This window comes from Nelumbo nucifera, chromosome 2 (genome assembly GCF_055504915.1).
Source record: "Nelumbo nucifera cultivar China Antique chromosome 2, China Antique-T2T, whole genome shotgun sequence".
Classification (NCBI taxonomy): Eukaryota; Viridiplantae; Streptophyta; class Magnoliopsida; order Proteales; family Nelumbonaceae; genus Nelumbo; species Nelumbo nucifera.
The window spans coordinates 24230873-24301864 of record NC_142650.1 but is presented as its reverse complement, the minus strand read 5'-3'; the positions used below and the strand labels follow the sequence as shown (position 1 = coordinate 24301864).

Genomic DNA, 70992 nt, shown 5'->3' with positions numbered 1-70992 from the left:
CATTATCTCTAATTTAGTAGTGTTTATCTCCTAAGTTATCCTTGATTCCTATTTATCCTCCCCCCCACTTTTTAACTATATTTATATAAAGAAAGATTGAATTAAAAATTAAGAATTATTTAAATATTCATCACAAAATTATGTACTAACAATATAAATTATGATTTACCAGATAATTCAATTTAAATGTTATTCAAACAATAAAAATGTAACATTAGAATATAAAATATTATTTCAATATTTCAATAACTAAGTATCCTAAATAACAAAATATTAAAAATAGTTAAATAATTATATAACAAAATATTTAATATTATGTAATAGCTTTAAAATAAATGAAATTCAAATAACAAAAAAACTTAAATATTTCACATATTATTTAAATATTTAATATAACTATAATTTAAATAGTTAAAACAATGAAATTATGTAATAATGGTATAAATCATAATTTTATGGATTATTAAATACAATAAATAATTAATATTTAAAAATTTAAATAATGGCATTATTTAAATAACTAAATGATATTGTAAATAACTAATTTCACTTATATCAATTAATAATTAAAGAAAATAACTTTTAAAAATTTAATATTTATTGATAATAATTTTAAAATCTTAAGAAATCCCATACATCCCACGAGTCCTCTTTATCATTTGGTTTCATTTAGGCTTGTAAACGGTATTTGAAAATCTGAATTCGAATCCGAGATTCAACACAATTGAATTGAATTCGAATAATTTGAATCAGATATTTGGTCAAATTCGAATATTAATTTCTTACTGATTAATTTATCGGATCGAATTCAGATATGCATTGATCCGATCTAATAAATATCCGAACCGATATATATATAGTCTCTTATGGGTAAATGAGGAAATTTAACCCCCAGTCAGCCGGCCCTAAACCCTAAATCACTTGACATTTTCTTCTCTCTTCCATCTCCTTGCAAACCATAACCCTAATTCTCCCTTCGCCGCAGCTATCGCCCGAGCAACCACACCGGCCACACTAGCAACTCGACGCCGCTCGAGCAACAACCATCACCTATCTCTTCTATCTTCTCCTCTATCTCTTCTCTTTCAAGTTTCAAATCTCGATTCATTACCGCAACCGCTCGAGCAACCACCATCACCAACAGGCAAGAGGCAATAACAACGTCTGTGAAAGTGGTCGAGTGACAGTAGTCTCGATGGCAACCACCATCACCGACGACAGCTATTATCTTCTCTATTTCTCCCTCGCCGCACTGCTATTGTCAGTGATAGTAGTCTCAACGGCAACCACCATCGTCGACGACAACCATCATCTTCTATATCTCTTCTTCTCCATCGCAGCACTGCCATCATTGCCATCGGTCAAATTTGAATCGAATCGAATATTCGATTTGATAATCGAAATCGAATTCGAACTCAAAGATTTGATATCCGTCGAATATCAAATTGAATTCAAATATTAGTGTTCATAATCGATTTCGAATTCAAATCTAGCCTGATTTGATTCAAATTTGATTCTTTTACAGGCCTAGTTTCGTTGCCCGCGATACACAATGGTGCAAGCACATACCTTGGTTCATCGAAAGTCATTAGAGTCGCACAAGAGACCCACTGGTTGATATGGGCCCATGTTAAGTTCAAAATTTGGCCAACGGAAAGGGATGATTGGTTGATACGGGGCTTTTTGGGCCCACCGGCTAAACTATCACCCACACTATTTGGGTCAACAAAACTTGGATGTTATTTACTCTGAGCAAACACAAAATCATTTTCTTCTTTTGGTAGGGGAACAAATGATATGATAGGATCTCATTCCATTATTTTAATATTTTCTACCTCAAAATAGGAACATATGTTACTTCAAATATCTCACATTGATTTTTTAACTAAAAATTCGGCAAATTTGAGGAAAAAATATTACTCGAGAATTTGGTAATATTTGAGCTAACTATGGACTATGATTACTGCAGATAGAGAAAATTAGGCCCATTTGATTCATGGGAATGGGAATGGATATGGAATCAGAATGGATTATTTCAATTCTAAATGTTTGATTGGACAGAATCAGAATTCTATTATTGTTATTTCTGTAATGATATTCTCCCATTTGAGAGAATGGTCATTCCTTTGGGAATAAAATTTGATTCCTGTTGATTTTAATTTATATTTTCATTCCCGTCTCAACCAATCAAATAGACTATGGGAATGGACTATTCAGATTCTAAATTCTAAAGAATTTTGATTCTGATTCCAACTGCAAACCCGCCCTTGCTTTTATTAAATTTGCCCATAGTATCCTATAGATTTGTTTGGTTTGAAAGAAAATAAGAGAAAATTATTAACAAATTTTGTAAAAAAAATAGAAAAATTCCATTATGATGTCCATGAATTTTGATGAAAACCACTTGATTGATTATCAATTTTATGATGTCAATTGATCAATTATAAGTTTTTTTGGTATATAAACATAATAAAATAAGAATTTTCCTTCACCTTTCCCTTTTTTTCCTCTCTTTTTTTTTTCTATTTATTAAACGAAGACATGGTGGGATTTTCGATCATTGGCTCTCGCACTTAAAGTATTAAAACATCACGCTATTAGTATTAAGACTGTGAATAAATTGCCTGATTTGACCAAAGTGCCCTCGTTGAGAAGAGAAGAGAATAACCCTGACCGCAAGTACCTTAGGGCTCTGGCTCTGGATGATTTGATTTGATCTTGATCCTTTGAGAACCATCCGATTCACATGATGACAAGTCCAGGCCCAAGACAAGACCCATGCGACTCTGGGTGTGGTAGAGAGTGTGGTGACGTTTCTTTTCACACATGGCGCCTCACAGGCACATTCATCGTGCATTGAGAACATCTCCCCTAAATAATAACTTTTAAGTAAGGGAAATATTTTCAATGTATGGTGTGAGGCGCCCTATGTGAGGAACAAGTCCGGTCTCGTATTAAAACGGGATCTGCTCTTACACATGAGCGCCTCACACATGTTCCCCCTACTCTATTTGTCTGAGGCTGGGACGGGTTTTGCCTACAACAGAGATTTGACAGGAAGGCAGGGCTAATTCTGGTCATTCACTCATTCTATCACCAAGGCAGTAATGATATCTGCAGCAGCTCAATCAACCAAAGCTATCAGAAAATTTCCCCAAAAAACAATAAAAAATAATTTCAAAACCCAATAAAAAGCTTACACAAACAAAAGCTGGTTTTGGGTTTGCAGGTAAATCCATCCCTCTTTACTTCCTCTGTTTTACTTTGATTTTTTTTTAAAATTTTCTCTGTATTTATTCTAACTTACTATTGATTTTTTTTTATCTTACAATATACTATTATTTATTTTCATTTAATAATCATTAATTTTGTCACCAATTCTTGCTTTTGCCAGAAATAGAGAGGGCATAAGAAGGTGGGTTTCTCTTATCTAAACTCAATACTCAATAGATTTTTCGTTTTCTCATTTCTGCTTTTTTGCTCATATTCTCTCTCATCTCTTCATCCCTTGCCTGTCCATCCTCGTACTGTTTTCTTTCTCCCTATTTCCGGTCTTGTTTATTTTTATTCGTTTTGGGTATGTTTAAGAAGGTGTTTTGAGCAAACAATCTGGTTTTCTTACGGGATTATTGCCTTCAGAGCAGAGGATGAAGAGAAATCGAGCTTGTCCCACGAAGCCGAAACCATGCTCTTAGAATCTGACTGAAGCGGGGAGTTATCAGACATTTCCGAAGAGCTGTTGAGGTTTTGAGCTCGGAATCATGTCTCAGACCAACTGGGAAGCCGATAAAATGTAAGTTATTTCTTTTTCGTTGTTTTCTTCTCCCCCACTTTGGTGGTTTTTCTTTTTTTCCTTTTTTTTTTTTTTGGGGGGGGGGGGGTCTCTTAGGTAGGTTTTTCGTTTTAGGTTTCTAGGAGTCCTGTGGCACGTTTCTCTTCTGGGTCTTTGATTTTAGGTTTGTTTCTTTAGTGGGTTCTTTTTGATTTTCCTTCACAAACACTCTCTTTCTCGTCTGTGTTTCTCATTCAAATATCTATTCCCTTAGGGTTTGAATTTTCTGCATCTGTCCATTGAGCTAGTTTGTTGCAATAGCTTTTTTTTTCTGCTTTTATTTTTGTTGCTGGGTTCTGTTTTTTCAGCTCTGAAGTTTGTGTTTAAGTTATTTAGGAGCTAGGTCTGTTGATGTTCTCCTCCTCCTTGTGCTTTGTCCTTTTGTTTCCTATTCTGTTAACTATTCTGGGTCCTTTTTCTTCACCGTTAAGGTTGGTTGCGGTGTTCTTCTGTATTGTTGATAAAGTTTCAATCTTTGCACCTGACTAGTGCTATTTTTCTTCTATTGGTTGATAACAGGTTGGATGTGTATATATATGATTATTTAGTGAAAAGGAACTTACAGGCTACAGCAAAAGCCTTTCAAGGTGAAGGGAAAGTGTCTTCAGACCCTGTTGGTGAGATTATTAAGAGATATCAAGAAAGAACTGATATCTTTAGAGTTTCTGAAATTCGTTCTTTTTACACTTTGAGGTTTTTGGAATATGGGATTACATTGGTTTTCACTTTTCAGCTATTGACGCTCCTGGCGGTTTTCTCTTTGAGTGGTGGTCGGTGTTTTGGGATATCTTCATTGCAAGGACAAATGAGAAACACTCTGAAGTAGCTGCATCTTACATTGAGGTTGGTTTATTTATATTCTCCTGGCTGGGGAGTTGGTTCTCGTCCTCCCTATATAAATATTTTCTTCCTCTTCCTCGTTTCTTCTCCTTTCAGCTCCGATATTAAGTTCTGTCTTCCATAAAGCGGTTTTTAAGTAGCCCTTCATGTCATTACTCATTAGGGTGTTTATTCAATTCTGTTCTGATCTGAGTGTTTGTTTTCTGACAGAACAAAATTAGAATTTCTATTTGAGAATCAGGAAGTGCTCCTTGTTTTTGAAGTATCCTGTTTCATCTTGGCATGGATTCATGGTAAAATACAAGCTAGAATCATGCTTCAAGTTCCTTGGATACTGCATTACTCCTGGTGGAATAAATTACACTAGATTTTTTTTCGGATTTGGGGTTGGGATTTTTTACATCGTGTCTAGAAGGTTGACAGTTTTTTCCACATGGGATAAAATTTTGCAAAATATCCAGCCATGATATCTCTATTCTCTTTCTTGAAAGGTATTTTTAGGAATCTTTTGACTTCTAAACTTGGAAGTCCTCAATTAATTTCTTTTATTATGACCCGTATCCTTTTATGCCCTTCACTGTCATTTAGAGCCTTAACATTGTATAAAATTTCTGTTTTCTCAGTGGTGTATTTATTGGCCTTTGATGTACATGGTCTAACATATGAAATGCCTTCTTAATGTACTTATAAAAAAGCCTTCTTATGCTATCTACTCGGTCTATTTCTATGTTCTCACTCATGCATTCTAGGCCCTGCTGTGTGGTTTGCATATCGTGGTGACATTTATATGTTTACCAACTAAGGCTCAGTTTGGAAGGAATACAAATACAAATATGTAGAGTGCAAAACTTTGTGTTTTGTATTATTTTGTACATATTTGTATTTGTACTCCTTCCAAACTGAGCCTAAGAGTAGATGATTGTGGCAACTTGGGGGGAATAACATTATAGCTGATGCTTAGTTTGCACAAGGAGAGATGAAAATCATTATGACTCAAACTATTAATTGATGAGATCATATTAGCATTATAGCTGATGCTTAGTTTGCACAAGGAGAGATGGGAATCATTATGACTCAAACTATTAATCGATGAGATCATATTAGGATTGTTTTTTTTGGAATTGAACTTACAACTTACAGGAAGCACTTTTTGCCAAGAATCTTATTTGGCAGTTGCATTGTTGCATAGATTCTCCTAAGTGGATGATGTGTCTGTACTCCATGGATTTTTGAGGGACACTTATATTATAAGATTTCCTTTTTTTATCTCCTACCTTATTTGACATAATTGAATAGCTAATGTACAAGATGAATGCCATTTCTGCTATAAAATATTACTTAGTAGCAAAACAACACTTTAGAGCCCCTTTTTATAGGTATATGATGTTAGAATTAAAAAAAAGAGCTATTTTAATATTATATTCTTTTCTATAGACATGTCTGCAAGTCCATGTTTTTTTTCTTGACTGATACACATAAGATTCTGATTACCACATCTATCCAAGCAACATTGGATAGTTGCTTATGGGTAAGTGTTTGGATTAAAATGTAATTCCATACATCCAAGTTTAATTTTGTAAAATGAAGCTTTTCAGCATAACAGGGCAGTTTAGCCATTTTAAACTCATTGAGTATTATATGTGGTTGGGTAATTGAAAAGGATAGGGCAATTGGTCATCTGCAAATTGATAAATGGACTATATGGGCAATTGTGTCAAATGAAATGATTCATTGGAGAGAAAATTGATGCATATGCATATGTTATTTCCTTTCTTCAAATACTATAAGTATATTTTTCAGCCTTCATTCTGCTTAGACCTAGCTTGTAGCTTATACTATTCCTAAGTAGCAAGCATTTAAGTAACTTGATCCGCACGAATGCCCTTCTTTTTCATTTTCTTTTCCACAAGTTCTTAATTTCTGCAATGTCAAATGGAACCATGCTAAGCCTCATTCTTTTCTTTTTTAGGTAGCTCAAAATATTCATTTAGCCAAATAATATAATATAAACTTAATAATCAAGTGAATAAAATTAAGATGACACTGAATGGAAATACCCGAGTATCCAACACAGTGATAGAAAATCACCAGCCATGTAGGACTACAGGGAATTTCCTTATATGTACTTGGACCTTAGACCTTTCTACAGAGGCACCTTGTAATTACTTTATAATGCTTTTCTGTAAGTACTTAATTTAGGTGCATATTTTGGAGGAGTTGTAAACCTACACTTGAATTTATGAATCAATGGGTTTGAATTCCAGACCCAATTAATCAAGGCAAGGGAGCAACAACAGCAGCAGCAGCAGCAGCAACAACAACAGCAACAACAACAACAGCCTCAACAACAGCAGCAGCAGCAGCAAATGCAGATGCAACAACTCCTACTGCAGAGGCATGCACAACAGCAGCACCAGCACCAGCAACAGCAACAACAGCAGCAGCAGCAGCAGCAGCAGCAGCAGCAGCAGCAGCAGCAGCAGCAGCAGCAGCAGCAACAGCAGCAGCGAAGAGAGGGGCCACACCTTCTAAATGGTACTTCCAATGGACTTGTTGCCAGTGACACTCTTATGCGGCAGAACCCTGGAACTGCAAATGCCTTGGCTACAAAAATGTATGAAGAAAGGTTAAAACTGCCAATTCAAAGAGATCCGTTGGATGATGCAGCTCTGAAGGTATCATTCAATCCCTTCGGTATTAGCAACACGTCTTCTTGCCATTTTTAACAACTTTCAGAAATTTATTTTACAGCAAAGGTTTGGCGATAACGTAGGCCAGCTTCTGGATCCAAACCACTCATCAATGTTGAAGTCAGCGGCAGCGGCTGGCCCGCCATCTGGGTATTTTCTGTTTTGTCTCATGTTGAGTTTTATGGTTTTTGTTATTAGTATTAATGTCGTTGTTATTGTATTTTGGTATGGATGTGTACCGTGTACCATCTGGTGCCATAAGCTGTTTTTTGTTGTATATGTCATTGTTATTGTTCTTTTATTTTCATTAAATTTGGTATAGGTGTACCATTTGATGCTTTCAGTTGTTTGGAATTATATGTTGATTTTAGCAATTAAACATTTGCTTTCCAGGCAAGTCTTGCATGGGACAGCTGGTGGCATATCAGGGACCCTTCAGCAAGTTCAAGCTCGGAATCAGCAGCTTCCTGGATCTACACAGGTATGGGTTGTTAAGACTGACCCATTTTATATTTTTCTTCTTGTTGGGTTCTGTATGACTGGAATTGTGAAACAGGACATAAAGAGTGAAATGAATCCGGTATTGAATCCCAGAGGTGCTGGTCCTGATGGATCATTGATTGGAGTTCCTGGTACTGAGTTCTCATTTCCTACTTGTGTTGTCTTTGAAGTTAACTTCACATGTATTTTTTCTTAGACTTGAGATATTCATATATTTGTGATATAAGATGTTCCTCTTCTTTAGTTGGCTTAAGTGGGGGACTTTTTGAAACATATATCTGTAATGCTAAAGACTAGCTCCAAATTTAAGTTTGCTTTAAGTAGGATCATTTTATGCTAACCTTGAGCATCATGTGTATCAGGATCAAATCAAGGTGGTAACAATTTGACTTTGAAAGGATGGCCACTCACTGTAAGTTTTTTTTCAGGCCTTGTTAGTCTTTCATATCACAGGTTTTAGATGCATCATGCATGATGCATGATCTTGATTGTTAATTTGTTTTATATAGAATTCACCAACTTTTTGATATAACCAGGGGTCTAGATCATATATGATTACTAAAAAAGCATGGATGGCTGCACTGTTACATTAATCGATTTCTTAGGGCCAATATTTTGGCAAAAACTATGTTGTGGTATCCAAGTTTCTCATTTTTTATACTTACAAGTTTGTTGCTTATTTTTTCTTGGTGTATCGTATTGTGTAGGATATCCGTTAACTATTTGTATGAATAAAAGAATTCCTTATGAATAAACTATTATTCAAAAGGTGCTTGGAAAATTAAGTTTATAATGTTTTCCTTGTCTTTGAGGCTTGAATTTTGTATAGTGGATCTGCCCCCCTTTTTTCTTTATTATATAACACAAATACAAATACTTCTTAATTATCCAGAAAATCAATAAAATAATATCTTTTGTATGGAAGTTTCTTAGTCATCTTCTTTGAAACTTGTCTAATTACTAAATAATGGGACGATTGAGCTCTCTAATTCCTTCAAAGCAGATTCATCAAAATATTGGTCTGATTTTATTACCAATTTAGCCCAGAATGTTACTTGACAACCACATCTAGAATATAGGTATATCTCAAATTTATGGTCATCTTGTAATATAGTTTTCAAGGTGCCAAGGTGAGGCTAGGCTGGGGGGGGGGGGGTTGCCTTGTTGCCAGTGTTTTAAAAGCGCAAGGTGCAAAAAAAAGGCGCAGGGGCCAATTTGCACCCGGGGCGCAAGGCGAGGCGCTCACCTATTTGAAGCAAGGTGCAAAATACAAAAAAAAAGATGTCAGAAAAAAAGCCAAAAAATTCTAAAAATGCTAAAAAGTTAAACATAATATTAATAAACAATTTAAACTTAAATTTTAAAATAAATGTTTTAAAAAACCTATTGTCTAAAATTAAAATACATAAACATAACATGCAAAGCGTATTCAAATGAAAATTTAAAAATAAAACCAAACATATAAAACATTTTCAAGCATGTGAAACCAACAATCTCTTTTTTTTCTTCAATTGCATTACTTCAAGTAGCCAATGTGATGTAAAGCATATCATATTTCTGATTCTTCGAGCCGCCTTTGTGCCATGCCCCTCGAGGCAAGCCCAAACAAGTCCATGTTAGGATCTTAAATTCTTAGTTCTCACAAAAAATAATGATTTTATAATTTTAACTGCTTTTTAAGAAGATATATATATATATATATATATATATATATATATATATATATATATATATATATATAACCAAGCAAGTCCATGTTAGGGTCTTAAAAAGCAATTAAAATTATAAAATCATTATTTTTTTTGTGTGAGAACTAAGAATTTAAGACCATAACGTGGACTTGTTTGGGCTTGCCTCGAGGGGCATGGTCCGCCCCCAGCCCTATCGCTAGGTTCAAAAAAAGAAAAAAAGCGTGGAATTTTCAAAAGGCGCACGCTTAGGTTGAGGCACAAGGCGCATCGGGCGCATGCCTAGGCCTTTTGAAAGGGCTGCGCCTGGGACCTAGGTGAAGCACATACCCTAAAATGCGCCTTGCCTGTGTGGCTTTTAAATCAATCACTGCTTGTCGCCTAATTGCCTAGGCAGGTTTTAAGGCATCACCTAGGTGATGGGTTTTCTTTTAATAAGAACCATGAATTCTAAGGTAACTCCTTGGGTTCCTTAGCAACCAGCAATCATTATTCACTTGTAAAATAGTAATTATCTAGTTTTTTTGGTAATGGGACCAGCAGGCTAGCTGACCTTCAAAGTATATATAATAGTGCCCTGTACAGATCTGCTAGATGCTTAAGTGAGCCAAGGTGCCTAGGAATTGCCTTGACAACTATGTCTAATAATTTATCAAAAAAAAACTGTCTTGTGATATTGATTGATCAAGGGGAACAAGTATTTATAACCAAGAGCAAGATAGTATAAATGATTTGAATATCCAAAACTTAAGGAAAAGCTAGGGCTTGTGCTTTATAGGACCTCAGGGAACTTTTGGACTCTAGGTTTAAGGAATGTATTTTTATTTATCAGTAACCAACCAAGTTTATTGATTATATAAAAATGGGCCATTGCTTGGTGTAATGGTGGTAAAAAATCTCAGGCTGGCTAGTGTTATAATGGGTGTTCAAGACCGAGAGCAGCTACTTTGTGGGTAAAAAAGCCAAAGGCTAGGTCTGCATTCAGTGCACCCCTCCTGAGACTCCAGATAGCTGGGAGCAAGAAAGAGTTCATTACATATGCTTGTTTGTGCCAAGCACCCATCATGGTACAACAGTCTGGCAAAGTCACCTCACCCTCTTTTTCCTTCATATTACATTTTCGGCAAGATTCATAGAGATGCATTCCCCCAGTAAGGTTGACTTCTTTGCATCCTTGCACTTGTCAAATTATCAGAACTGACATAATGAATGTTCTTATTTGCTAATAAAAAATGTTTCTTTTTTTTCTGGTGTAAGCTGAGGGTTGTGAATTGATGGTTTATTGAAAAATAAGTTGTTTTGTTTCTAAGTGGTATGCATGCAATTTTTTATTTGGTCGATGGTAGCTTTCTAGTAGTATGAGTATGCACTGGTATGAAATTTTATTTTGTCATGGTCTCACTTAGGCTTGCTCTTGTTTCCATCCCATTACATAGATCATCCTGTAAGTCTGCTCTTGTAATATCATGCTTTGGTAAGTAATCATATTTATCTTCCCCCTCACCAGGGACTTGAACAGCTTCGTTCTGGGTTTCTTCAACAGCAAAAGTCATTTATACAGTCCCCACAGCCTTTTCATCAACTTCAGATGTTGACACCACAGCAACAGCAACAACTCTTGCTTCAAGCACAGCAGAATATAAACTCCCCATCTGCCAATGATGTTGACAGTAGAAGGCTTAGGATGCTTCTGAACAATAGAAATATTGGTCTTGGAAAGGATGGCCAGTCCAATTCTGTTGGTGATGTAGTTCCAAATGTTGGATCACCAATGCAAGCTGCATGCCCAGTTTTACCCCGTGGGGAGACAGAGATGCTAATTAAGGTGCCCTTTCTTCTTTCTTGTTGCAGCTAAAGTTTTCTCATATTTGGTATAATATTCCATCTTGCAGGTTTCTTGCTTCCTCATAGAGCTTGTTTATGTGTAGTAGAAAATAGCACAGTTGCAGCAGCAGCAACAACAACAACAAAACAGCAATCCACAACAGCAACAGCTTCAGCAGCATCCACTTTCAAGTCAGCAGTCTCAGAGTTCAAACCACCATCTTCACCAGCAAGACAAAATAGGTGGTGCTGGAAGTGTTACAGTGGATGGTAGCATGTCAAACTCCTTTCGAGGAAATGATCAGGTCTGTCTTTTTATGACTATGATTCCTATATTGGCTTTATCTGCTTTCCAATTCTATGTTTTCATTATATCTAATTTATAAATTTCTATTAGGTTCCTAATAAAGTTTTGTTCAATGCACTTTAAGGCTTCAAAAAACCAGACCGGGCGAAAGAGAAAGCAGCCTGTGTCATCTTCTGGACCTGCCAATAGTTCAGGAACTGCAAACACAGCAGGACCCTCTCCAAGTTCAGCACCCTCAACACCCTCAACTCATACCCCAGGAGATGTGATCTCCATGCCTACTTTGCCTCACAGTGGTAGTTCATCTAAGCCTTTAATCATGTTTGGTTCTGATGGAACTGGCACTTTAACATCACCTTCAAATCAACTGGTGAGTGGACCCTTTCTTGTATTGGTTCTACCAAGTGTCTCCTCGAAAAAAAAAGTTTTCAAAACTTCACAAAATTCTCATTAGCACTCCATTTTGGCAGTGGGATGATAAAGATCTTGAATTGCAGGCTGACATGGAGCGCTTTGTGGAGGATGGGTCTTTGGATGATAATGTCGAATCGTTCTTATCTCATGATGATGCAGACCCTAGAGATACAGTTGGACGCTGTATGGATGTCAGTAAAGGTAAGATTAATGTCACATTATCATGCTGAAATGATAATTCCTGCACATTGAAGATTTGAATTATAGTTTGCAATTTTTGTTTTACAATCAGGATTTTCGTTTAACGAGGTTGGCATTATTCGAGCAAGTACCAGCAAAGTCGTGTGCTGCCACTTCTCATCAGATGGAAAACTGCTTGCTAGTGGTGGGCATGATAAAAAGGTCAAATCTACGTTGTGATTTGTTTATTTTTTTATTTTATTGTGTGTGTGTGTGTGTGTGTGTGTGTGTGTGTGTGTGTGTGGTATATGGTGCATAGGAATTTAGTCCATCCTGATAGGAGGGAGAGATCCTCATTTGTTTAAGAATAACCAACACCTATTGGTTTTATGTTTGTGTTGCAGGCTGTATTATGGCATGCAGATACTTTAAAACAAAAGAGTACGCTGGAAGAACATTCTTTGCTGATTACTGATGTTCGTTTTAGTCCAAGCTTGCCACGTCTGGCAACATCTTCTTTTGACAAAACTGTCAGGGTTTGGGATGCTGACAATGTGAGTTGCCAACTTGTTTTCACGAAGTCACTTTCCATCTTGAATTTTTATCTTATAAAGTTAACCTTCTTTAGTTGCTAATTGATATGAAATTGCTCTATGAAATACTTATTATAGTAGTATTATTTTTAAAAATAATGAAATTAATATATTTAAAACATTTTTATCTTTTCGATATGATGATTTGCCATATTTTTAGAGGAAATTTATTGTTCTTAATAAAGAAACTTGTTATTTTTTTTTTTCAATTAATATGCATGTTGAATGGTATATAAAACTAGGAAACTATCCAAAAAGTTAGTTTATAAATTTTTTATTGCCTAGGTGACTAGGCACCCCATTGTTGCCCAGAATTGCCTAGACGCCTTGACAACTATAATAATCAGATGGTTTTTGGTCATGAAGAGCTCCAATGCAGTACCTACCTCATATTTGATATGTTTCCAGGTGTTGCATTATAGGGTTTGCTTTGCTTTTTTCAGCTCTTATTGATAATGGGTTATTTTTGTTGATGAAAAGTTAAAAACTTCAAATGCAATATTTACATCATGAAACTTCATCTAAGAAAAAATTGACATCGTGAAACATTTTATAGTCCCTTTGAGGTGTACAAGTGTACATGGGCTATGGTTGCATCTCTTTTTGTCTATAATGCAACATTTATTTTTTTCCAAAAAAGTAATGTTGACATCATATTTGATGGACATGTTTAAGGGTCAATGGTTTATGTGGTTGTTCTGTCTGAGGTACTGAAACAAAGATCTCTCACGTTGGCATGTGTAACATGTTATCTAAGATTCTGTTTGCTTTGTGTTTGATTGCATTGAGTGTGTTGGCTAGCTGGATATGTTTTGATTGGATGGATTACTGTAATGTGCAGCCAGGTTATTCTCTTCGTACTTTTATGGGGCACTCTGCTTCAGTCATGTCATTAGACTTCCACCCAAATAAAGAAGATCTCATATGTTCTTGTGATGGCGACAGTGAGATACGCTACTGGAGTATCAATAATGGTAGTTGTGCCAGGGTCTTCAAGGTATAATGCAGTTAACTAGTTTGTGATTTCCTTATCTTTTATTTTTGTGTAACACTTTTTCCTTTTCTTTAGCTTTTATTCCTGTTAAAATTTTGATAATCTTTGACTAATTTATTTGTTTCTGTTCTTTAATGCAGGGCGGTACAACTCAGATGCGATTCCAACCACGTCTTGGGAGGTATCTTGCGGCTGCGGCTGAGAATGTTGTATCTATACTGGATGTGGAGACTCAAATGTGCAGGCATTCATTACAGGTTTGTTAATTCCTTCAGCCAAAGTAGTGATAATTATTGTGGGCCGAAGGCCTGCTTTTTGTTAATATAGTGGTTATAACCCCATAAGTAGCAGTGGAGAAAGTATTACAAACTATGCTTCTAGTTGGCTTGAAGCAGATTATGGGTGTAACTCAGAATGCATCTGGGGAGCAAATCCAGTCAATTCCATGTCATCTTGATGACCCCTAAGAATTTGGTTAGCATCCAGGTGTTGTGTAGGCAATATCAGTTTCCTAGGTAATTTAAATTGGATATATTATATTTGAAGTACTAAATTCGGAAATGTAGACATACCATCTACAGCATCTGTAAGAAGTGATTTGTTGCAAGTTGAAGTGGCTAGAAGGTCTAGGGGCAGACCAAAGAGGGCATGGTTTTAAATGTATGGTTATAACTATAGAGAAATACTTATTGTTTAAAAATGTTTTAGATAACTGGACAGGTGAGTGTTTAAAGCTAAGGAGGTGTCCTTTGAGGCCTTGGATGATATGTTTTGTCTCTCCTTAACTGTTGGGTTTTGGTTACTAAGAGGTTCAAAGGAATCTAAATATAGACAATATGAGAAGAATTCTCCCACAAATCTTCTAGTCTTACCCTGGGTGACCAGTCTAATAGCCCTTCCTATGGAACAGGATATCCTTTTAAGGTTTGATGGGGAAATTTGGCCCAATTGGCAAAGGTGGAATGCATCTAAGAGACTACGACCAGATGTAATATCTCATTGACATTGAGTGGCTTTGTTTAATGTCAATGGTTTAATGAAGGCCAAGGTAAGGCCTGCCTTACATCTGTCCATTCCATAATCCATATATATCTTCTTTAGCTACGGAAGTTCGGTAAATGTTATTAGGTGGAGTTGGAGAGTTGGCAATGGTTCATGGCATCTTGTCACTGCTAAATGGGCAAGGGAAATTTTAGCTAGTACAAGGTTTCAGATGAGATGAATACCAAGAAAGTAGAGTCAGATTTTGGGAGGATCTTGGTAGGAATTCTTTGTTGAACTTGGATTCCTGATATTCCTTGTCATCCTACAAAAACTAGCCCATCTCTTTGTTTCTTTCTCAGGCAATTCTGTTATTTGGGATTTTGGTTTTAGGCTAGGTCTTGGAATCATGAAGCATTGGAAGTCTCCATGTGTTGAGGGCCCGAGAATAGGATCTCGTCACGGGTCGGTCCACGGGGAAAACCTCCTGTTTTCCCTTGTTCCTTCCTGTTCGTGATGAACCTATCTTGGCGCCTTTGGTGATTTGTCCAAGAGATCACCAACTCTCCTAACTCACTTGTTGACTGAATAATTTGATGATTTCATTCAATAAGGGTGTCTTCTTAAATAGGAGATGACAAGAGTCCTAATCTGAGGGAGTCTCCTTGTTGAATAGGGAGACTTCTAGTTCTATCTTGCTAAGGATAAGATAAGCTAATCCTAATCTGATAACTTACAAGATAAGATAAGAGCAATAAAATAAGATAAGAACAAGCAAGATAAGCTAATCTAATCTGGATGAGACTGCTGCCGAACTGGGTAGACTGAGAATCACTGAATCATTACTACTGCTGGCGGTGGGTCAGGTTTCTGCTGCTGTCGGCGGCGATGGTATGTCTTCCCGAGGAATGCGTCCATAACATTACTCCCCTCCTGGACTAAGAGCTTGTCCTCGAGCTCGAATTCCGGGTATGTGGCCTAGAACTCTGTCAATGGGATCCATGTGGCTTCGGCCGATGGTAAGTTACACCACTCCACCAAGACTTCAAGAACTCGATTGAAACGAGAGCAGATGAGAGATTTCGGTTGGGGGATCAGTTTGCCATCTTTCAGGGGTGGTAGGGGGGGTACTTGGTCCGGAGGAACCCCTGTAAATGGCTTCAGTAAGGAGATGTGGAAGACATCATGAATCCGGCTGGTCACTGGCAGTTCCAGCTGGTAGGCCACACTGCCAATCCGTCGTAGAACCTCGAAGGGCCCATAGAACTTAGGGGACAACTTCGGGGCAGCTGTGGCACAAGGAGCGTTGCCGGTAGGGCTGGAGCTTCAACCAAACAAATTGTCCTGGATCGAACGACAGTTCCCGGTGGTGCTTGTCATAGGTGAGCTTCATGCGGAGTTGGGCCTGCTGTAAGCGAAGGTTGACGTTGGCTAGGAGGGCGTTGCGTTCTTGTAAGGAATGATCAATTGCGTCCAAACGAGTAGAACCAGGCTCATAGGACAGCAAGCAGGGAGGGTCCCGGCCATATACGACGCGAAAGGGGGTCATGCCGAGGGAAGAATGGTATGTTGTGTTGTAACAGTACTCGGCCCAAGGGAGCCAATCCACCCACCGTCGCGGTTGATCGCCGATGAAACAACAAAGGTACATTTCGATGGTGCGGTTGACCACCTCTGTCTGATTGTTGGTCTGCGGTCGGTAAGCTGAAGAGTAGGCCAGGGTGGTGCCGTGCAGCCGGAATAACTCCTTCCAGAAGGCACTGGTGAAAACTGGGTCCCTATCGCTGACAATGGATTCTGGTAACCCATGTAAGCGAAAAATGTGTGAAGAAGGCGAGGGAAACTGAAGTGGCACTGTACGAGTGTGATAGAGGAATGAAGTGGGCGTATTTAGAGAAACGATCGACTACCCCGAAGAGAACTGATTTGCCACCTACCTTGGGTAGTCCTTCAATGAAGTCCATGGAGATGTCGACCCAGATCTGTGACGGGATGGAAAGGGGCTGAAGGAGGCCTGCTGGGTGTAGGTTTTCCCATTTATGCTGTTGGCATGTGGAGCATTTATGGACAAAATCTCGAATGGAATTTTTCATACCTCGCCAATGGAAATCAGTCCGGATGCGGTGTAGCGTTTTCTGAACGCCTTCATGGGTGGAGTTATGGATGCTGGTGATGATGGTGGAAATCAATGGAGAGTCGGACGGAAGATGGACCCGTCCCTTATATCGTACCAACCCGTCTTGAAGCGACCAATTGGGGTCGGCAGTGCCTGACTGGATCTTCTGGACCAAGGGTGACCATTCCGGAGATTGTGGTGCTGCCTTAATGTCGTCAAACAGAGAGATCCGGAGTTGGGAAATGCCATACAGAGTCATCGCGTCTTCATCTCGCCTAGATAAGGCATCAGCTGCGCGATTGGAGGACCCCGCCTTGTACTCTACCCAGAAGTTGAACCCGAGTAGTTTGCTAACCCAATGTTGCTGAGGGGCAGTGGTGAGACGTTGCTCTAACAGGTATTTGAGGCTGTAATGATCAGTTTTGACGACGAACGACCACCCCCACAAATATGGTCTCCAGTGCTGGACGACGCGGGCGAGGCCGATCAGTTCGTGCTCATAGGCTGGAAGCTTTAGATGCCGGTCGGCCAGTCGGCGGCTGAAGAAAGCAATTGGGTGCCCTTGCTGCTGTTATACGGCACCGATACCTACTCCGGGAGCAATCGCACTCGACAGTAAACTCGAGGGCGAAATTAGGTAACTGCAGGACCGGGGTGGAGGACAGGGCAGTCCTTAGCGCTAGAAAAGCCTCATCTGCTGTGTCGTCCCAGCGGAAGAAATTTTTCTTTAACAGGTTGGTTAACAGTGCTGCCAACAATCCATAGTTCTGAACAAATTTGCGGTAGTAACCCGTTAATCCAAGGAATCCGCGCAAGGCCTTGGTTGATTGAGGTTTAGGCCATTCTTTGATAGCCTGAATCTTGGAACCATCAACTGTCACACCCTGCCCATGGATAACGTGGCCGAGATAAAGAACCTGTCGCTCCCCGAAGGAACACTTGGACCTTTTGAGGAATAATTTGTGTTGGCGCAGGAGCTTGAAAACTGATCGCATATGATACACATGCTTTACCCATGATTTGCTATAAACGAGGATATCGTCAAAGAAAACTAAAACAAATTTGCGCAGATGGGGCTGAAATACCTCGTTCATTAATGACTGAAATGTGGATGGGGCATTGGAGAGGCCGAATGGCATGACCAAAAATTCGAAGTGGCCATGGTGAGTGCGGAAGGCAGTCTTCTTCACGTCGCCGGAAGCCATGCGAACCTGGAAATACCCTGATTTGAGGTCCAACATAGAGAAATACTGCGCACCATGCAATTCGTCCAGCAGTTCGTCCACAACGGGAATAGGGAACTTATCCTTGATCGTCCGGTCATTGAATTCTCTATAGTCAACACAGAACCTCCACGTTCCATCCTGCTTTGCCACCAATAGAACTGCCGAAGAGAAGGGGGAGTGACTTTTGCGTATGATTCCTTGTTGCAGCATCGCTGTACACTGTCTTTCTATCTCATCCTTCTGTAGGTGAGGGTAGCGATAAGGCCGAACAACGACTGGCGCTGACCCTGCCACTAAAGGGATGCGATGGTCGCAAACTCGGGGAGGAGGGAGTCCCTTGGGTTCCTGGAATAAATCTGAAAACTCGGCGAGGAGTTTTTCCATAGTTGCCGGTTCTGTTTGAAGAGTATGGACCTGTGGTCTCTTTTCTTTAACCTTGCAACCGTTCCATGAAACTTGTTTCCCATTTAAGTGAAATGTCATTGTGAGTGCACTGAAGTCCCATAAAATCGGCCCTAAGGTGATTAACCACTGGACCCCAAGAACAATATTGAACCCATCCAATGAGAGTACAAATAAATCAACAAGTAGTTCAGAATTGACCTGTATCGGGACGTCCTTACAAATCCCTGGACTGTGAACCTTCTCACCATTTGCGATGGCTACCTGTAGCTGTGGCCGGAGTTCCATTGGTAGTTTTAATTGCAGGGCGGCATGTTCACTTATGAAGTTGTGTGTGCTCCCTGAATCGATGAGAATGCGCACCGACTGACCTGCGATCTGTGCCTGTAACTGCATGGTCTGAGAGGTTTTAATGCCAATGATCGCATGGAGAGATCTCTGGCTCGAATGTGGTGGGATCCCCTTCCTCCTCCTCTTGCTCATCGATGAGAAGGCAAAAAAGTCTCTTGCATCTATGTCCTGTCGAGTAGAGGTCATCACAGTTGAAACATTGACCTCTCGCTCGACGTACTGCCATTTCTGCTCTGGTCAAACGCTTGATGGGAGGAGTGGCCATGTTACTGCCTGTACTTGTCACTGCTCTAGAGGTGGTGGTCGTTGCTGCTGATCTTGGGGGCACCCACGAGTTCGGTGGACGACCCACATTGAAAATTCCGCGGCTGAGCTGCAGCTTGCGCTCAAATGCACGGGCTAAGTTCATGGCTGCGACCAAATTTGGGGGATTCTGCATTTCAACATCCACTCGCAGGGGTTCTGCTAGTCCCGCTGTGAACATATCCACTTGCTGGTCGGGTCGCACGGATGATGCCCTTGCGAGGAGGGTTTGGAACTGTCGCTGGTATTCAGCCACTGTTCCGGTCTGTTTAAGGTTAATTAGCTCGCCCAGCGGGTTGCTGGTCAGTGGGGGTCCGAACCGGAGAAGGCAATAGGATTTAAACTGGGACCAACTGAGCCCGGGTTCTTCTTGCTCTAACCGATAAAACCAAAGTTGTGCTTCTTCTGTTAAAAGAAAGGCGGCTAAGTTTACCTTATCCCGATCATCTGTCTGTTGATTCCGGAAGAGCTGCTCGCATCGATACAGCCAGCCTAAGGGGTCTCCGTTGCCGTTGTACGACGGGAACTCCATCCTGCTGTACTTGGGGACGACGGCTGCTCCATTCCTAACGGACTGTGTTCGCCGGAAGACTCCGGCAGATCTGGTCGGCGGTCGTTAGCGGCTGTCCCTCCTTCAGAGTTCCTTTCCCTGTTGGAAAGGAACGCCTCCATCAGACGTCGCAGTTCCCTCACTTCGCCTTTGATCTCATGAACTTCGGAGCTGGTCTCCACGAGTTGGTGCTCGAGGTCGTGGAATGGTAGCTGTTCCAGATCTCCCATGACGCTTTGCTCTGATACCAAGTTGTTGAGGGCCCGAGAATAGGATCTCGTCACGGGTCGGTCCACGGGGAAAACCTCCTGTTTTCCCTTGTTCCTTCCTGTTCGTGATGAACCTATCTTGGCGCCTTTGGTGATTTGTCCAAGAGATCACCAACTCTCCTAACTCACTTGTTGACTGAATAATTTGATGATTTCATTCAATAAGGGTGTCTCCTTAAATAGGAGATTACAAGAGTCCTAATCTAAGGGAGTCTCCTTGTTGAATAGGGAGACTTCCAGTTCTATCTTGCTAAGGATAAGATAAGCTAATCCTAATCTGATAACTTACAAGATAAGATAAGAGCAATAAAATAAGATAAGAACAAGCAAGATAAGCTAATCTAATCTGGATGAGACTGTTGCTGCCGAACTGGGTAGACTGAGAATCACTGAATCATTACTGCTGCTGGTGGTGGGTCAGGTTTTTGCTGCTGCCGGCGGCGATGGTATGTCTTCCCGAGGAATGCGTCCATAACACCATGCTTCTCTTATTTCCTAGAGGGTGTTTTCTTAATGGGATGGATGGGGGAATTTGGAGTGGATCAACTTGGCAGTTTACTTTTCTTTCTTTAAGGCCCTTGTTCCTAACCTTAGTCTCAGTTGGCATTTCCTGTCAAAGCAATTTGGCCAAGGCCCATTCCTCCTAAGTTTATGGTTTTTGTTGGAAAACAATTCATTTAAAGACCAATACTTATGAGGCAATCTAAAAGAGAGGGCCTCACCGGAACCTCTTGCCTCACACTTGCTTCTTTTGTAAGGGAAGTTGCAATACATGCAAATCTTCTGTCTTTTTGTAAGCATTATTTGGGAAAACATTTTTGCTCTCTTTGGTGCTAGCTTGACTTCTCACCACCAAGGAGGTGCCATGGAGATGCATGAGATCATCCATTCTATGAATGGTTTGGCAAGGAATAAATTGCCTAGCGCTGCAAGTTGGGCTGGGTTAGGTCGGGTTGAGGCCAACCCTAGCCCAACCCTAAGTTCTAAACCCCAACCCTAACCCTAACCCAACCCGACCTTCAACCTGACCTACCCAACCCGACCTTCAACCTGACCTACCCAACCCTAACCCTAACCCTAACTAAATTCCTTCAACCCTAACCCAACCCAACCCAAAGTCAACTTCGGGTTGGGCTGGGCTGGGCTTGGGTTGGGCCCAACCTAAGCTTCTTCCCATCCCTTAAAATCTTGTAGAACTTCTTAATCTTAGATCTTAACTCTACTTTCATTATGATGACTTATAAATTATAATAGATCTTTTATGGGCAGCAAGCTATGAGTCGCAAATAACAGAGAGAAGATAAAGAATAAAATATTCAAAAAATATAAAATATGTTATCAAGGTTTTAGTATTTCCAATTAGGATTAAGGGAAGTGATTATCTTAAATATGTGGTAGTGGCTATACAACTATCATGTATCTAAACAAATCAATGTATGATCATATATGTAACATATATTTATATATGATATGTACTATAGAGTCGGGTTCTTCGGGTTACCCAATGAGTCAACCCTAACCCAACCCGAAGTAAAGTCGGGTTCATAAATTTCAACCCTAACCCTAACCTGAGCATCAACCCGGCCCAACCCAACCCGACTTTTTTGGATTGGGTTCGGGCTAACCCGACCCAAGTTGCAGCCTTAGAATTGCCAGGATCTTTCTGATAAATCTTTGCCCAAAGAATCTACTTGTAAAGTTGATACAAGTCAGACATTGATTGGGTAAAGAAAATGGTGGAATTTTCTAATTACTCCGTTGATGACATATTAAGGAGGGATGACAAGCAGTGTTGTTGACTCCCAGAGGAGATAGGCCTAGCATACTATGGGTCCTGCCACAATTACATATTCACATGATCAAATTAAATTTTGATGGGCAGAACGGGCAAACAAGGACCAATCTGGTGTAAGAGATGTTTTCAGGATTCATGTACAGAGATCCTTTTGGTGTTTTCTGGGTCAATGGTTATTGGAAATTCAACATGATCTGAACTTCAGGGGTGCTTGAGATTGGCAAGAGACGGGAGTCAAATTGTGGAGACTTGATGTTTGAAGGGGACTAGAAAAGTCTGTTGCTTGGTTGAAAGGACAGGTGGCAGGTCCGTGGTATGTTAGACATCAGATTAGAGCAGCAAGATCTGTAGCCTGTGCCTTGGGAGCTGTTTTTGCATGGATTATATAAAGATCTGCTAGCATACTTGCTGATTCCTTGACTCGTGAAGGAATTTCTAGTGATGACATTGTGGGAGACAGGAAGTTACTTTTGGGATGAACAAAGCCTTGTGTTTGGAGTCTGGATCCTTGTAGCAATATTGAGTATTTGAGTTGTCTCTCTATAGTGTATATATTTCAGTATTAATATTAATAAAAAAACCAATTATCGGTCAAAAAGGGGAAATTAAGAAGGCTTAATCCTAGCAGCAGATTTTCTTGTGAAATAGAGGATTGATAGGGCATTTTGTTTAGCAGAAAGTTTATGCTTGACATGGTTTATTACATGAGATAGATTGTGAATATATCTTTTTTTTAGGTATTAATCACTGCCTGACACCCCCATAGGGGTCGTTACTCTATTAAGTGAACTTTACATCACATCAACAACTTCAAGTAATCACACAATTCTTTTTCTTACAGAGATGATAATAATGGGATTTGAAACTACACCGCCGCTGGGACAATTCATCCAGCGCACCAACTGGGCTACCCCCCAGTTGGTTGTAAATATATCTAATGTAAACATCTTTTGATATAAACAATGTTCAAAGTGTTGACTAGTCATCAATTAGTCAATTGACTAGAAAATTGAGGATCATACAGCCTGCATCACTAACAAGTCAGATGACACTCATAATGCAGTTTGTTGGGAAAACCAAGAACCAACTAGGTGGATTTGTCGATTAATGATTAGTCAACCTAGTAGGCCACAACTTTGTTTTAAAGCTTTATTTGTTTTGTTTTATGGTGATGCAAACTAAATGTTTGCAAAACAAAGAATGTAAAATAAATATTCTATGCTACTCTTTTTTATTGTATATTGCAGTCTATATTAACGTATCTGTAAGGTCGCAACAGGATTAAAAAATTTATAAGCCCAATACCCGAAGTTGGGTATCAGTGCGTATCGATATCACTTATATTCTCTTTTTTATTTTTTTTATCTTATAATCATTGAAGGGTTGGGGCCCACAATTCAAAAGTTCTAAATTTTTGTAGAATGCTTTTGAATCAGTGTATCCATGCATTTCTGGATGCACTAATATGGAATCGTATCACTGTTTTAATCCGTAGATTGCATTTTTGGAACTGGGCAAATATTCAACACCTATGCATTGAACAGAGAAGCCAAAACAACTAGGTGTCACCTCATCACATTGATAACATTACTATATAGTTTTCTTCTTACAACAGCAACAGTGTAGATGACTGTAAAATTAAGGTTGGTGGTTCGGATACCTCAAGGAGATCAACCCTTCTTGTAGGAAGTTGTTACCTTGGTTTGATAGGTCCACACAAGGGGAGATTGAAAAGGATGCTTCTTTTTAAACACAGGAAAATGTGATGGGAGTTTGACATTTGTTGTAGGATTTTATTGGCAAGCAAATGATGCACCTCTTTTGTTATATTTTTGTACATGGAACCTGATTATGTGTATTGGGTTATCATGGTCTTGTACCAGGGACATACAAAACCAGTTCATTCTGTATGTTGGGATCCTTCTGGCGAACTATTTGCATCTGTGAGCGAGGATTCTGTCAGAGTATGGACTTTTGGTTCTGGCAATGAAGGGGAGTGTGTTCATGAATTGAGCTGCAATGGGAACAAATTCCACTCGTGTGTTTTCCATCCCTCGTATTCTTCTTTGTTGGTGATTGGCTGTTACCAGGTAAGTTACCCCTTCAGCTCACAATTTCCTCCCTAGTTTTGTCTATTAACCTGGTCTGCATGGCATTTAATCATCATCCTCAATTCTGTTTACTCTGTAGCATTCTTTATGTGCTATAAGTAGGACAAATGCATGACTCATCTTGTGAGCATTGCATCTAAGTGTGGCCTTGGCCCTTGGATGGTTGTTCCAGGATTTTTTTGGGTTGCAAAAAATGGGTCACCTTCACTGGTCCAAACATCATATATCCAAAGAGTAAATATTTCCATTTAGTAACTTGTCCCAGGAGAAACGAGTTAAAACGTGCCATCCATGTAATCGAATATGCTATATGTGGTATTTGATTTATATGACAATTTCAGATTGTCACTGTCATAGACTCGGTATATGTGGTTTTGGCAATAAATTTGGCAGAGAACAGTACATCCAATGATTATGTTTTTGTGAAATATTGAAATGTGCATTTTGCTGCGATATTTGTTGAGATAACAAATGGAGCTATGTTACATTAGATTTACAATGAATTGACTGATTAACATGTAACGGTGGCATTTCTACAGTCCCTGGAGCTTTGGAATATGTCTGAAAACAAGACAATGACTCTGTCTGCACATGAAGGTCTAATTGCAGCCTTGGCAGTATCAAATGCAACTGGGTTGGTGGCATCTGCCAGTCACGACAAGTATGTCAAGCTCTGGAAATGATTGTTGTTTCAGCGCATCATAGATAGAGGGTGAAACTGTTGTCTTGTGTGTTCATATAACCATTTAGGTCTAACAGCTCTTTGTGAGTGGTTTGTTACAAATTTGCAGTAGGTCTAGCAGGGAAAGAAAAGGGACGCTAGATCATGTCCATTGCTTCTTTGTTTTAGCCCCCTTCAACCCCATCTAACATCACAAGAATCCTTTTGTAGCATCAGATGCTAACCATGTGGCCAATTGTTGTAGTCTGTGGTATTAGCCAGTTATTACTATTACAACCCAAGCTAGCGGAATGTGTCATTTGAGTGCTTATTTATGTTAACAGTAACACATGCGAGTCTTTGCATAGACTTAAGTTATAATTTTGTAATGTATATACTTTATATGTGCTGATTTTCAAATCCATTTTCATGCTTTCCTTTTGCTCTCAAGTCTGGAATTAAAAAAAAAAAACCCGATGAAAACAGGAAACAAAAGCCCAAACATTAGAGATCTGACTATCCAAACCGAGATTTGGTGCTTGCGTGATGGTTCCATTGAGCCCGGTCTCCTGTACTTGTATGTTAAATTATGGGGAGATATTCGTAATGTGTGGTTGGATGCCCGTAGAATTTTTGTTTGTTGTAATGGCGGATGGATCCCATTCCCATCAGCCATACAAAGCTGCAGGGAAGCTCTCTACTTTGCTCAAAAACTACAATCTTTTTTCATACACGCATGCCCCCTCTTACCTCCTAGCATGAAAATATATTTTGCCTAATGCGCTATATAAGCCATGAGATTGTGCTAGTAAACCTCACTGGCCAATGCTGTCGAAATTTGAAGTTGACAATGAACACGCGAGTCATTTTCTTATTACTTAAAACATAAAAGATGCGAGGAAGAAGACACTAAGCAAATTCATTAAAAAGTTGGTTCATGAATAAAAAAGTGGAAGAAAAACATGAAAGTCACCATGCGGAAAATTATCTAAAACTCACCAGGGTTTTTCAGCATTTCTTTTAAACTCATCATAATTTTTCAAAACGTCCATGAATCTCATGTGAGTAAGTTGACCATTCACCATTAAATAAACTAACGGATGTTAGTAGAATTTTACCTTTTGTTAAGACAAAATTTTGATAAAAAGCAAATAAAAATATATCTCAAATATTTCAGTCTAAATTTTCTTTTGCCCATTTTACATATTTAAGTAAAAAGGAGCCTCAAATAATAATAAAAAAAGAATGCCATTGATTCAAATCAAACTCTTTTGTGGCTCCATATCTACTTGCACAGCACAACTGTCACTATAGACCCAATATCCACTTCTATCTAATGTCAACTAGAACAAAAGTGTATATTGAATAAAAATTAGGCTGGCATGCCATTCAGGGGCACTTTGGTGGACAAATTCTGTCAATGAACACTAATGGTGCTCCAAGGGATTGTGGGTTTTGGAAAACAAAAGGTCACTAGCATGGGGTTTTCTGGACGTTTTTAAAAGTTATGGCTAATTTAAGAGAAATGCTGAAAAGTCATGGTGAGTTTTAAACAATTTTCCCCTAAGGCTCAGTTTGGAAAGAGTACAAATGCAAATATGTACAGCATAAATACATACAAAATAATACAAAATATAAGGTTTTGCGCTCTACATATTTGCATTTGTACTCCTTCCAAGAGTACAAATACAAATATGTACATTACAAAATCATACAAAATATAAGCTTTTGCATTCTATATATTTGTAAAAGTGAATACGAGGAAAATGAAGAATAAATTATCAAAAAAAAAGGGAGAGAAGAAAACTGAGAATTTAACTGACAAGAGTTTCAAATTTTAGAGGTGTATTTGAATGTTTTACTGAATTATGACCACCTGACGTCTGAAAAAGTATATATAGTTGTCACTATTTTCGATCCACTACCAGCAGTATGAGTCAAACGATGTACAGTAAAGCACATGCATGGTTCTCTGTTCCCGGTGGTGTAGCATTCTGCCTGCAAAAGGGCCTCCTTTTGTGACCCTTCACTGACCTTTTTATCTGTGCTGAACCCACCAATGATTTCCAATGTTCCCTTTTGAAGACTATTACAAATCACTTCTCTCATCAAGGCCAATTCTTTCCTTTGAAACCATTAATAAACACCTCCCAGCTCTGAAATTTTAGCTTATCTACTCGACTGACTTGCGTAGCAACACGTTTTGGGGCTGATCCTGTGTAGATTTGCTGCTTCTTTCCTTGTGTTTCATGCATTGGCAAAAACCCTTTCTCTCTAAACCATTATATTCATCACATTCTTGATTGAAGAGTCGGCTTGTACTCAGACATACAACTAGAACTAGTATTTGGGCTCTCAGTTTTTGTTCAGTCAAATGAGTTAGCAAGTTTCCTCTATTCCATGTGCATCTGCTTCTCTTGCCGGTATTTGAACTATTGGCAGAAACCCAGGTAATATATGGTTCGAATTTAGGCTTTCAATTAGCAGATGAAAACCGCTCCAGGGCTAGCTCCCACCATTGCTGCCCCAGCTAGCTACAGTACTCTATCAAGATAAAATGGACCCATCAACCCGTGAGACAGAGATGATATGTCTACACTGATTTCTTTGTATTTCTTAACTATTCAAAAGAAGTTTGTAAACTATTTCCTTTACTTATTAGTGGCAGTTCACAAGTAAGAAGATGCAAATTTAATCAACCCAGTAATTGTCCTAATGAGCTTCTGAGTTTCAGTTAGGGGCTTAGAAAATGTCTGTAGAATGATTTTGAATTCAATTGATATAAACACATCAAGACAAGTATAACCATGGGGTTAACTAATGGGTGATTGAAAGGAGATATAATAAGGTACATAGCTGGATGCTTTTGCAAATAGTCGTCAAGTAACCTCGATCTTGTGGATGGAGAGCACATGATGAAGAGCTAGACCAAGTAATAATGATTCAATGTGGTGGTATTACTTTGGCAATCCCTCAATCCTGTTGGATGATCCCAACCTTTTGATTATATTGTTGATTTGGGATGGCTCAAGAAATTGAGGTTCAGCTTCTTGGGCCCATCATTTTAGGTGCTTTGGCCTCAACCGGGGATCCTCCAATTGGTGACCCTCTTCCTCTTGTGCACCCTACAAGGCCAACCTCGGAAAGCTTTACTCGAGTTGGGGATCTCAAATGCCAATTCCCTTCAGATAAACATTGGAAAGAACCTAGATAGTCTTGAGTTGTAAAGTTAAGCTGAATGTCAACATAATTAACAAGTGACAGATAAGGTCTTACTTTCCAAGTCTTATATCCTTTAAAAACTTAATCCCTCGTACCCTTCAATACGCCAAATATTGTTAGCAACCAACCTTACATATTTTAAGAAACTGTTGATTATCTTGATGTACAAGAAAATCAGTTTCTTAGCATCAAGTGGATAGGTAGTACAAGGCGCCAGATGGTTCAATTGGTATGGTCTGTCTGGTTGTAGCGAGACTTTGGATCAGATCCTGCCTAATTAGGGTTCACTGTGGATTTACCACGGCAACCCGAACCCAACCTCATGTACTTCATTTTGTTATCTATGCATCAAGAAAGAAAATGATACTTCCGTGAGGAGAGAGAGAGACCGACGAAATCCCATTTCTTGATTTCTCCAACGAGGGTCTACAATTGGAGCAAAAGAATGAAGAATTAATGGAAAGGTTTGTGCACAAAGTTGGAGAGGCATATGAAGAGTATGGGTGGTTTAAGTGGCATACCACTGATTTGAGGTGTTTCGAATTGAGGATACGGTTAAGATAGTCCTGTCAACTGGATGGGGCCGAGGTGGAAGGGTGAAGCCGTACATCGAGATCTATAACCATAGAAGAGTTAGAGGCCCGAGGAATTAGGCAGGAATACTCACCACTATACTACAACGACCTGTTGATTAATTTTCTCACAAATTATAATTCAATTTAAGAAATTCTAACATTATGCAACCAGAATGACAAAAAAATAATCTACGGTTATATCATAATATTGGACCAATCATCGTTTGCCACCTCATGATGGAATGTGAGTGATGTGGCATATCATGTTCGGCACAGCTAGAAGTATGATCTTTTTTTGGTAATAATTATTATATTATATTATATATCTTCTAAATAATAAACAACTGGAAGGAAGCTCTGCATATATAATCCCTAGTTCCACTCTAAGGATGTGTTTCTCTACCTTTTCCTTCAAACCAAACACAGCATAATTTAATGGGATTAATGTTGTAAGACTTGAGCGGGATAAAAGATCAGAATGCTCCGAAATGTTCATTTATTTGTTATACGCAAGGCTCATGCTGAAATAGATTGGTTCTTTAGGATCCCATTGGCAACTCCGACACTCTTGGCCCCTGTAAATTTTTTAAAAGAGAACGTCGATGCTATTTTTAAATAAGGCGTGGGTTCTGTTGGATTAAATGAGTGTTTGATTTTGTTTACGTTTATTAATAAATGCTTTGTACTTGTATGAATGCGAAACCAAGATACACATTTAATGAGGGCGTTTATGATATATAGGCGTCATTAGGCACCACATCAGCAAAATGTCAATAAATATCTATCCATTTTAGGAAGCTCTAAAACGAAACTTCCTGAAATAGAAGAGGCACACACAGAAACCAAAGTTTATTTTTACAAACTTCGATACACACAAATGCAATTAATAAGGCATTTGCTGATGGGATATCATATCTATATGACACCATTAATAAACGTAAACAGAACCAAACGTATACTAAATCATTCAGGATCATATTGGTACTGTTCTTCTTGCAACAGCTCTGCCTATTAAATGTGAAAGTTCCATCATGGCTGAACCTTTGACTCTTTATCATGATCTAATTTTAGCCCAAGAGCTTTAATTATCATATATTATTATTGAAGGTAATGCTTATAGTATTTCCAAACTCATGTTGGTGGATGATCTCCATCCACGATGCTAGTTTATCCAAGAGCCTTTTATCTAACCTTCATTCTTGTTCGATCGGTGAACTATATGTGGGACAGACGGCAAATGTTGCTGCTCGTTTAGTTGCCACTTGCCAGATGGGGTGGTTTATCTCTATTTAGACTTTTTACTTGGTCTATTATTCTAGATTTTTTATGTAATACTGTTTAAAGACTCTTCATCGAGTTAATGGAATTCTACCTACTGGCTTCTTTCAAAATAAATAAATAAAAATCAGAATGCTCCATGAATCCTAATTTTTATGGTTAAAATTAAATCATTCAATTCAATAGGGGTGATTTGCATTTGATTTGATTTTTTAATTGGATCCTATTACCATAGCATATTAAAAAATCTCAATATCTAAATCCAATAAAATTGGATTGAATTTAAATCCATATCAAATTATAATTTAGTCTATATTTCTTATATACAATCAAATTTAACTTTTATAACTTATACGAAAAACCAAAACAAATATCCGCTTTGTATAATTATTGCCTAAATATCAATCTAGGCCATTTTCCCGTGCCATGCCAGACCGTGGGCTTGGACCCCTAAGCCCAGCACAGCCCGAGTTGCGCTGAACCACGGGTGGCCCAGCTCACATTACAGTTTTATAGGGATAGGGATGGAAAAATTTCCTTACGGAGTACGGACCGATAAGTTGCATAGCCATAGACTTCATGTTAAGTTGGACGGGAGATGTTTCCAATGAATAATAATTGGAAACATTTCCCGTGAATAATAATTTATAAATACGGAAGATGTTTACGATGCTATGACAGGATGTGAATGTAAGTGTGAGATCGGTGTGAGCCGCCATGTGTGAGCAGCAGATCCGGTGGATGGTAGGTTAAGGACCCATCTTTATTTTAGGCCAATAGACAGCCCACTCGAACCAACGGTCAGATTTACTGCATAATCATCATCATCGTCGTGATCGAGTACATGTAGCACTGATGGCGTCACTTCTCTCTGCACTCTGCTATCTGTATCACTTCAACAGTTAAAATAAACGAGCTTTCGGCCTTTCGCTTTGATTTTGAACGTGCTCCGTGGACCGAGAACGAGTGTCGACGTCGAGAGACAAAATCGGAGAACCCAGAGAACGAAAGCTGGAGGCTCGTTCCGAACCGTCGATATTTTCAGCTTTGCTTTTTCATGCAGACGATTATCGGCTTTCTCGTATCGGTTGGCTATTCGCCTTCCCGAAACGCCAACTTATCAGTTACCGCCACCCGATAAGCTTGTCTCCGGTCTAGCCTGGTCTATCGCCACCACCAAAGCTGTCGCCTCTGAATTCCAAGTCCTCTCCGACCAGACCTCATCCCCCAAGACCAAATATTTGTAACCCGTCTGTGTGTGTGTTTATAATTTGCTGAATATGTTAATTTCTTTTCTATACAATGCATTAACAGTTCTCTTTTCAATTTATAAGTTTTATACCTTGAGCACATCTATTAATCCATATTTTCAATCTTTTAATCAATCTATTTTTTATGTGCCACAGAGTTCTATGGCTTTAGAAACGAGTTTTTGGATCAGTGGTAGTTAATTTGCGCTCTAAGTTTTAAACTGTGTAACGGTTTGCGTGACTTTGGAGTTCTTAACGAAGAGGTTAATCTTTTATTGATTCAGAAAAATTGTGCATTCTAGTAGCTGCTTATAGTAATTTGATCTTGTGGATGATTATTGATGCATAATCTCATTGTTTGGAGTGATTTCGCTTGGGCTATTTTGCATTTCGTTTATATACTCTGCTGGGAAGATTTCTGATAATTATTTGGCTTGTGATGGATGTACTGTAATATCCTACAAGCCACCGAAGCAGCTCTAAGATCGAATGGATTCCCATATCCTTTCAAAGTTCACCAAATTCAAGGCTTTGGCTTTTAAGGGATTTATCCTGTTATATACAGTAGATTGCCAGTTGTGCAAATCGAGACTTGGGATGAGGTAATGGGCTTTTCATGGTGAAAGTTTTGATTTTTCCTGCAGTATTATAATGGTTATTCGTATTTAATCTTCAGAGGTTATTAGAGTGTGCTTTTATTTATACGTACATCACTTTGTATAATGGTTTCCTCAGCATGCAAAAATACGTTCTTAATCTTGCTGAATACAGTATCTGAGATACTCGAATCATGGATTGCTGCTGCTGAAGGTTTAACATATGAACTTAAGCCCGTTTCAATGATCTCCAAGTTTTTATGTGCTCCTTTTTGTTCATTCCAACTAATAAATTGAAGTGGAAAATTGACTAAATTGGTCTTTTATTATCCTCTTTGAGATCATGTAGCATTCTTGTGAAAATAAGGTAAAACTTGGTAATCTTTCTTGCAGAGAATCATTTCATTTGACATTTTAGTTACACTGTGGAGCCAATTTTCATGAAGTGTCCATTTGTTTCAACATAAAAGGGGTGGGAAGTATTCAACCTAAAATTTTAATGCTTTTATTTTTATTTAGGCATGAGAATAAGCTGGAAACATATCCATGGCATATCTGTGCAGTATCCTGTATGCATATCCATATTGTATCCCATGCACACTGGTTCTCTGGCTAGGTCTATGCATATCAGAGAAGAAGAAGCATAAATGGCAATATGTCAAACCATTGAAGCTTTTCTTTGTTGGGGGTGGGGGGTATGTTGGTCAAATGGTCATATTGGTAGGTGAGGTGGGTTGGGCCTCAGTGTTGCATATCCTGACAATGGAAGGGCCAGGGAGGGCATTTTCTTTCTGTTGCATATGATTTCTGTTGAGAGCTTACCCAGCTGCTGGAAGTGCAACTTTGTAATTTGAAGGTTCATCAAATTACCTGGATAAAGGAGGACTGTGTCAGGTTGGCAGCTGGTCGGCATTAAAACTTTTGCTGATTTCTTATGAACATTATGATGAAGGGTCCCTTTGCTTTTGCTAATTTCTTACTCTCCAAGGGGGCTTGTTTAATTTTAAGGTTTCTTTTGCATTGCAGATTTTAGTGATCTCTTTTTTGCTTTGTGTCTTTCTCCGGTAACAGCTGAGGTATACCCTTTGCTTTTCTTAATACATTCTCATTACTAATCCTAGGGGAAAAAAGAAGTTGATTTTATTTTCTGTTATTGACATTTATTATTTGTGGTTATATTGGCACCTTAAGGAACTTGTATACCACTTTTAGTTAGCTGCTTTCAGTTTTTCTGTTGTTCCTTTTCATTTGTTTCTTGACAAAATAGGTGACCTGCATGATGAAAACACGTAGATTATTTATGTTGTACATAACATTGAACAGGAGCATCATACCATCCTGTTACTTTGAGATGGATTTGAGTAAAAGGCCATTACCCAATGTTGGTACTGGCTACCTGGGGTCTTGGGAGGGATGGACTGGACATTGACCTCACCTTTGGCATTTCTTATGAACAAAGTGGCTGTTCTCAGACTTTAACCTGCGCTCTCACACTTGTTAGCCTGTGATTCTACCATTCCACCAAGCAATGGCCCCTTGAGAAGGAATTGCCAATTGAAGGAACACATTAGTTAATAACTAAATAACATATTGAATAGAGGCAAGTTGTTAGATTAGTGACATTCCTTGCAAATGAATTGCAATTTTCTTCTGGGTACCACAGTCTACCAGTGAGATGGCTGATTCACTAGCCAGGGAAGGTGTGTGGTGAATACACCCTGTAGTAGAAAACTACTTATGTTTTTTGTATTTGGGGAGGCTCTTGAGGAGCAGTGGGGGTGATAAAAGAAACTGCTCTACATGGACCTGTATTTTATGTACACAGAATGCATCCATGTAAATACACACTGTACATTTCATTATTATTTAGTTACTGAAAAAAATCCTTGAAAATGAAGCGTTTTTCAGAAGGTGTTGGGGAAGCTTTTTTTCATGGCTGGATACACAAAATGTTCAGGAATGCAGACTATAGTCTATAGCTCCTTTTGTATATGGGAATTATTTTGTAAATCAGGGTGTGTGGTGTTAGTGAGGCAGGGGCAGTTATTTGTTGAGCCTTTGAGTACAGCTTCTTGTTGTACATGTTCTTTCTATCAATATAATAACACAGTACTTTACCTTCTCTCTCTCTCAAAAGAAAAAAGCTTATTGAGGAATTAGAGCGTCTCCGAATACTTTGTTTAGTTTATTATGAACTCATATTTTTTTTTGGGATCAATACCCCTCATATGTTATTAGTTGTGCTATTCGTCATCTGCAGAAAGCATTCTGAATGCAATGCAATATCAGCATGAGAGAATTGGTAAGGAGCATGTTAACAATATGGTGCAGGGATCAATAACACAGTTTGAGATATCAAATGTTTACTATTTATTCTTATTTAATACTTTCATCTCTTCATTTTTTTTTCTATATATCCTTCTTGGTGAGGTTATTCTGTTCTTTTATTCTAGAAAAAATTAGTAATGATATTTAATTGATTTCATATGTCTTTTTTTGGTAATGATATTTTGGTGATATATCCCTGAAATGTTGTGGTTCTGTGGGTTTCCCATACATATTCCAACTCTCAATAATACAAACAGTCAAACATGAAATGATACAACTGCCTGTTTAGATGATTCAAGAGACTTGCAAACGCTAATGTCTATGCAATAGAAAAAGTATGAAGTAAACGAATATTTGTATAAAGGACAATTTTTTTTTAATCAGTTTTTCCATATGGGAGTTGAATGGGCCAAGTTAGGAAACCTTGATGTTGAATGCTATTGAGCCCTCCAATTTTAGCCTCCAACTCAAACAGGAGTTATAGTGAAGCTGACTCTCTCTCTCTCTCTCTCACACACACACACACAAACAGACGCGCACACACACACACACACACGTATTCTAAGGAGGCATATGGCAGTAGCAACCCTTTGGGGAAATTCCCTATTAAATCTATTTCTATCCTATAGGTAAGGAAGTGGGATCTAATGCCGGCTCAGAATCTGGTTGAACAAAAAAATTTATCCCAATCTATCTTTTCTATGTTGTTAATTATGTGATTAAGTGATTTTGGTTGGTTGATTATTATTTTCTTTTTCTTTCTATCATGGTTATAAGTGTTAGTGAAAATTTTGCAAAAATTGGTTTCAATTACAGCCACCAACTGGGAGTATGGTGTGGATTTATTTTGTCTGAAATTTCAAAATGTTTCTCAAAATTTCTTGGATCTCTTTTGAATTAATATTTCCTTGCATTTTTATCACTTATCACTTATTTTAAATCCCCTTGGTGATCTACATCAAGAGCTCTTGCTCAGAAACCTTTATTGGTTGTTGATCCACTAATAGAATAAGGTGGGAAAAAAAAAAGAGAAAGAGAAGTCCCTAATCTCTTTCCAAATGAATAAATAACAGGTTCTTTCTCTTTTAGTGAAAGAAAAAAAAAACAGTATAAAAGGTGTTCATAGTGAAATATGTACAAAACACATACTTCTACCAAAAACCGTGCGGGAGGCATCGGGCATCCTTAGTTAAGATCTTTACTTGGAATATCTGACATACAAAGTTCATGGATTTATATTTTCCTTAATAAAGTTATTCCATTACTTGATGTGTAGTTTAGTCTTTTTTGAAAGTTGAAAACTTTTTTAACTCTAGTAAAGAGTTCATGTGGTCATGCCTGGGTAATCATGAGTTAACTTTGAACTCTCTGTATTGATCTTATCACAGTGAAGATATGCACACACTCTTTGGTATGGTGCAAGTATCAATACCCATGACCTATTATATGTATGTATGTATGTATGTATGTACATATGTATATGTATGCAGTTATACACACACTGGATAGTTTAAACAATCAGATGATCTCCTTAGCTGCAGGTGACAACTTTTTTCAAGGGCTTGGCTACCATTTTATAGGCTTGGTAGGATTTCCTGCGGTTGGAATGAAGATATTCAGATTATACCAATGGCCTGATCTTTAGCTTTGCAGACAATTTTTAATGTTTACAGCCATTGATTGATATCCTTGGCTGGGCCCATCAGATGGCTAGTTTACACCAAAGTGCCCCTGTTCACACTACATGAGATGGGTTTTTGGAATATTTGTGCATTTGATTACCAAATGTGCACCCTTTCTTGTTCTTAGTTTTGATGGATTGATTATGTTTCACTATGTGAACAAGCACCAAAACAAACCATTAGTTGGTATTGTTGCAAAATACCATGTTAGAAGTTTAACTCAAATTACACAATGCCCCTCAGACCAACTAACTTTAGCATATCATGTACTATAAATTTTGAGCACATTAGTACATTATGAGCTTTGAACTGTTGCAAGTTTGTTAATATATTCCCCTATTGTTGATATTTGATTGGATATCAATGATGGAAGGGATCTTTATTATTAAAATAGAGCTATCTAACTGTTTTTTTTTTTTTTAATTTTGAATTATTTGTTGATTGCTTAGTGTATGATGAATCCATTAACTCCTAGAAATATAGCCATATTCTGATACCTGCACCCAAAGATGTCAAATATGTCAAACCATAGAGAACAAAGCAAATAAGCTGCAAATAATAACCAGAAAAATAAAAGAGACAAATTGATGTAGGATGGAAAGAAGTCCTATTAGGGTAAATGTGGTGGTTAAGAAACAACTCAAATCTGATATAATAGAAAAAGAGAGGAAATAAAAGAGTTTCAGATTTGGAAACAAAAGGGACTAGAGAAGAGAAAGAGAAGAAACATTGCACCTTTAGAGAAAATAGTGAAAACCTCCCAAAGCACCAATCCTTGGCACAAGTTTCACAAACTTTAAACTAAAATTTCAATAACAGACTATTTATAGACTCAAGACAAGGACTCAGATCTCCCTTCTGCTCTAATTTAGACTAAAAAACTGTCTAGAATAGAGTCCTAAGTGCATTAAAACTGAGGTAAACCCATATATAACCCATAGAGGCAATCTGATCTGGACTCATCATAAAACAACTCTAAATACCTATAACTAATCCTACTAAAAGTAAACAAACAAAAATAAACTTCAGCCTAAAAATATAAAGACTCAAATTCTGAACATCATATTTTCCAAAAACATAGGGGTTTCCCCACTCCTTGCATTTGTTCCATGTGCAGTGGGTAGAAATATTAAGCAAACATCAGTATTGATGAATGGGGATCAAGTACATGATAATAATAATTAAATCCTTGAGCAAAAACATTGCAGGATTATTACAAGGGTAGCAGCTTATGTTTTGACAATGGACTACTGATACTACACACCTGGGTCTAATGTGATTTCTTGACACTTACCCATTAGCCATCTAAGATAGATTGAGGAAGGGAATTGAAATTGCAATCCCTCTTATATCTGCATAGTTTGCTGAATTATTCTCTATTATTATGTTATTATTAGTGTTTTAAAAGGCATGGGAGGTGTACGCTTGGAGGCACACCTCTAGGCAAGGTGCCCCCAAAACGCCCTGAGGCATATGCCAGAGGTGCCGACACCTTTGAGGCGTATGCCTCAGGTGCAAGAGGTGTACGCCTCATATGCTTTTTTCATGAGGCGTGCTAAAGGCGTACGCCTCATGCGCCTCATGTACACCTTATGTAAAAAGATAGAAAAAAACAAAAAAGAAAGAAAAAAGAAAAAAAAGGAAAGGAAAGGAAAAGAAAAGAAAGGGAAGGGAAAGAAAAAGAAAGAAAGAGAAGAAAATAAAAGAGAAAAAGAAAGAAAATAAAAGGAAAGGGAAGGAAAGAAAAGATAAGGGGAAAGAAAGTGGGCCGAGGGCTAAGTCCTATGCCGGCTTGCTCACCTCCGGACAAGGCCCCCCTTTTAACCAGTGCTATGCATCTCCATCCTTCTTAATATAAAAGATTTTTATTAAAAATAAGGAAAAATGAGATCCTCCTTCCTCCTCCTTATCACCCCTCCTCTTAAGTAGGCTTACGCCTCCTTGTGTTCAGGAGGCTTACACCTCTTACGTTCTGAACTATGCCTCATGCCTCCAGGTAGTGGAACGCCTCGCATCATGCCTTTGCGCTTTAAAACATCGGTTATTATTTCTATTTTCCATAAGTTGTGATTAGTTGTAACTCAACATGGTAGAGACTTTGCACTTCTTTGATTTCTATTATTAAAATTTATCCATGGTGTTGAGTTATTTAAGAATGTATATATACTTGTTTTTTACTGTTACTATTTGAGAATGTAGTTATTCAAGGTGTATTTCAGGCTTTTTTTTTTGTTTTTTAATCGGTAAAAATGTCAAAAAATTCAAACCCCTCAACACGAAATATGCTTCAGATAGTAGCAAGCAAAGGCATTATTTTCCCTTTTAAAAGATTTCCAGGTAGCAACTTCTCTACCAAGAGCAAGAAAATAAGAATTCATTGAAACACATTTTCTTTATATAATTTTTCAAGCCTCTTTCAGTTTACTTGTGGGCTTGATGGATTGATATGGGTTATGTTCAGATGCACACAATTCATTTCTGATGTTCCCACAGTATTAGGAAAGGTAAGTCAATCATCTAAACATTTTCAGGCCGTACTAATTCTCCATGGAAATTTCTAGTATTTTGTATTCACTTCTGTTTTCAAAAGTTTAAGCAAATTTTATGAAGATTATTTTATGCTTGGATGCCACTATAGATAAGCATTTTATTTAGCAAACAAGTCTTAGATAAGGTCTTTGATACTAAAATGTATTAAAGAAGATGCTTTAGTACAAATTTTACAAGGTTTCCTTTCTAACAACAACAATCAAGTCATTTGCTTTTTTTTTATAGTAGTAAATGAAATTTCTTTTTTTTTCTTTTTTTTTTTTTGTGGGGGGGGAGGTGGAAAGTGAACATCTTCGGTAGTGATAATTCCATTTTGGTTGTTCAAAGTGAAGATATTAATCCTCCGAGCCTTCCCATTGTCTAAGCCTAAATTCGTTTGCATATGTAAACTTAATTAAACTTTGAGAATTAGGTAGCATTTCAGTTATACATATTGTATTTTTTTAATCCCCTTTGAAAAAAAATCTAATTGGATTCTGTCTTCTAATGAGGTACTTTGGTTTATTAGAAGAATAATCGGTGTTGATTTCTTTTCCATACCACTTATTTCTGCATTTTTCTAAAGGGAAACCTGTATAGCAAAATGATGGTAAGACTTCCCAATAAGTTTGGAAAGGTTCGCAAATCTTGAAGTGCTTTTATTTTAAATGAGGTTAGAGTTAAACTTCATTCAGTGTGATATGCAAATGTTTGGATTGGACTTGAATCTTAAGTCTTCATAACATGTTTATGGTATTGGAACGGAATTCAAAGAGTGAAATCAAGGTATTTAATATATATATTTTTTTATATCATTGATCTAATTTCAACTGTTCAAGACAGGTCTCTACATGCTAACCAGCCAATTCCTAGCATGCTTGTCTACGGTTACTTCAAAGAGTGAAATCTTTTACATGCAGTAACGAGTCCTTTACCTTGACAACAGTCATCTCCTATTCCAGTTGGTCTCAAAAAAAGGTGGTCTTTTATTCATTGTATATTTGAACTCCCTATTAGAGTTTGGCAGTTTCCAGGAGGAATATTGCAGTGGAAATGACACATATTCCGTAGCCAAGTCTCCCTGTAGAAGTAGTACGATAGTGGGTATGGAGACATTCAAGCATATCCATTTTATCAATGTTGACTGTTGAGTATGCAGTTAGCTAATTAAGATAAAATCATGTCCTTTTCTTTTCTCTGTTGGTTTACATTTCAAACTGCACAAAGCTCTTGAGAGTTGTGCCTTTATTGTAAGAGTACACTACCACAGCTAGAACTCAGCTAGGATTGCAGGTCTAGTTAAATGCATTAATTCCTTTCTAGGAGTTGTTATCTGATATTTGGGATAGCTAGATGGGCAGTTCTGTTTCAGCATCTATTTCCATTTTCTACATGGTGATGTCTTCCTGTCTCCGGTGCAAAAATTCTGGGTTGGGGGACATGGAGGAGGAGTTTTGGGTCATTGGTTTCTTTGACCATAGCGTACCTACCACAACCCAGATGGGTAAGATAGGTGCAAAATCATATTAAAACGGTAAAACCTGCTTTGTTCCTAGGAGAGGGTAAAGCTCTCCGGCTGGCCAGCCAGTGTGTGGGCGCAGACAATAACATCGTCAACACAGAAAGCCATGCCGAGCATCGAAAGGACTGAGACTCCTGTCTTTGCGATGAGGCCAAAACCCCCCCACAACAAGAGAGGGATCTAGTGGTGTCGAAAATGACAAACAGGGCCCTCTCAGACTCACTTTCTTCCTTTTATCATTTTATCTTATGTGAAAAATCTTTATCTAGCCTTTCTTCTTCTTCTTCTTCTTCTTTTTTTTTTAAAAAAAATTCAATAGGGGGGCTTCATCTCATGATTTATTTAACCAGTGCAATTTTATCTTGATGATTGTCTTATTCATTCAAGCAATATCTTCCTTCACATCCGTGGCAAAAAGGTGCCGGTTTGTGCCCCCTGTTTGAATATTCAAGTGAGCATCTTTCCCTATCTTTTCTATACACACAGACAATGAAAAAACAGAGACTGTTTGTTGTGCATTCCTTTGCATGATTTGATATAACTTATCCCCTTGGGCCCCTCTCATGGGAACTAACCCAATTCTCTTTTTATTACCCACAACCGTCCAAGCAACCAGAATCCCTAGAACATGGGTATCCAATTAAAAAAAAAAAGCTCAATAATAATCCATAATCATGCTGATGAAGCTGACCCTGCTCTCTCTGCTTTGCAATGCAGGCAGCTAGCTAGCTGACTTCTACCCTGTTGTGATCATTCAGGTCGACAAACCCATTTAGGGGACTGCAGAGGCGAACTGATGATAGTGCCTTGTTGAAATGCTTTGCCTTGGTCCCGAGGTACTCGGCCCATGTCACTGGCCGATACAGCGGAGGATGGTTGGGGTCGACTAGGCTTGAGAGGGGTGATATTTGAGCGTTCGTCGGCGGTCCATAGAGGTAGGCCACGGACAGGCGATGACGGGTCCGGTTAACAACTGCCCGATGAAGAACACTTGGGAATATGCCATTGGAGAGTATGTGGAGGAGGTCGCCAACATTGACCACTAGTGCACCCGGAAGGGGAGGTACAGTCACCCACCCAGCTCCATCTCTCAGCACCTGTAAACCGCTTGTGCTGTTCTGGTAAAGGACTGTCAGCAGGGTGGAATCTGTGTGAGCAGCAAGGCCCATGGCACGGGTCGGGTCGGGGCATGCTGGATACGAGTTCAGTTGTAAGGCTGCACACATAGCTCCAGATTCGCCTCCTTGAGGGCTTGCCCAATTGATGTCATCTTTGTTTATACCCAGCGAACCAAGCATCAGCCAGAATAGCTTCCTGGCCAACTGCTTCATACACTTGCCGTATTCTTCCATTACATCACTGCGCCCATGAAAGATTGAAGACACACCCGCACCCAGATATCAGAAAATGGAATGGTTTTAACTGTTAACTTTTAATTAGAGAGATAACAACCATGAAATCAAAACAAATTGTATTCATGCACGTAGGTATAATACCAGAATCTGGTATGATCTTGTGGCCAAAGTTGGCGGGCGTGTTCGATGGGGGAGCCAACAATGGTGAAGCCTTCAGACCACATGAGCTTGGGGAAGAAGGAGGAGATTCGAGCCAGGCCATAGCCAGAGATGCCATCTGGCAAGCGTGCAGCCTTGAGCTTTTGCTGGGGAGGGAGAGCGAAAAGGCGCCGGCCGTGGGACTCGACATCCTCTAGGAGACGCATGGGGATGCCATGGTTGGTGACCTGGAAGACACCCCACGTCTTGCATGCATGCCCCACAAGCTTTACTGCATTAGGGTCCGAGAGGTCGATTACTGGCACTGACTCAACATCAAACGATGAGTGCACAGATGGGTAGTCATCCAGTTGTGGCCAAGCATGTGAATCGGGTACCTCTCGTACTGATTCCAAGTCTAGGTCACCATGATGGAGGTGGACAGGGTGGGCTCTGAAGGCCTCTGAAAGTCTTGAAGTCATAGTGAACTTAAGTACAGAATTGGGGATCCAAGAGAGAGAGAGATGAGAGGGCGTTTGTAACGAAAGGATGAAAAAAAAAAAAAAAACTGCAGTCGGAAATACTACCTAAGTTAGTAGTGGAAGCAGTGGAAGTACTATAGTAGTAGATAATATGAGGGGAATTGTGAACTATGTTGAATATATATAGAGGGATGGTGGTGAAGATGGCGACAAAGGTGATTGAGGGGTGGTGCCTTTGGATTTTGGAGGGTTTGGTGTTTAGGAGAGTGTCAAGACAAGATATGAAAAGTGTGTGTTGGAAAAGAGAACCCAAAAAATAATGCTAAATAAAAGGAAAGGACCATCTTGTCCTCCATAGAACAATACATATGTGAAAGGTGTAGGGCATCTCAATTCTCAACCTCTCAACTCAAGGACTCTAAATCTTTCCATTAGAGAGGGCTCCCTCTCTCTCTCTCCATGTGCTTCTGTCTTGTCTTCAAGTAGAAAAACATCTATGTCATCCTCCTTGGACATACTTGCTTCTATTTCTCTCTTCACAAGAGGACAACACCTCCCTTCACTTGCAGAAAATGACTGGATTGCCCTTTCCTCCTTGCCCTTTTGCAATTGGTGAAACTTGTCTGCTAACAGTGATAGTTAGGGCCCTGGAGTATATTGGACTTCTCTATCAACAAAGAGCAACCCCGATTGCTAAACCATTGGCATATATGTGAGAAGATAAGGACTCCTTTGGGACCACATGCAGGGGGTACTTTTGTCATTTACTACAACCAATGTGGAATGGGTACACTTATACTTTTTATTGGATTTTTGGTAATTTCCCTTAAAAGTAGTATAGTTTCTTTTGGTACTTTGGGGTTAGATTTATCTAGTCCCCTGACTTGAAGTGGGCTCCTAGTGACTACCACAAAAGTTAGGCTAGCTAGCTACCGTGTTCCTTAACATCCTCTTACAATGTACCTTAGAATTTTTCATCTCTCTCTTTCTCTCTCTCTCTCTCTCTCTGTTTCTGTGGTAGCTTTTGTGGCCACCTTGATGAACCAAAACCATGAAATCAGAATGGTGGTGTCCATGTCTCTTCCTTATCTTCTCAAATTGCATGAGACATGTCCACGCAAGGGAGAACACAGACATGCACAAACGCCAATGTTGTTGCACATGCTGTTCATGTGGCACTCAAAAAGGAAGTGACCAGATTGTTGTCTTTCCATGGATTCAACCAAATTATATACACCCACTAGCTAGCTAGATTAAAAGCTTTCTTCTTCATTGATACCTGTCCAGCACTGTAGGTCACACAATACAATGATCATTCGATCTGTAAGGTATTATAGCATGTCTAGCTGCAAGTTTTGTTCTCTCCTTGTCTAGCTTCAATTGTATCCCCCCATTATAACCTGTTCTCTTTCCACAGTGTGTGTTACTAGTACTAGAGATTGATTTTAGTCTTGTTATTGACAGAACTCTGATACTGAAACATAATAGAACTTGGTGATTAATGGTGAGATAGATATCTACTTCAAGCTCAGAAGGGTAGCTTGAAAAATCAGAATACACAAATGGGTATTTCATCATATAAATATGTGGGAAAATCTGAACCCAGACTTGATAGCGGTTAAACCTGAAAGGTGGAGGTAGATTTATTAGCTACAAGACCCCCAAAAAAAATTATAATTGCCAACTTTTGGTGTGAATCAGGAACTGAACCCGTGACCACGTGGGTCTGGAAATTCCACTAATTCCATATGCTTGCATACATATATGTACCTACACAAGTACGTGCCTACATCTCTCTCTCTATGTATATATATATGTCTGTATTAATTAAGTTAAATATTTCTAAACCTATTCAATTATTGTCCTTGACTTTAGTGTTTTTGGCTCAGTTTGGAAGGAGTATAAATACAAATATGTACGGTGCAAAACCTTACATTTTGTATTATTTTGTATGTATTTGTACTGTACATATTTGTATTTGTACTCCTTCCAAATACATATTTGTATTTGTATTACAGCTTTTCAAAAAAAAAAAAAAGAGTGATTACAGGGTTTGACTTGTACGTAATTCTCTTTGTTTGATATGTTTGCCTTCATTTGTTTAAAGGGTTTTCACAATGACAACTAAAGTTATAGATTGAAGGCATAAATTGGGCATGGCAATTGGCGAGCATATATTGTCCAATGCCTAGAAGACTTCTTTCTAATCAGAGCTACCTAAATAATTATTCCATTTAAGAACATACGTGAAAGAAGAGCCCTAATGGTTAGCAGCTTTTGTCATGGATGACATGATCTTTGTTCATTCAATTCTCTCTATCACTGGATTGATAATTCGACATTGACTAATGTTTGCTTGTTTGTCTTACTTATCAGGAATATTTAGAGCTAACTAGCCCATGTCCCATGGTGGGTGTCTCTGAGAGAGAGAGAGAGAGAGATTAGATTCATATGAAAAGAAATGATGAAGCTTTGTCACTCTTGTGCATTATTGGAGTTAAGAAATAGGCAAAGCATGATTCCTGGTAGAACTGAACCTCTAGGCTCAAGATGATTTAGGTTGGTTTTGGTATAGGCCAAATGATGCCACCCAGCCCAGCCCTGGTCCTACACAGAACTCTGATCTACACCATTGGCCTTGAAAGTTGAAACCACTAAACCATGGTCAGACCAGGATGGCGTCCTTTTCGACTCAGCCAAAGGTTTGGAACTTTGGATTGCAAATGTATGGTAATTATGATAGCACTGGCTAGCACTAGAACATGAACACACACCAGTAGTGTCCTGCCATTGGTGATTCGATTGGGCATTGGCCCAACACGGTGTGACCTGTCATGAGGACATGTCCTCGTACTTGTGTGGGTGGCACAAGTTTCGATCAATTTGGACCGTTCAATCTGACCCCCACAGCCCACAGTCCACAGCCCACAGCCCACAGCCCCTTTGATTAGTCATTAGCGGACAATGCTTATAGGTTATAGCCCTTGCATAGTTCTGATTAAGGCAAGTCATAGTCATAGCCCACCAACACTGTGGCCCAATACTTTAACAACGTACGTGTGGTTCTGTTATGTACACGCTGAAGCAAGTCGTCACAGAATTTTCCCCCGACAAAAAGCACCACTGGAGCCCGCCGGAGGCACCTCCCCACACAGACCCAACCCAACCTTCTCCTACTTACTCTATTGACGAGAGGATAAGTGATTATTGAGTGAATCTGAAAATCTGAAACTACCACCTTAGACCTTACCGTACTATTAATTAAATGGCAGTTTCTTGGGCTTTGGTTGGAGGTCCGTGATATGTAGTCTGGGACCCTCAGAACTTGCCACGCGTCTTATGCTCATGGGTTAAGTATAAGTAGCCAATACATCCATTTAACTAGTTAAGCCCAAAAGCAGAAGAACAGTGGTTGCAATTGTCTTTTTCACTGGATTCATCATCAATTGAGCAGACGGTGAAAAACAGAAGCAATCAACCTCACCCACCAATAGAAGAGTTCACATCTGCGCCCCACAATGTCCCTCAGCACATCCCCGCTGTGTATTGGGAACATTTCCTTATGATGACATCATCATTTCTGATACTATCATCGAAAGATGTTTTCAAAACATGGTGGGAATATGCTGTGGGACGTTGCGGGGTGCAAATTTAAACTCCCAATTAGAATTATGGTTTTTAAAAACGAATTGGTGATTGAACCGATCAGAGGTCTGGTTATTGGTTCGAACGGTCCAATCTTTTAAACCGAATGGCTGACCCGTTCTGACAAAAAAAAAATTGAAAAATAGTCAAAACCGTTCGAATGGTTAACTAGCCGGTTCAACGGTTTATTGACCAAAATCAACGATTTTGGGAGAAACCGCAATCGGTGACCGGTTCCCGATTTTTCCAGTCCGACCATCCGATCTGGTCCGATTTTGAAAATCATGATTAGAATAATTGATGCAGCATAATGGTATATTGCCTTACCGTTTGCTGGATTTTGGTGCAGGCATATTTCTCTTGAATGGGATCAAGTTTAGTGGTGGGTTTGGCAAATTATGTCTCATAGATTCAACTCAACAAAGCATTATTGCAACAAATTATGTCTCATAGCTTTTTTTTTTTTTTTTTTGGGGGGGGGGGGGGAGGGGCTGTCAGAACTAGTAGAATAATCATCTTGGATCTATTTTGTTTTTCAAATATTGGTCCTCTATTTAATAATCGATGTCTTTTTGTCAATAATAATAACAACAACAATGATGATGATGACGGCGAAACATCTACGGCGGTCGAAGAATCTATCTCATATGATGAATAGAATAGGGATACAACCAAAAAGGGCTCCATGTGTTTGCTGCATCACTGATAACTAATGGTGGTGATTTCTGATTTCTGCTGAATATAGCTCCCCACCATGAGGAAAAAACAAAGACATCTTTTTGGGAATCTTCTATTAAAAATTTTAAAACTTTAACAGTTAATGTGTGATGTGGATACACATGATTAATGGAGACAGACGCACATGTAGCCACCAATCTGGAGGGTCTCTATGATGGTTGATGGACAATCCAGACTGGTTGTATATATAGCTATCAATTCAGTGTACCACAAAAAACATGGTACAGAGTTAGTTTGTGTACATAATTCAATTTTGACATTCAAAGATTCAGTAAAGAACTTCTGTATAGTGGAACGTTTGCCCAGATGCATCTACACATTTTACTCAGTTTGGAAGGAGTACAAATGTAAATATGTACAATGCAAATACATATAAAATAATATAAAATACAAGGTTTTGCACTCTACATATTTGTATTTGTATTCCTTATAAGATACAAAATGCAAATTTGTATGAATACATACAAAATAATACAAAATATAAGGCTTTGCATTCTACATATTTGTATTTGTACTCCTTCTAGAGTACAAATACAAATATGTAGAGTGCGAAACCTTGTATTTTGTATTATTTTATATGTATTTGTACAGTGCATATTTGTATTTATTCTCCTACCAAACTGAGACTTTATTACAATTTTGCATCGATACACACATACCCGCATGATATCATCTTAGCCTTGTGCAGGAATTTTGTGGTCAATCTAGGCCTTCCATCAGAGATAGGGGGACCCTCTAGATTTTCCATGTGTTGAATCCTGCAATCTACATCAGCACTAGTCCACTTTGGATTAGAGGTTTGTTTAAATAACATTGGCCTTCTATTTTTTTTTTTAATTTTCAATTTTTAAATTTAGAGAAATTACTGATTTAAGAACTTCTAAATCGTTTAGAGAATGTAATACAAAAATCTTTAAAAAATTTTCCTCTAATTGAAACTTGTACCCACTAAGTTTATTATTTCTATATATTTAACCTTTGAGACAGTATATGCTCCTCACACCAATCTCACAGCACATTACAACTGTACATAGGAATATTTTCCGTTCTTGTATGTTATGATTCATGGGGAGACATTCCCAATGCATGGTTGGATGTATTGTGAGGTATTGGTGTGAAGAACACTCTGTGAGGAGTATATATGAATTCTCAACCTTCCTATTGATTGTCATTATTGTCTAGAAGTTTACTAAATTATATTTTTATTAGAACTTTGAGTCTAAGTATCTTTCATGTGGTAGATAATTTCTCTCACCTTTCAATCAAAACATAATTTCAAAAAGACTATAAAAATTCATGAAAGTTCTCTTTTTTCCCCTTAATCCATAAAATAGGTTTTTTTTTTTTTTTTTTTTTTTTTTTTTTTTTTTTTTGCATAAAGACGAAAAATCTTAGCTGTTAACTTGATCAGTTTTTGAAATTTTCATCTGATACAATATATCAGATATTCATTCTAGATTTTCTTCTAAAAACACTTGATTTTTTTTTTTCTAAATTTCATTAAGAAAGTTCACCAGCAATATTTGACAACATTTTCCTCTTCCACCCCAACAACAATTTTGTTTTGCAAAATTTGAGGCCCTTCAAATGATCAACCTATATCTCTCTCAATAAATGCCAACAAGAGGGGGCTGGTATGGAATAACAAATTTCAACCCAAGGATCTTCTGTGTGGCACACAAGTCAAGTGATGATGTTTCAAACTAATAGGACCCTTTGGGCTACTACCTTAGTATCAATATGTGGCTTTCTGAGGTGACGAAAATCTTTCCCTTAAACAACAATTCAACCTCTCTCTCTCTCTCTCATGAGCCCTTTCTCACTTATTGGATACATCATACACCAAGATTCCCTTGTATTTATTTACCAAAAAAAAATGAAAATATCCCCTCTATTTAAACAAGTTAGGAAGCTAAATCAACTCTCTTTCCTCTAAACTAAAATGGTTAAAGATTGTTCTAGATTATATGTCTCTTCTACTTATCATTGCCAACCATGGTTGGACCCTTTTACCTATCTATAATTAGACAATGGAAGGAACAAAAAGATTTTCATCACCCTTTCTGTGGAAAAAAGGGGGGAACCCAAAGTCAAGTCTAGTTTCACATTTTTCTTCAACTATATGGAATAATGTAATTGGATTGTCATTCTTTTGTGAGACAACTCTTCACCTTATATTTATCCCCTTTTGAACACAAAAGAACCCTTTGGCTACTACACCTTAGCTGCCATTTTGGGATTTCTAGGATCATACCGACACTTTTCTTGTAGCATTTCACTTTATTTTATTACAAATATTTGCTAAATTAATTCACTTTCAATTTTTTTTTGTTGTTTGAGAGGATATTATTGAAGGGCTGAAACTTCTCTAATCTTGTCCTAAAACTTTGGATATTTTTGTGGAATAATTCAAGTACTTTTCTTTTCACACTGCCGTACTATAAGCATTTTACAGAGAAATACAAAATTTTAGTTGGTCTGTCAATCAATATCTGCCCCACAAAATTATTTTGGATAAATTTTTGAGATTTAGACAATATCTTTAAATTTTATCCACTAAATGTCATGTAAGAAGGAACTTATCTTGATAAATTATGAAATCACCTTGTCAATTTTTTTTTGGTAATATCATCCAAAGAAATTTACTGAATATTTTATAGTTAAATTTCATCTCCTCCCCTCCCCTTTCCTCAATAATGAAAGTTTTGGAATATCATCCATATTTATTAGATAAATTGGATAAGATAAGCTAAATATTCTTCAAATTTTACTTGTTTAGAATAAAACATATGCCAGTTATCTTTTGTGTGTGGGGGTGGGAGGTAGTTCCTTTCACATCTTGATATTCCAGCACCATAGGGAAATGGTGTATCTAGGGGTGCTCATGGTTTGGTTAACTGAACGTGGGCTTTTTTTTTTTTTTTTGTAATCGAATTGGTACTATTGGTTTTTAGAAAATCGGTAACTGAAATCGAACCAAAGTCAATCAGTTAACTGATTGATCGGTTTGATTAATCATCGATTCGGTTTGTTGGTTTTTTAGTTTTTTAATTTTTAAAATATATTATAAATATATAATAAAAAATTATAAATATATATAATATAATATTTTAAATAATAAATAATATATCATATTATATATAATACATATTTATTAATTTATAATATATAAAAATATATATAATATATATATATATATATAATATACTATACATAAATATATAATATATAGAAATATATGTATACCGGTCCGTTCGATTAACCGCCGGTTTTTTATATTGGTTAACTGAAACTGAATCGATCAGTTCAGTTAACTAATTTTTCGATTCGGTTTTGGTTGATTTTTTTGATCGATTCGATTTTTCGATTTTTTTTGCTCACCCCTAAGTGTATCCAATGATCTTAGAAAAAAAACATAGAGAAAAGGCAATTCTGTTGCCACATGGGAGGGGTGTTAGGTGGAAACTTAGCATGTGGGAGATAATGGGTCATTTCACAAATATGTGGCCCCCTTAGGCCCATAGCTATTTTGCCACATGGAATCTTGAACTAACCAGATCTTTTTCCCAGGTGACTCAACTGGACCAGATCCATCAAAAGGTGTCCATCAGGTAGGCGACAATCCGAGATTGGCCACATGTTGAGTCTCTAGTCCAGGTCAATTCTACACCCCACCATATATTGGACTCTCTTGCCCATTACATCACCAGTTTCTCAAATTTTAAATTTGAACGACTGCCCAAAAAGAGAGCCTCATTGGCACTTTGGTGGTGGGGAGTTTGTATATCAAGCTGAATATTGCCACATAAAGAGATGATAATGCCAACATGGGGACCCCCTTGAGTTGCCACCTGTAGGGTCGACCTTGGAATCTGAAATTATTTGGGACTCCATAATTCCATTACTATATCATCCCTTTCTCACTAGAATTACATTCCTCTTCTAACTTTTCTTCTTATGACCCACCTCAATTTTCTCTTTTTCTTTTCTTCTGGTGATCCATTCCAAAACAAATGAACATGCACCTCCTGTCCTCTTTGAGACAAATTCATAAACCATTCATATTAGGCCACGTTCTAGAGCATTCCATGTTTCCATTACCTAAAGTAGAAAATAAAAAAAGATTATATAGAAAAAGAAAAGAGAAGGAAAAGGAATTCTCTCTCTCTCTATATATATATACTCTTATCATCCATTTGCTCCATTGTGATGTCAACCGGTTGGGTTTAGTGCTCCACCTTACCTACTTAGGTCTAGCTAGTTGATTGGGCACGTTTATATATCAAACTACAGGCAAAATTTTGAAATAAAAAAGGTTCTTCAGTTTTTTAGATTTTCTGAACTAAAACTGAATCAGATCAACTGGTTGACTGGTTTTGGTTTTTATAAATAAATATATAAATATATGTAATATATTATATTATATATAAATACTATAAAAATATATATAATATATTATAAATAGATTATTAAAAATATTATATATTTATATAATGCATATATATTATATATATACTAGTAAACATGTACGTGCATTTGCACGTGAGAGTATATCCAAGACAAAATTATTCACAATTCATGAACAGTTATAAGTGGGCAGTTTTTGGAGTGAGAGTAAATAACATATATGCCCTTTTTTATGCCCGTTGTATGTTGCTTAGATAAGGGGTAAAAATGTCTAATGAAAAGTCCAGAAAATAGGGCTATTCGCTCTTTTATTAGTAGTATATATATACTGATTGATTTGTTTAACTGTCAATTTTTTTAAGTTAACCGAAAAATGAATTGGTCCTTTAGTTTTTCAAAAATATTAAACCGATTGGTTCTGTTTTATCAACTCGGTTCAATTTTTTCGTTTTTTTTATGAACACCCCCTACAAATAATGACTAGGATATTTATACATCTCTTCTTGTCTTATCATAATTTCATTTTAAGTGCTTATTTATCCTTTCTTTGTAAAGATCATTGTGGGAATTATTATCCATTCAAATACCATATTCTGTTAAAATAAGATTATCTATAATTTTAGTGATGTGTTTTGTAGAGAGAGAGCAGCTTCTGATACCAAAGTATTGAAGTATGAATTGTATGATTTAAGGGTTGTTCAAAAATGTGGCTCATTTCCAAAATAGCATGGACCGTGCTACGGTGCAAAAAGTGTTCCTCGTTTTAGGGCGTGGCTGAATCTAATCCACACTATGTAGTATTTATTTATCATTGGCACATAAATCTTGAGGACCAATCTATGCCACAATGGATACAATCATTTTTATATAATTTTGCAATAAATTCCTAAGTGACTTTATTCAAAGTTTTGTCTGACAAAGTATCTACATTGTCCCAACCACAGTACAAAACATAGTGCGATGTGGTTCTTGTGGTGTGATTTCAATTATGCCATAGTGGAGCCTAGTGTATTGAAACTATCAACGTTTTATTAGTTAGCCACATTAATTACTGAATGACTCCTAATTAATTAGAGGTTGATTGCATGTTTTAATTTTTAGGCATTTTAAGTAGAGTTTTCATGAAGTAATGTAAATTAATTAATTTCCTTTGATCATGAGAAGAAATACCAAAAATAATTCTAGATTTTAGAATGGAATGCTATGAAGGGTTACAAAGGGCAATTAGTTAATCTAGCTAATAAAGTAAAAAGAAAGAAAGAATGAAATCAGTTAATGCATTGTAATCATTGATCATGTTTAATTGTTCATAGAATATATCGATCTTCATGGGTACATCACAAAGAGGAGTAGAGAGCCTCTTCTTATATACACAGACGTTTTGCTTTGATAATTGCTGATACCCCAGCAACTGGTTGGTTCAAATAGCTTTGGAGAAAGGCAGGATCCGGGTGTCGTTGATGGGACATATCAAGTCAGGTAATTGATAATCTGTGGCTAGTCTTGTTAATGGCTGCACGGTGGAGAGCAGATTTGGAGCCGGTCGGTTGCCGACATTGACAGAGTGAGAGCACCAGAGAGTGGAGGTACCATTATGGTGCAACTAGCTAGGCTCATGGCCCCGGTTCAAGTCTGGTCAGGCCGGGTAAGAATCATCATCTGGATCTGGTAACCGTAGCAGTGGCAGACATGCTTGCAACGTAACTCCAGGGGGATAATTCATCAGGTTCACCGGTTGCATGGGCCTACCCACTTCCCATCTTCTCTAGTTAAGCCTGATGAGACCCAAGCATGAATCAGTAGCTTTCCCTACTGCCTTCTTCAGCTACTGCAGGTATTACTGCATGATGAAGATGGTCTGGAGGATATAATATATAGCTTTATCAGTCTGTTTGGTATGCTTAATGGTGTATGATATGTAAACCCATTACCCATTATGGTGAAGCCTTCACGCCCCACACATCACATCAACTTAATTAGAGAGAGAGAGAGAGAGAGGTTGGCAAGGGTAGCTGCTGTTGCAGGAAGAGATCGATCTATGTGTTCAAGTGATGTTGGAGCTGGTTATAGTTGACAGAAGGGAACAACAGAAGGAACAAATTTATGGAAGAAAAAGGAATGTGAGAAGCAGCTTTCCATGGGGGAAGAGGGGCTCTGTCTCTCTTGATTTTAGTGCACATGCCTTGTCCCCTGGAGCCTGGAGGTATAAAGAGACACTCAAAGGACTTATTTGATCTTTCTCTCTCTCTCTCTCTCTCTCTCTCTATCTCTGCTTCGAATTCTTTGTTTTGGTGATTTCCATGAAAAGTACTCTAATGTTTTATATGATGTACGTAGTTAGGCTTCCGTCCTTGTCTTCTTTGTCAAGGTTGGCGGTTAAGCGTTATGCTTCACCTTCTCTCACCGCGTGCGTCAACCGTCAATATATACTTTGTTGTTGTTGGTTTTGCTTATCATCTCTTAATAGCTTTTCAGATATAGCTTTCTCTGACCCAAGTAGAACTTGAGCCAACCTGAACTCCGAGAAAACCATTTTGGCTGGCTATTCAGTGCTTAGAATTAGAAAGGACAAATATATACCAGGCATGAAGAGTGAAGACCTTAATTTGGGCCGTATTAGCTAAATTTCATTATTTGATTTGATCCCCCACTGGCCGGCCGGGGACTGGGCTTTTACATTTACATTAATTGGATAAGAAGAACCGATTCTTTATATTTATATTTATTAATGTAGACCAAACCAACAGACAACAGTTGAATGTTGAAGATTAATATCTCAATCTCATCCCTTGTATATATTATGCATGGCGAATCAAAGCTAGCGCCTTGTCGAAATGCTTTGCCTTGATGGCAAGATACTCCTGCGACGTCACAGTCCGGTAGAGAATGGGATGATCCGGTGGGTCAACCAGCTTCTTTGCTGGGGAGAGTTGGGCATTCACTGGGGGCCCATAAAAGTGAGCAATGGACAGACGATGCTGGGCTCGGTCCACAACTGCACGATGAACCGAGCTCACAAACCGGCCGTTAGAGATGATATGTAAAATGTCACCAACGTTGACAACCAGGGCACCCGTCACCGGACGAACAGTTACCCACCCAACCCCTTCCACTGACACTTGGAGACCAGTGGTGCCGTTTTGATATATAACTGTGAACAGGGATGAATCTGTGTGAGGTGCTAGGCCCATAGCCCGGGTCGGCTCCGGGCAAGGCGGGTAGGAGTTCAGCCGGAGCGCGGAGCGTGCGCCATTGATTTCGCCGGTCGCCCCAACCCATTCAAGATCATCTGTAGTTAATCCTAGTGAATTAAGCAGGAGCACCGTGAGCCTCCCTGATAGCTTGCTCATCTCCTTCTGGTATTCTTCTATAACATCACTGCACCATGAAAATTTTGTTACAAGTTAGAACATACATGACTGGGCTTAGTCCAGGAATAGTGATGGGCTATACTAAACGTCAAGGCCCATTTAGGCCATTACCAGAAGTTGGTGTAGTCTTGAGGCCAGAGTTGGCGTGCATGTTCAACTGGGGAGCCAAAAATGGTGAAGCCCTCTGACCAGAGAAGCTTTGGATAGAAAGAAGAATGGTTAGCCAGGCCATAGCCTGTGAAACCGTCTGGTGATCGCAAGGTCTTAAGCTTCTGGCCAGTAGGGAGAGAGAAGAGGCGCCAGACTTGGGACTCAAGCTTGTGAAGAAGGCGTGTGGGGATGCCATGGTTGGTGATTTGGAAGACACCAGACCGCTCGCATGCTCGGCGCATCAGCTTTGTGGCTTTAGGGTCACAGAGGTCAATGGAGGGGACTGGTTCGATATCAGCTGAGTTGCAGGATGGGTAGTCACTGAGCAACGGCCAGATGAATGACTCAGGCACCTCTTTGATGGACTCGAAGTCAATGGGAGTAATGTGGTCGAGGTTTGAAGGGTGAGAGTTGCTGCTGAGTTCTGAGACTGATTGCATGGTGATTTTGAAGGAGGGTAAGGTAAGACCAGACTGATCCTTGTATGAATGATGAATCAGTGGTGGGTGAACTGAAGAAGACCCAGAAGAAAAGAAGAAGAGGAACTGCTCTACTAGAGCGAGCTGTTGACGCCTACGTATAAATAGATGCATAGACACAGAGGCTTTGTTCTTTTTTTTTTTTTTTTTTTTTTTGTATTGCATTAAATTCTGTGAATTACATGGATTTATGAAGATTTATTTCCATGTCTTTTCCTGATAAATATCTTTTTCATAATTTCTAAGTTGGAAGAGCATTGGAGGATATACGGTTTCAAGGCCGTTTGGCTGTTGTAACTAATCTTGATGAGGGATATTTTGGAATTAGGACCCAAAGGGGACACGGGGGTTGTTTTCCATGTTCAAAAGACTACTACTCAACGTCACCCATGTTCACAGGATTGGCATCTATAACACCTTGATGTAGGGCATGGGGGAAATAACAAAGTCCCCTTCAGAATCACCACTAAATGGCACTTGGAGAAAATGGAAATTACTAGCATGCAATATATGGTGTCAAATGGAAATTTGATTAACTTGGGTTTTGATGTTAGTTTGGGTCCAAGCTAGGGTCCGGTTGGACTTTAGCCTAATCAATCCAATGTAAAATGGATTTTATAAAAGACACTGAAGACTCATGAGAGTACGGATGGCAATTTCCTCCGTAAAACCGGGCCCCACCCTGCCCCGCCCTAAACGGGGCAGCTTTTCCCCAACAATAAACAAGGATGGGGTGGGGTTGAGGAAAACAATTTTTTCCCGAATCGGGTACAGGGTGGGGACGGATTTTGTATATAATTTTTCGAATATGTTCCGAATCCTAAGGTAAATTAGTAAAATATCTCTAAATTTAATATTGATATTTAAAATATCTCTAAGTTTTCCCTAAATTTTTAAAATCCTAAGATCCCATAATTTTATTTTTGAATTACCCCTAAAGTATAAATTGTCCATAAAATAGATAATTTTTAAGTAATTGCCTTGAAGTGGGGAAATTCGGGGATTCCCAGTCCTTGATGGGGAATGGATGCCCCACCCCGAACCCACCCCTGCCACTGGGGACGGGGCGGGTACGGGGCAAAATATCGTGACTTTGGGGAGGGGATGGGGAGGGGGTGCCCTGCCCCATTGCCATTCCTACATGAGAGATTTTATTTTGGAGAAATGAAAGGAGGAGGTCCATGTGAGTTCTGTGGTGAGAGGACACTTTTTTTAAGCCAAGTGGTGAGAGGACCCCTCACCTCTTCCTCTTTTTTCCTTTTAAATGGGTTTGACTATGATACCTGAAAGAATGATATCAAAAAAACTTGTGACCATTCAACTGGTATAAAAACATGGTCACCAATCAGATGTTATTTATCAAAATTTATGGATGGGTTTTGATTGGTCAAAAGTCTTTCGGTTCCATACCTCTCCAGCATCATAGATTTTTACTAGATATAGATTGAAAGAGAAAGAGTAATAGGGGCCATTTGAAAAAAGGCAGAAGTGGTTGAATAAAAAAATTTATTGATCTGTATTTTAGTGAACAAGTTTTTACATGCCTTGTGAACTCCTTGATGGCTGAAGCTGAAGTTGGGCAGTAAATTTAATTTGTTATCAAACAGGCCCCTAAAAAGGCTATTATTGGGATATGCTTTGTCTGCCGCATATTCATGCACTTTCCAAGTGTTACCAATTGTTTTCTGTTGATATATCGACACTTTTGTAAACCATTAATATATATATAAACTTATATTATTATTATTATTATTATGTCTCAGTTTGGAAGGAGTGGAAATACAAATATATAGAATGCAAAACCTTATATTTTGTATGTATTTATACTGTATATATTTTTTATGTTTGTACTCTTGACATATTTTTTGCATATCCAAATTGTATTTTGATATATCCCTTAAAATTTACACTTAAAGTCAATAAGAGAAATTTGAAGAGGAGCTACTGAGAAATTGGAGCAATTAATAAATTAATGGCAAAAAAATTGGATTTGAATGACAAAAAAAAAAAAAAACAGCCAAGTCCCTATAGTCTATACATATATTGTGTTTGTAGTCGTAGCCTACCAAAAAATCAACCCAACCTGAAAAAAGCCTCTTTTTAAGCCGGTATTGGCCCAGACAATAGAACCATCCGATCTGGATGCTTAAACCCATATTTTTGGTAAAAGTTATTGACATGGTCAAAGACCAACTGACCCTAAGCAGTTGAACTATTGTCTGACAACACTAACTTAAATATTTAGGGTTAGGGTCTAGCCATTGCCATCTCAACCCAAAATTGACTTGACCCAACCCGATTGTCAGGTCTACATGAATCAGTCCAATAAGAGGTATACAGGTGGAATATAACAGAGTTTCATCCATTTTACCCTTGTCAACGTACCAATTACACTCAAAACCGGAATTTACACCTGCGCCTCACAGAGCGCACCCCACAAAACATCCAACCATGTATTGGTAACATCTCCCAATGACCATTATTTCCCAAGTTCAGTTTAACTTCAGCACAACCTCACCGCCACGGACTACAGCAATAGCTGTAGCAGTTATCAGCCCACCAATGGCTTCCAGCCTTCCACCCCTCTCCATATCACTACAGTACAGATAGCCAAAGGTAATCAGACCATTCTGAGGATCCTCCAAGACCCTATGATCCACGAAACATCCATCCAGTCTGTTCTGTTCCGTTCGGTCCAGTTCTCACCTCTTTTCCTCTGCAACAGTGCAACCCCTATTCATGGGACTAGTTTGAACCCTGAAGCCCTTTGCTACCATGTGTTTAACTGACATTTATAAAAAGCCCTGTTTTCCTTTATTTTATTTTTTTCTGTATTAAAAGTCTGAAATACTAGAGGCTACAAAGCCTACAATCTCCGCAGGGGTCTGATGACTGATTTGAGTAACATCTTATCTTTCATAGTTTCATAAACCAGGGATACCCTTGTGAAAAGCACAGGATAAATCAATGGGAGTAAGAAGTATGCAAGCCTTAATATGGAGTCACAAACTGGGAGAGTGAACATATATATATGGCCAACCCAGATGGTCCTACTCCAACTAATATTTGGGTTTGGTTTGTGTAAATTACCTGGTGGTGGTGTGACTAATTTACACACTCATGGAACGTGTGTACATCAGTCACAAGAAAGTTCCTTTTAGAGTGGCTCCTACATGGAATTCACTTTTTTCCATGGCCTGATGGCCTCATGAGGCTACACAACGGGGGTAGCCCATCCCCAATCCCCATACCCATAACCCCCAATCCATGTGGCACCAGGATTCAATCCCAAGTCTCCGCTACAACCAGCCAGCCAGAGACCTACCAACTGAGCCACCACCAGTTGGTTACTTGAAATTTGTTTAACACCCTTCAGAAATGAACTTGCTTGAAGAGATGCACCTGGATTCATAATAGCCGGATGAACATAACCATCTTTTTCCCTAACAACTGAGACCATGGAATGGAAACGCCAAAGAGCAAAATGAACCAATTCAAATAGAATATGAAATCAGGGAATGTAAAGTAAGGAGATATGGCTTTCTGAACTTGAATCCTACGGTTGATTTATGTCTGCTGAAACATAAGACTTAAAACCCATGAGATACCAAAGGCAACTTAAACTCCAAGAAACTGTCAATAGGATTGGAGTATGGAATGCCTTTGACCTTTCCTATGATCCTACCTCTCTTTTTCCTTTCGTATCAACCTCTGCCGCTTGAGCCAGAGAACTTGTTTCCTTTACTATAGTGCCACCTTGATGGGCCCCTACAACCCATATATGGTAATTGGTATCAGCCAATTTAAGGGTAGAAGCCACACAAAACAGATGTACTCCAACTACATACCTGAGGATAAGATTCGAGGATCAACTTGGATTGTTGAAATCCGACCACCTTGATTGATTCCATGACTGGAACTCCCAGGAATTGGTAACCTCCCACGCAACTCCTGTTGGAATCCCATGTTGCTTTTACCAATTCCAGTCTCTTCATTAGGAAAATGAGCTTCATTAAGGCATGGTCGCACACTAGACTTTGGTGAATAAGTTGTTGACCATGACCCCCCATTCGATCCAGCTAGAGCCATTATGACATCTGCCTGCAAATGAATATAGAGCCCCAAGTTAGTGGTCAAAGAAATGCACCTATATGTTACACATTTCGCCTCTGAATTGTATATTGTTAAACACAACTAATGCCTCAAAAACCAAATACTAAAAGCATGTCAGATACCCTTTTGGGCTAATTTTATAAAAATGTAATTAGCAAATTTATGTGCCTAACTTTATTATTTGATCCTTCTTTAACCAATTCCATCTTTGCTCAATAATAAATTTATGATGTTCCATGCAGTACAGAAATTATCATTAGTTTGAACAAAATAGGATCTATGGTTTCATTTAATAAGTTGGAAAAATGGCAGTACGGCACCTATGATAACCAGATTCTTGTACAACAGTGCCACATTGTGTCGGATACTTGAATTTTTAATGTAAATTATGTATCCAGAACCATATCCAGCCATGTACTTGAGTAACATAGGTTGGCACATTAGTATTCATCTGAGGAATACTAAGCATGAGAATTTGCTTTATGCCTTATAAATGCACCTTATACCAGTAAGCCGTAATAATGCTTCATTTCAAATGGGTCTACTGAATGTCAATACAGGTGGGTCCTACAGATTTTCTAGATGTGTGATTGGTGCATTTGTAAGATATACAGAAAAAAAGTTGTATGCTTAGCATTTTTCTATTCATATATATGGGTCTGTTTGTTGTTCAATGTACCTGAGATATATAAGCATTACAATATTACATGGTAACAAGTATGAAATATCTAAAAAATGTTCTTGTGTGAAACTTAATCTCACATTGGAACACGATACTGTCATTTGATATATATTATACACGAGACATGAGATACAAGTATTAGAATATCATATGGTAATTTGTAGCTAAATCATGCTTTTCTGTGTGAATTACTATCACAATGTCCATGCATAATTCACTGCTATTTATTATTACAAAGAGAATGAGAAATGATAGAGGGAAGTGAAACCACATGTGCAAGACATAAACTCTAACCAATCATCATGTACCTCCAGCATGATAGTATAGTCCAAAATGAACTAGAGATGGCAGCATCAGAGTCATCCAAGTATACATTATCCACCGAGTTGTGCAAACTACTTGACTGATTAGTGCTACCATCTTTGGAATTATAACAAAAGGAAGCATTTTTAAGTCTATCCATTGTTATCCATAGGTTTAATATGTATGTCATGTACTAGAACTGTCTGCTCAGTCCTTCCTACATCTGTTCTACACAGATCTCTCTAGTAGACGAATGGCTACTGGCTGCTGTAGAACAACTATCATGGCATAAACAGGCTGGGGAAACTCTCTTTGGTCCCTACACCCAAAGAGAAACCCTAGACACAGACCTTTCTATAGTCTATTCTCAGCTGTCCCTAGAAGCTAATATTTGTTTTAACATTATGATATTACAAGAAAAGATTAGAATGCCCCTGATTAGTGATGGGACACCTAGACAGTACAAAATAAAACAAGCTTACGCCCAATAACTAAAGGCCCATAACAGACCATAGAACTAATGCGTACAAGCTAGGTAACAATAACAAAGCATTTCCAGAAACGTAGCTGTATTAGAACTTTTCATATTTACATGCTAGATACATATAAAGAAGAAATGATCTATTGCAAGTTAAAGGGGCTAGAAGGGCTAGGGGCAGACCAAGAAGGACATGGGTTGAAGTAGTAAGAAATGATTTAAGTACTTATAATTTAACAATGGATATGGCACTAAATAGAATGAAATGGTGAAACAGGATTCATGTGGCTGACCCCATATAGTTGGGATAAGGCAAAGATGATGATGATGATGATGATGCTAGACACATACATTCAATTGCTATTAATACAATTTTAATCTACATATACACTCCTGTTGGACAGCATGTCATATCTGGAAGTCTTCTTTCACTTCTATGTAGTTAAAATGTATACACATCTTGTTTGAAACCACTCCAAAATAAGATAAAATTCTGTCAGTTAAGACACACCCATGTATTCCCGTACAGCTATAACTTTTCATCTAAGATGTGTATAAGCATGTCTTGTACTTTCGGGTAGGGGTGCAAATGGATTGGATCATGATTTGATCCAATCCTATTTTGTCGGATTTGGAGATCCTCTATCGGATTTTTGGATCGGATCAGATAATGGGATTGAATTCGGGTCACCCCCTATCCAACCATATGTGTGAGTGTGTGTTTATATTGCACTTTAATACTTTTTTTATAAAAAAAACATGTATATATATGATGAAAATAGTTGAAAAAATACTTGTATTTTCTGTTTTTCTTTATATGAATTGTTATGTTTTTTCCTTTTAATAATTTATTAAAATTTTCAGAAATTGGATTGGATCATATTCAGATATCCAACAACCATAATGGATTGGATTCGAATTCAAAGCAATGTTTGTGAGATCCGATCGAATCTATGATTTGTATTGCCAGATCGAATCGGATATACCCCAATTCGAATCCGATCCAATCCGTTTGCATCCCTACTCCGGGGTTCATCTAACCAGAAGAACCCCCACCAAGTTCATATTACCAACATTTTTTCCACATATATAATTTTTCCTTGCACATTAGCATATTCTAATAATAAGCCCTTCTATATTGCATGCTTACATGAACTAGACTATTTTAGAAGAATGAGTTACAGTACATGGTAAAAAAAGAACTATATGGTCAGATGGTTAGTTTGTTTCTAACACCTCATATAGTGAAAACAACTATGCAGCTTGTTGACTAGAGAATTAGACATTCTTTTTGTCTTTGAGATGTACATATACAAATTTTTTCAGTCTAACCATTTCAAGCACACCTCGACAAGATATTTCTACCTTGACATACCCATCCATAATGAATACCTAATTTTTCCTGAAAATTTCCCCATATGCTTCTTCAGCACCTAGACAAGCACAATAAGAGTTTAGATGGTTATGGCAAGGAGTTGATTTTGGCTCAAGAAATCTCCTTGACAGGTGACCCATTAGCATGATGGATCTCCATCCACTCTTCTTATGCTTTGTCAAGGAAATGTTCAACCTAAAAGCTTAAGCTATTAGGTGAGGTGCTTGAAATAGGTTTTTATTCAGTAACACGCCCTCTCATGCAAAAGCCTATTGGGCTTGAAGCGTGGACAAGCACAGGCTCACCCGTACCTTGTGCTGAAATTTAATTAATTATAATGGAGATGGCAAGGATCGAACACTAGACCACTTGGTCAAACAGGCTCTGACACCAAGATGAGAATTAGAGACAAGAAAAAATAAAACAATAGGTTTTAATGGAAGAAAAAAAGGTAGAGAGGTTCAAAAGTTTTTTTCTTTTCCTCACTACAATAAGCCATCTTTTTTTTAGGAAAAGCTTTATTTTTTTTTATCAATAAGGAAAAACTTTATTAATAAAAAAGGAGGGGGCATAAACATGACCATCAAAACTATACGACGGAAATCTCTAAACACTAAACTATATTAAAAAAACTCAAGAAGCAAAAGGGGGTGATAACCTTTGTTTGGTTTTAACAACTATCAAACTGCTTCCGATTAATTGTTGGTTATCATCTCCAGATCCTCCTTAGACTTGCAATTCTTTTTCTTCTTCTCCACTGTCACACATTCTTGATTTGGATCATTCTTTTCCTTGGATGTACCTTACTTGATAGGTTTCTCACCATTGTGACCAACTTCTCTCGTAGGAGTGACTGCACAATTAGGATTTAAGGTTTGTTTGATAAGTTTGAATGCCAAAATAATGAGATTGGTTAAGACCCTTTTGAAGAGTTGCAATAGCTCCAATTACCATGTCATCCCAACCTCTTTGCTTCACAATGGGCCAAACATATTTTGGCCTTCCGTCACCACACTTAGTTTATACCTTCAACAATCCTGTTTCTTCATTTTTTATTAGTGTTCTGAAGTACAGCATTTTCTTCTCGAAGACTTTCAAGGTCTTGAATTTCTTGCCCCTTCTTGGGATCCATATCAACATTTTGTTAAGCACCAAAGACACCTTCCTCATGGTTTGTTGTAGGTTGTTCAAAGACATGTGGATTCCTATTGCCTTGACTTCCAACACCCCTGTTTGATTGAAGAAAACCACTATCATCCCTCATCTCTAAATTGACGGCATGTAAATTCTCTTGAGGATCCTTTGGATCTTTTATACTATCCTTTGTAAGAGGAACAACAACATTTTGTGTAGGCTCGCTAACAGCACTAACTAAATTTTGAACCTGGTGTTGTTCCTGCTCAAGTGTTTGAAAGCCAATCTTCTCTAATAAAACACCTTCCAAAGATACTTGTAGAACATCATCACCCTTCTTTGAGGAAAAACCATTTTGGACTTGATCGATTTGTTGCTCAGCAGCACCCCTATCAAGATCAATCTCAATGACACCTCTTGTAGGCAAAACTGCTTGTTCTTTCGTTTTGTCAAATTTAGATTGTTTACCAATTTCATATGCAATAGCATCTCTCTTTCCTTCCCTTTCTACCTGTTTTTTCTTCCACCTACCTTCGTTTTCCTCATGTCCAATTTTGTTACAATGAGTGCAATAAATTTTCATATAAGATCCTCTACCAGTAACCTTCCTTATGACCTTACCCATAGCGATCCAAACTCAATTAGGATGATCTTTTAAAAGATCAACTTTGACACAGATCCTAGAACCCATTATTCCTGTTAACTTGGCAGTAGCAAGATCAATTCTAAGAACCTTCCCAACCACCTATGCAATAGCCTTGAGAAAATTGTCATTATAAAGATTAATTGGTGAGGAAGATTGATCCAAACAGGAATAATCTACGGTTCCCATCCAAGATAAAAATAAGGGAACCATTTGAAGACACAACAGAAAAAACTTTGAGTAAAAAGACCTCTTTAAACCATACAAGGAGAAATTCTTCCTCGTCCACAAACCTAGTTAAGATATGTTATAGGTCGAGTGTTGTTACTATGATAGCATTTCGAGAGCTTGAAGGTGCTAATAAAAAAACCTTGATCTCCTCAAACGAAGGCCCTATGTTTTAAGTGCAAGGCATGGGGTCAATTTGCGCCCGAGGTGCAAGGCGAGGCACGCACGCCTTTTTGAAGCAAGGCACAAAAATAAAAAAAAAATGTTAAAAAAAAGTGTCAGAAAAATAAAAAAGGCAAAAAAAAAAAAAAAAAATATTAAACATAATATTAATAAAAATATAAACTTAAATTTCAAAATAAATGTTTTAAAAACCTATAATCTAAAATTAAAATACATAAACATAACATGCAAGGCATATTCAAATGAGAATTTAAAAATAAAATCAAACATTTTCAAGCATGTAAAACCCACAATCTCTTTTTTTTCCTCAATTGCATTACTTTAAGTAGCTAATGTGATGTAAAACATATTACATTCCTGATTCTATGAGACGCCTTTGTACCACCCCCTCGAGGCAAGTGCAAACAAGTCCATGTTAAGGTCTTAAATTCTTAGTTCTCACACAAAAAATAATCATTTTATAATTTTATAAGTAGATACTTTATTAGGTTGAATGAATGAACGAGGGTTTGGGGGTGGAGCCCCCGGCCTAGCCGCTAGGTTAAAAAAAAAGCGTCAAATTTTCAAAAGGCGCACACATGGGCTGAGGTGCAAGTCGCACAACTAGGCACCCAGGCGTGCACCTTTTGAAAGGGTTGCGCCTAGGGCCTGGGAGAGACAATCGTTTTAGGGATCACCTGGTGGATCTATAGAAGGCAAGGGTTTTTCCATGGAAGCACTAAGGTTCACCTAATTAGGCATCTCTTTGCATGTCTTCTATAGTTTTGATCACTAAAACTTTCTTTCTTTCTTTTTTATAAAACAAAGTTACACACATTGGCGATTGGCCAAAACCCACTTAAGGAAAGAAGTGATTGCGTAGAGGGGTTCGGAAGTAAGAGTAGAGAAGAAGGAAGAAGAACGGTTGAAGGAGAGCACTATACATCTAGAGCTGAATACAACCCTCATCTTTCATTATATTCAACTGAATGTAAAAGGACAATACTAGTATACTACCCTTAGTAAGGTGGCTATTACATTAGAATAAAAAAATTAAAAGAATGATGGGCCTATGATAGCCCATGACATGTGGCCTTAGTAGGGTGGATGCTACATTGGACAACCATTTATTACCTATGATACCCAGACCCCTGTGCATGCTTAGTGTATCAGTATCATACTCAATTACTCATACCCAATATGACATAAGATACTGCACAGAGACCAACTAAAGATACTCTATAGCATTACCTACTAAGAAAAGACACTACAAAGCATTAGCATTTTTATAAAATACCTGCATCTTGGAAATTTAATTAAATTTGGAAAGACATAAGTATTAAGGAAAATACATCCACAAGCACAACACAAACAAGCACTAGAAAACATATCAAAAGGTTCCTTGCCAACACATAAAAGCACCTCATAGTATAAAACAGAATATCATAACTCCCAACTCCAATCAGCTTCAATCTACATGAACAAATGAGAAAAGAGCAACACAATTAATACAATGGTGCCATAACCTCAAGTAACAAAAATGTAAGCTCAAAAACTAAGAAAAACCCAGCCAACAATCAATACTAATATATCCAACATTTTCATTTTTAGGGATTTGGCTGCCAACCTCTATGATCTCTTCCTCTCAATTTTGAGGCCTGACTCTCCCATGCAATTGGAGGCTAAGGTCAAACCTGGTCTGAAATATTGGCTCAAAGTTGAGTTAAATATGTGCTTGAGCTTATATAATATGTAGAAAAAAGGTTCCATGTTGAGGTCAAGTACAGAGCTTCCCTAAACAACCTACCCCATTTCTGCATGGGAAGGGACAATGTGGCAGATATAGACCATCCATCACATAGGAGAGCCTCTGGATTGACCAGGAGTGAACAATCCAATTCCAATCCACATCATCCCTATGCCCCACCTTATATTGATGGCTTCCTCAACAAATATTAGTTGTTTAAAGTTATATTTTGAAAATAAAACTTTATCCAAAGGAAAGGTTTATAATTGACACATGGAAGATTCCAATCTAGTTTGGGAAAATTTACTAAACAACCTGACTAGCAGACCTGCTCCCATAATTTATAGGAAAAATTACTTCTTGTTACCAAGGTTCAAAGTATCAATATATTCATCACGATAGTCCTTTTTTTTTTTCATTTTTTGGTCTGACAACTTACAGACCTACAGCACAGCATCATTACTCTTATTTAAACCTTAACCATAACCAGTTCAAAGTATTCAAGGTATCGGTGACCCTGAAAACCAATATATATTGTATCAGTGATACTTTGAACCTTGGCTGCTACATAATTGTAGGTTGGGGACAACTCACTGCCTGAAAATTTGAAAATGTCCTATAACTGCCTCATTCTGAACAGCCATCAAACACATCAAAAGACACAAGTTCAATCTCTTAAACTGACCAAACTACCCATGTGTAAGTAACTATATTCCTAGTTTGGCTTCAGCCTGAAAGAAAGAAATAATCTATTCTAAGTTCAAAGTGTACACACAGCACAGGAGTTGGAAAAGAGGCATCTTTATTACAATAGAATCAAATGAAGTGTTTAATAACCCATTACCTATTGTAAGGGCTCAAGAGGGAAATTTGAGAAAAACACAGGTGCACATGGTTAGCAGAAGCAACCTTGGAAAGGGCAGTGGCTACACCATTAAATTGTGATAAACATGATGAATTGTAACCTCCAATGGCTGATCAAGAAACTAATTTCTATTTTCTTTGATAAATAAATTGATTTATTAATGTAATAAGTAGAGCACTGATACAAGAAACTAATTTCTATTAGGAAATAGAATGCAATCTTGAGTACTTCTGTTAATTGCAGGTTCAGGAAAACCCAAGTACTGCAAGCTTCAAGGCAAAAACTCATTATGTCAAAAAGATAGAAGGCACAAGTGATGATATTGATGATATATTAGTCTACTGTTGTCCAATGTTCTGCATAAAAGCTAAGCTCTTATTTGATTGCCATGGAGTTGATCCAGAAAAACATGAGACAGTGTCGGAAAACGAACAACTTATTGGGGAAAGCTTGAATTTTCCAGATCAACTTTGAGAAAGGGGCATTATGAATTTTGGATTTGCACCTGGTTTTTAATGGTGACTGAGCTACAGCATCTCTTTTGTTTGGGGTAAAGAAAGATGAAGATATGGGAACCCTAATTGCTTTTATGAAATGGACATGTTGGCCAATTCAAGAGACAAATCTTCCATTTCCTAATTTATTAATGGATTAATCAGAAGGTATCCGCAAGATGCAATTCTGAAACTCTAAGGTAGCAATTTTTGAAGACAAATTCAAAGATTGGAACAATAATCCCATGAATGGCAATGATTATGCTAGTAAAGTTGATATATGAGAAATAGTTTTTTTTTAACAAACAAGCCAGTTGGTCATCTAGAATCTCCTTGGACAAATTGTAATGATGTTAATTATTTTCCTTGAGTCTTGAAGCATCTTTTTCAAGGTGAAGTTATATGTCCTAATGACTGTTTTAGTTATCTTTAACGACAAGCTTCAAGAGGAGCACAAGTATCTCAAAAGACAACTTCAATTGTTTGCTATACATCTAATAATCATTGGAGTTTGTGTCATTAAGCATATTACAATAAAACAAATGTGTGTACAACCACTAACCAGAATATGGGTAACCGACATGGAGTAACATAGTTGCACATGGCTAATTAAGTCAGCTCAATGCACATAAAGTTTCCTCAATCAAAAGAATATGGATATTGACACTTTCCTCAGGAAGATAAGCAAATAGAATTACCAAGTTTAATTTCCATGATAGTAAGTTGAACATATAGAAGGAACAAAACATCTAAGGTTATAATTTCAATAGAAGACCATAATTTGATGTGCACATCTAAACTCAAAATTTGAGAGTACAACCTTGTTGGATTAGGCTAGATAGCTTATCTTTTCTAATGGGATAACTATTACATATGCAAGACTAAGCACTAAGATATCATAATAACATAATATAATTGTAATAGATGCAGAAGGACTTAATCAAATTGGTACTGAGTTGTGTGCTCTCTTCATTCCAAACCAATTTGATTCCTCACAAACTAAACAATATGAGATTTGGAATATTATACCATTTGGAACATATGCTGCAATTAGCAACCAGAAAACTCACCTTGTTTGGGTGAACATCATCAAAAACATGTGCTTGTCCTGCATAAAATATAGTCATTTGCCGACTAGTAGAGGTTAATCCATGTCGACTGGCCAACACAACAAACAAATAAAAGATACATCAGTTTTCCTTAAGATTCCAAGTAGAGTAGATTGAAAATGGAGAACATAATAGCAAATAAATTGCAATATAACTTTACCTAGGTGGATTCGAAGATTCAGGGTCAGCAGTTTGAGGTCCAGAATTCAGTCTGTTGCAGCTCAGAGACACTCCAGATGAGTTCCTCTCAGTGGTTCCACTATTGGCATTAATGGCACTCAAAATTCCAGTCCCTTTAATGCCTGTTCTAGAGCCTTCATCAGCAGCTGGTTGAGAAATTAGTGATGGACCTGCATTGGCCTCTCTGTATCTGTTTGAAGAGACCTTATCCACAAAGGATGCATATTGCCCCATAGGCGGAGGGTATTGTATCACGGGCCCCACACTCATCATCATAGATCTTTCCCACTTGGAACCAACAGAATCAGGTCTATTGCAAATAGGCTGATGCAATAAGACTGGAGAATTAGAAGATGGCCTTGGAGGTTGCATACCAAAGAACAGATCCTCATCATGGGACCTTCTTGGTTTCTCTCCCCCAGCTCCATTTCGGAATATCTGGATACAGATGCCTCAATTGTTAATGACAGAATATGAATGGACCACCATATTTTAGCCATGTTTGGCTTAAATGGAGCCAGAGAGGAACAACATGAACAAAAATATTCCACAAACCTTCAAGAAGTGAGAACCTTCAAGGGAGTCTTGTCCTAGTTGAGGCATTCTATCCTTTGTTGACCCCATAAACATAGAATCTGAATTACTCCTCTTTCTTCCTGGGAATCTATTATTTATCTCGGCCGCAGAGAAATCACTCCTCGAGCCATAAAACGGAACCCCCTCAAAATGGTTACCCACCTGCCTTTCTACCAAGAACGAAAACACAAAACCAAACTCCAATTTCACTACATCAAACCTCTATCCAGGAAATATATATTCTTAACGGTTTATAGTTTCAACAAGACAACCAGTCAATTTCAACAATATTTGTGTCCATGAACCCGAAATTACAGAGGAACCCAAAAAACAAATAAGACAGATAATCTGAAATCACCAGTAAGACATTAAAAGGGTAAAAAACAGCACATTTTGGAGTAATTTGTTGGTTTGGAATCAAACATGAAAAAGAAAAAAAGAGTAAAGAAAATTTCATAGGGAAAAGGATATCTAGAGGACAGAAGTTGCACTTTACAATCTTCTCTCTCGCTACCTTCAAACTAAAGATGAAGTTGTACTTTATAAGTTCCTTTTAGACCAAATACAGCAGGTGAAGAAGAAACAACAGACACATTTTGGAGTTTCGACCCACCAGAGATCACTTAAAAGAACCCAAGCAGGAAACAAAGTAGGTCTCAAAAGAGAAAAGTGAAATATGCATATCCAGGCAGAGAGAGAGAGAGAGAGAGCTACCAAACCCATTAACGGCATAACTACCCCATTAACGGAATAAGGCAAGTTAAATGTAAAAGTGAGCCAAACAATTAAAGAAGGGAAGAAGATGAAGAACTCATCAACTCCTACAAAACCCATCAAATTCAAAAGTACTCACTAAAGAAAAATAGTAATACGAAAAATGACTAAATTTAAAGGTTGAATATAAAAGTAGGAACTAACCGGAACCCAGATCAGAAGTGGCAGAGACCGGGCCATGTCCACCAGAAGAAGCTCCAACAGAGACAGAAGCCGAGGCAGACGCCTCTGATGGACGGCTTTCCCCACCAAAACCGACACTCTTCACCGCTATAGGAGGAGGCGAATCGGAAGCACAGCTCATGCCTAGAAAATCATGGAAAATTGGTTTTTCTTCCTTGCTGTTGCTGCTGTTGTTCTTGCTGCAACTGATGTTGTTATTAGCCATCATCAGTACAGCCATTTCATCAGGAAATCATGCTTGGGAGCTCGTACCAAAATCCGCCACTCCCCCTCCCTCAAAATAATAATCAAAATAATTTACTAACAAATTAAAATAAAAAAGAAAGGAGAAAAGAGGAAGCTCGGATTCCAGAAAAGATAAAGCAGTGCGTGTGTGAGAAAGTGAAAGAGAGAGAGAGAGAGAGAGAGAGAGAGAGAGTTATGTATATATAGAGTGAGAGAGGTGAGAGAGAGGAGCATTAAAAAGCAAAAGTTGGGTTTCTTCACTTTCTCTGTTTCATTTCATGGGTTCTGTGTTCTGTTTTGTTCTGTTCTGTTCTGCTCTGCTTGTGTAGTTTGTTTTGTGGCATTTTTGTGTTCTTGGCTTGTTGCAGAGAGAGAATACGAGGGGGCTTTTTTTAACTGTTAATGTTAATTAAATTATTAATATTGAATGCGGGACCCATGAGAGTTAAACACGTGCGGACGTTAACAAATGGCACGTGATAGCTGGGAATCGTTTGAGTTGGTTGGTTGGTTTTGGTGAGTAGTGCACCGCTCCAGTCTGGTGGTTTTTGGTTCTGGCCTTGCTTCTGGGTGTGACTTGTGAGTAGAGAAACTGGAGAAAGAATTTTTCTTTTGGAGCCATAGCATTGATTCGCCCAAGTACAAATGGTAATTGGTAACTGCTGTTTTGCCCCCTCTTCAGTCTTCAGGTTCCCCTTTTCCCGCCTCAGCCTTCATATTGTCTACAAACGGGTCGGATTGTCTCCACTTTCAACCCGTACATTGCTTCAGATCCGTGCCTCCTCTTGTCCTTCTGTATGGCTCAGTTTAGGGTTAAAGTCTATACTTCATACTGGATCTGACCCCAAATCAACTTTTTATGAACCTAACAACAATCTGATTTTCTTTTTTTTTTCCACCAAAGTGTACTACTTGCAATGGGTATGGGTATGGACCTAGGGGGCTGGAAGTTGAATCTGACCCGATTAATGTAACCCGAATTTGATCTATTCATAACCCCCCCCCCCCCCCCCCACACACACACACACTCCTTCAACATTCTCTTACAATTCGACCCTAATTTTTTTTTTTATTCTACCAAAAAACCCTAGCTTTTTTAATACCTCTCAGGTACCTCTATTATTTGACATTTTTTAACTTTTCTCCTGTCAACTTTAGAGAATGTTTGGTAGTGTGGTGTCTCTGAATCATAGTTTATTAACTGTTTTCCATTGGGGTGTGATTAAAATCAAAGATTAAAATATTGAATTGGTATTGATGTATTCAAATATGTTTGGATATATCAATATAAAGAATTTGTTTAATATCTAAAACTTTAAAACTAAGGCTCAGTTTGGAAGGAGTAC

At 38.1% G+C, this 70992-nt stretch overlaps 4 protein-coding genes and 1 long non-coding RNA gene across 14 annotated transcripts; 2 read left to right on the top strand and 3 right to left on the bottom strand.

Moving 5' to 3' along the window:
• The first annotated feature begins 3041 nt into the window (after positions 1-3041).
• LOC104595274 (transcriptional corepressor LEUNIG-like) lies at positions 3042-25052 on the top strand. Of its 10 annotated transcripts, none has more exons than XM_088897337.1 (19): positions 3042-3229; positions 3640-3793; positions 4352-4449; positions 4566-4675; positions 6937-7347; positions 7424-7512; positions 7756-7843; positions 7919-7994; positions 8226-8275; positions 11059-11376; positions 11483-11680; positions 11807-12052; positions 12180-12297; positions 12389-12498; positions 12681-12830; positions 13711-13866; positions 14004-14120; positions 23740-23946; positions 24507-25052. In XM_088897337.1, exons 2-19 carry the CDS (start codon positions 3762-3764, stop codon positions 24648-24650), a joined length of 2718 nt encoding a protein of 905 aa, XP_088753463.1. In that variant the 5' UTR covers positions 3042-3229; positions 3640-3761; the 3' UTR covers positions 24651-25052. The 10 variants fall into 10 exon arrangements, with proteins under 10 accessions (XP_088753463.1, XP_088753462.1, XP_088753464.1 ...); XM_088897336.1 differs by having other exon boundaries at positions 3220-3415; XM_088897338.1 differs by lacking the exon at positions 3042-3229 and having other exon boundaries at positions 3433-3793; positions 11822-12052.
• Positions 25053-30407: 5355 nt separating this feature from the next.
• LOC148801999 (uncharacterized) lies at positions 30408-36635 on the top strand. Its single transcript, XR_016083020.1, has 2 exons — positions 30408-32443; positions 32576-36635. It is a non-coding gene; the product is annotated as an uncharacterized LOC148801999 (long non-coding RNA).
• Positions 36636-39947: 3312 nt separating this feature from the next.
• Positions 39948-41751, bottom strand: LOC104595273 (gibberellin 3-beta-dioxygenase 1-like). The gene is made up of 2 exons (XM_010255939.3): positions 41107-41751; positions 39948-40969 (listed from the first exon to the last, which is right to left on the bottom strand). The coding sequence occupies exons 1-2, from the start codon at positions 41583-41585 to the stop codon at positions 40336-40338; spliced, it is 1113 nt and encodes a 370-aa protein (XP_010254241.1). The 5' UTR covers positions 41586-41751; the 3' UTR covers positions 39948-40335.
• An 11217-nt stretch (positions 41752-52968) lies between these two features.
• Positions 52969-57707, bottom strand: LOC104595272 (gibberellin 3-beta-dioxygenase 1-like). Its single transcript, XM_010255938.3, has 2 exons — positions 53858-57707; positions 52969-53753 (listed from the first exon to the last, which is right to left on the bottom strand). The coding sequence occupies exons 1-2, from the start codon at positions 54538-54540 to the stop codon at positions 53174-53176; spliced, it is 1263 nt and encodes a 420-aa protein (XP_010254240.3). The 5' UTR covers positions 54541-57707; the 3' UTR covers positions 52969-53173.
• Positions 57708-57852: 145 nt separating this feature from the next.
• LOC104595271 (uncharacterized) lies at positions 57853-70002 on the bottom strand. Its single transcript, XM_010255937.3, has 6 exons — positions 69383-70002; positions 68444-68634; positions 67869-68326; positions 67670-67757; positions 58224-58476; positions 57853-58143 (listed from the first exon to the last, which is right to left on the bottom strand). Exons 1-6 carry the CDS (start codon positions 69639-69641, stop codon positions 58049-58051), a joined length of 1344 nt encoding a protein of 447 aa, XP_010254239.1. The 5' UTR covers positions 69642-70002; the 3' UTR covers positions 57853-58048.
• Positions 70003-70992: the final 990 nt, after the last annotated feature.

Coding starts and splice junctions, on each gene's coding strand:
- LOC104595274 (XM_010255940.3), top strand. CDS start 4,184: ATGTTCTCCTCCTCCTTGTGCTTTGTCCTTTTGTTTCCTATTCTGTTA. Junction 4,676..6,936: donor TAGCTGCATCTTACATTGAG/GTTGGTTTATTT, acceptor TTTGAATTCCAG/ACCCAATTAATCAAGGCAAG. Junction 14,121..23,739: donor TGTGCAGGCATTCATTACAG/GTTTGTTAATTC, acceptor GTCTTGTACCAG/GGACATACAAAACCAGTTCA.
- LOC104595273 (XM_010255939.3), bottom strand. CDS start 41,585: ATGACTTCAAGACTTTCAGAGGCCTTCAGAGCCCACCCTGTCCACCTC. Junction 40,970..41,106: donor CAAGATCATACCAGATTCTG/GTATTATACCTA, acceptor TCATGGGCGCAG/TGATGTAATGGAAGAATACG.
- LOC104595272 (XM_010255938.3), bottom strand. CDS start 54,540: ATGCAATACAAAAAAAAAAAAAAAAAAAAAAAGAACAAAGCCTCTGTG. Junction 53,754..53,857: donor CAAGACTACACCAACTTCTG/GTAATGGCCTAA, acceptor TTCATGGTGCAG/TGATGTTATAGAAGAATACC.
- LOC104595271 (XM_010255937.3), bottom strand. CDS start 69,641: ATGGCTGTACTGATGATGGCTAATAACAACATCAGTTGCAGCAAGAAC. Junction 68,635..69,382: donor CACTTCTGATCTGGGTTCCG/GTTAGTTCCTAC, acceptor CGTTCTTGGTAG/AAAGGCAGGTGGGTAACCAT. Junction 58,477..67,669: donor ATGATGTTCACCCAAACAAG/GTGAGTTTTCTG, acceptor ATTCATTTGCAG/GCAGATGTCATAATGGCTCT.